The sequence below is a fragment of the Pinus tabuliformis genome, chromosome 1_2 (assembly GCF_031772625.1).
Source record: "Pinus tabuliformis cultivar Carrire ecotype Pingquan chromosome 1_2, CPIR1, whole genome shotgun sequence".
NCBI classification, from domain to species: domain Eukaryota; kingdom Viridiplantae; phylum Streptophyta; class Pinopsida; order Pinales; family Pinaceae; genus Pinus; species Pinus tabuliformis.
In genome coordinates, this window is record NC_142298.1 from 328,849,129 (window position 1) to 328,921,217 (window position 72,089).

Genomic DNA, 72,089 nt, shown 5'->3' on the forward strand with positions numbered 1-72,089 from the left:
AGGAGCAAGGCTTCCACAAAATTGCATTGGACCCAAGGTAGGCCTAAAACACTTGTTTGCCTTTGTTTATAAATTTCATATTTAGAGAAAGATAGAATTTGATTGGCTTTCTTGTCACTAGATATCATTAGATACTAGGGAGGTTGGCCTTGTCCACAAGAACGACTCATTCCATGTGACAATGGCGACCATACTAGGGACTTGATTTTTTGATTTGCTTTACTTTGACTTGAGAAACTGTGTTTTTGTTTCTGTTTTTGGCTTGTTGTGTGTGGAATTGGGTAGATTTAGTAGATCTTGGATTATTTTTTGTTTTTCATACTTTTGGGAGAGGACCACACCCTCTGCTTGTAACACAGTGTGGACCTGTCCACACTTTTGCTTTACACACAGAGCAGTACCGCACCTGTGTGGACTGCAGGCCTGCGGACCCTATCAAAATTTTGAAAAACTTAAGATTTTCTCTTTCAGTCCGCTTAGTTTTTGTTTAGTTGTTTTTTGCCCCTATCCAGACCTGCATGTGACTTGTCAGGAACTATTCTTAGGTTAATTCCATTGGTATTAGGGTTTTAGGTGAAATTCCTAGAAGTTTTGGTTGTCGGGCTTGGCTTTCATTTTGGTCTTGTAGTAGCTTAGAGCTTAGAATCCTTAGAAGCCTCAGATCACCTTGGTTTTTACTGGCCTTCTTATGAGTCTGACCATTTGCAAAATATGCCTTTGTTGAGGAATCCATATTGTGTTTTCTCTTTGCAAAACTTCGAAAAGACTTATGTTAAAAGTTTGGATTTCATTTTTAGAAAAGAAAACAAAAACTGGTTGTTTTTTGACTGATTTGTGATTCTGGACAAATTCGTCCTTAGTTTGCTTATAGCTAAGTAAAACATCCTTGAAAAGAAATCTTGTAAGCTTTTGCTTCAAATAGTTCTTAGAATTTATAGATCTCAAGATTAGATTTTTCCATAGTTTTGAGTGTTTTATAAAAAATAATAAAAAATCTCTTTTGGAAAAAATTTGTTTTTGTAGTATTTGAGTGTTTGAAAGAAAAGGGAAATTTTTGTGAGCATAACTAGTTGTCTCGTTTTTGAGTGCATTGGAAAAGACAAAAAGCTCTTCTTTTGATTTGTTTGTTAAGGAAAAGATTTGTTTTTACAAGCATTTGCATTCTCAACTCTTTCCTAGCTAGAAATTCATTGAAGGGAAAAGATTGCTTATCATCTTAAGTGCATTTTTTAGTGATTTTGAGTTGAGTCTTCACACCATAAGTTTCATCTCCGCACCTCTTGACTTAAAGAAAAACCAATAAAAATAACGCTTAAAGTAAAATCTATCTAGTAATCCTTTTATTTCTAGGGCTCTATTACACCAACATAGCTTAGGCTAGTATCTTGGAGTAGGGAGTAATTAACTCTTCAAGATAGTAAAACAAACAAGTAGTTGTATCTTGCGGTAGGAAAAAAATCCAATTGTTACATCTATGCTCTGGGAAAACTCTTGTTAAAGGAGAAGCACGAGATCATATCTGAACCATTGTGGGAATCAATCCTTCCTCATTAGGAACAATAGAAGATATTCACATATGAAAAACGGTAAACCTCGGATTAACCATTGTCGAGGAGCCTGGGGTCACTTGTTGGTAAACCTTGGATTATGTCAAGGAGCCTTCAAGGGGATTGAGCTTGTTACTCTGCCCTTGCGTGCGTATCGGATCGTAGACTGTTCCCCCAGGTATATTTGTTTCTGTTGGTAACCATAGTGACCATATTCTATAGGATTCTTTCCTAAGGTGACGATGGAGGGAAGATCCCACTGTACCTGGAGCAGACGTCGGCTAGACTCACTTGGATTTTCTGGGGGTTTCTCTTCACTCGAGACGGTTTAGTGGAGAAACTTGTGCCAGTCTATTCATTAAGCAGGTTGTCGGGGTAACTGTTCCAACCGCCATTTTTGTATTGAACTCTGCAACGTTGGATTTCATCACCAACTAGTGTTTTCAGTATGGAAAGTTATTGTTTGTGTGTGGTTTGATCTCCTAGATTCTTTAGGCGTGTGATTCAAAATTGTTTGGTTCTTTAGAGACTTTAGGTGGTTTTCATTGAGATTTTTCTTTGTTTACGTGTGAAGTAGTTAAAATATTTAATCATGGCTAAATTACCGAGGAATTCCCATAGACTTCGGGACCAACCTCTTGAGTTTTCACCGAGCCAGCCTGAAGGGTTACGAGCCCTTGTAACTCCTAGAGACAATAGATTTGGGTCACCTGAAGAAAGAGAATCTTCTTTAGTGGTACATCCTGATTATCAAGCTCTAGTAGCATATTATAATCCACAATCTGTTTCTGTTTCCGAAGTTACTGGTAGTTTTTCATTTACTAGTGATTTAGGTGAGGAACCTAATATATCTGAATCTGAAACTGAATTTTCTTCTATGCCAACATCGGGATTTGCCTCTCCAACTTCTAGTGGTCCTGGTTCACCCAGGGTAGAAAGAATAATTACCCAAAATCTTCCTTCTAGACTTATAACTATTGAAGAACTTGCTACTCCAGAAGAAGAAGGTACCCCTATCCCTGAAAATCAACCTGTTATAGAGCTTAGGGAACGTGAATCAATCTTCTACAGTCCACCTAGGAGCAACCCTTGGTATCTTTCATTGGCCATTTTTTGGAAAACCCGGGACTAAGTTTTTCACCACCTCGCATTCTTTTTCACCCAACACCTAGGGGTTATTATCCTCCGTTAAATATGTCAAGACAGTCGTCCATGTTTTCTCAATCTCCAGAAACCTTTTTATACGGTGGTCCTTCTGTTCCCTCTGGGTATTAGTCACTTACTAGTACTTTTTCGGGAGCATCTCCTCAACCTATTGAACAAGGGTTATTAACTGGAAATAATGGAACTAAGCCATTGAGTGTAGAAGATATTCTTATGATGTCAGGTACTATTCCTAATCCTCAACCTCAAGGTGGCTAGTTACCGCCAGGGGGGTAGCCTCAAAGTCCTCAATTATCGCCTGGGGAGCAACCTCAAGGTACCCAGTTTCTGCCTAGGGGGCAACCTCAAGGACAGTACATACCTACGGGACAGTACGTACCTTAAGGTCAACCCCAGTATCAATATGTACCTCAAGGTCAACCCCAGTATCAATACGTGCCTCAAGGTTATCAACCTTAAGGTCAGTACCCAACCCAAGGTTTCCAACCACCTTCCGGTCAATCATATGTCCAAGGAGCTGGAAATGTACCTTTGAATTATCAACCCTACCCTCAACCCGGTTATGGTCCTCAATATTCTCAACCTGTTATGGGTCCATACCCCAGAATGAACTTAGTGTGGGATCCATCTCAATCTCAATACATCTTGGAACTGAATGTACAGTTGTCATCTCAAACTGGACAACCCTTGGTTTTTGGTTCACCCCAGCAACATGTCCAGTCTACTATTCAAACTTCTGCACCTTCTGTAGTTTCTTAGTCTAGTCCCAGTACGCCTCGTACTCCGCCTCAAACGACTGTTGCAACTGCTGCAACATCTGTTCAATCTACCCCACCTACTTCTGGAGTATTAACAGCTCCGGTTTCTACTGTTCCTGTATCAACTCCTCAGACATCTTTACCTCAGTCTGGATCCACAATTCAGACTTCGGTTCAAATGCTTGTAAGACAACCTGGTCCAAGTACGGTTGTCACAAGTCAACCTCAATTTACTTATCAACCGTACCGGGGACAGTACCAATTCGATCTTGTTGTGCAGTAGCCAGTCTATCAGTATCAACCGTACCCTGGGTATACATATCAACAACCTCAACAACCCCAGTACGGTCTAGTTAATCCTGGTTCTCCGGGAGGATATAATATCCCAAACGCAATTCCAATTCCTAGTTATCCTGGATATCCTCCTCCTGGGGTTGGTCTCATGACCCAGGGTTTCAGGGACCCTAATCGTCAGTTACCGTTTATTGCAACTTTGGACTTGCCTGACTTGTTGCGCCTTATGAACGATCCAATTAGCTATCTTCCGTTTTGGCCGCTAATGCCAAATAAGTTGCCTAGTGATATTCCTAAGTTTGAAGGCAAATCAGGAGAGGACCTGTCGAACCATGTGATGATTTATCACCTCTGGTGTGCGTCTAATTCCATTTTAGATGATTCAATCCGTTTAAGGCTTTTCCAGTGCACTCTAATTGGTCTTGTGGCCAAGTGGTACATTGAGTTACCGCGAGCCACTTTTTATAACTTTAGTCAGTTAGCTACTTCGTTTTTAATTCATTTTTAGTTTCCAGTCAGATATGACAACGACATGGAATTATTAACTTCATTAAAGCAGTCAATGTCCACTTACATTTCAGATCACATTCATGAATGGAGACGTCGACGGCGTTTAGTGAAGGTTTTTATTCTTGATCAAATCTTAGCTGAATGGTTTGTAAAATCCTTATTACTGAAGATCACTGAGGATGTAGCTAAGGCTGGAGTCGTTACTGAAGAGAAAGTAATTGCTCAAGCTCAGTACCTTGACCTAGTTTATACGCAGTCAGGTACGTTACACGAGAAAATCTCTGATCTTCCTAAACAAAATCAAATAACTACAGCTCCTTCAGAGTCTCATGCCGCTGATGGTATGATTGGTATGGTTAATACCAAAAGTAAGAAGAAATCTTCCAAGAATTATTCTCCTATCATAACTTTACCAGATTCCCCGACAGGAGATTCTTCCGCAGAAATTTCCGCCGATATTCATGTTGTAGAGTCTTCTACAGCCAAATCAAAATCCGGCGGTAAGAAGAAAGGGAAGAAGAAAAATAAAACAGATAAAAATTCGAAAGAGAAACCAGAAAAAGTGGAATCAACTGATGAGAAATGCAAACCTCGTTATCCTTGTCTCATTTGTGACGAAGAGAATTTTACAAGAGACTGCCCTCATCGTGCAGAGGTTGCGAAAATTGTCAAAGGTTCCCAAACACCTGTTGTTTTGAAGGATCCTTTTCCTAGTCAAGACAGTAAGATGATAGGTTCTTCCTCAAATGCCTCCGAAGAACCCATAATGATGATGTCCCATGTTAGGATTGCGATTCGATCGCATGATTATGGTAGTAAAAGTCCTGTTGATGGTAATGAAGCAGAATCTTCTCATTCAAACCCATCAAATTCAACTCCCAGTTCCGATCCACTACATATCGAGAAACCTAACCCAGACTTAGTAATCAAACCGCCTACCAAGGGTATACTTCGAAAGTCAACTTTCAATCCACATGAGAGAGCGGCTCAGAACTATAACATTGTTGAAGATTTGGTTGTTTCACCTTCAGCAATGTCAGCTTTGGAAGTGCTGCAATCATGTCCAGCACATCGTAAATTACTATTGTCGACTATAGGAGCTGTTGACGTTCAGGACTCGAACCTTATAATTTTCGATCTAGAAAATAGTACACCGCGCTTACCTCATCAAATGGCTTTCCAGATCCCAGTGTTAGTCAAAAACAGACCTTGTTATAGGACTGTAATTGATGAGGGAGCCTCAACGTGTATTATGTCGATACAGTGTTGGCGATCGCTTGGCTCTCCTATGCTAAATCAATCCCCGACGCTTCTAAAAGCCTTTGATGGCCGTGGGTTTCATCCTTTTGGCATTCTACAGGATTTACCTATAGGGGTTGAAGGCAAAACTGTTAATCTAGATGTGGAGGTGGTTGATGCCCCTCTTGATTACAACCTTCTCTCACTACAACAAAACCAGCGATTAGCGTCCCTTTTTACTTCTTTTTTTGCATCTAGAGACCATTTTTGGTGCTATCTGCATCCATTTATCAAATATGGTGCAAACCTTGACACAAAATTTGCATCAAGTTTTGCACCAAATCTTACACCAAGTTTAGCACCAGGTATTGCAATAGGTTTTGCACCACGTTTTGCACCAAATTTTATGCCAAGTTTTGTGTCATCCTTTACACCAGGTTTTGTTCCAGGTTTTGCATCAAGTTTGGCACCTAATTTTGTTTGACATACTTTTGCATCCTCATTTGCATCCACTTTTTGCACCTACACTTGCATCAACTTTTGCATCCTTTTTTGCATCCTTTTTTAAATCATTTTTTGCATCCATTTTTTCATCCATTTGTGCATCCCTTTTGCGCCAAGTTTTACATCGAGTTTTGTGTCTAGTTTTGCATAAAATTTTGCATCTACTTTTGTTGCATCCACTTTTCCCTCTTGTTTGGCATCCATATTTACATCCTCTTTTGCATCTATTATTGTACCCACTATTGCATCTAATATTTTTGTGCCACAATTAGCGCCTAGTTTGGCACCTCCTTTTGCACCCACTTTTGATTATAATTTTGCATCCACGTTTGCATCCTCATTTGCGTCTAGGTTTTCATCAACTACTACATCTATTTTTGCATCCCTTTTTGTATCCAATTTTGGACCGGGATTTGCATCGGGTTTTGTGTCTCGTTTTGCATCTACTTTTGCATCGACTTCTATTGCATCCACTTTTGCACACAATTTTGCATCCACTGTTGCACCCATTTTAAATTTCACTTTTTGCATCCCTTTTTACATCTTCATTTGCATCATACTTTGATTCTTTTTTTGCATCTATCATTACATCCACTTTTGTTATGCCACAATTTGCACCATGTTTTGCACTCACTGTTGTATCCACGTTTGCTTCCAATTTTGCATCCATGTTCACATCCTCTTTTGCATCAAATATTGCATCTATTTTTGCATCCACTTTTATGTCAGGTTTATGCATTGGGTTTTGCATCTCGTTTTGTATCTACTTTTGCATCTACTTACATTATATCCATTTTTTGCATCCAATTTTGTTTTGCCTGTTGCATCAATGTTTGCTTCCACTTTTACATCCATTTTTGCATCTTATTTTGCATATTTTTTGTCTATTGTTACATCCACTTTTGTTACACCATATCTTACGCCTACCATTGCAACCACATTTGCTTCCACGTTTGCATCCACTTTTGTTTCATCCATTTTTGCATATACTTTTGTTTCCGTTGTTGCATCCACATTTGTTTCACCACAATTTGTGCCAAGTTTTACACCTACCATTGGACCCATGTTTACTTCCACTTTTGCCTTCATGGTTGCATCCAAGTTTGCATTGACAACTGCATCTACTTTTGCATCCACTTTTGTGTCAGTTTTTTCATGTTGTTGTGCATCTACTTATGTTGTATCCACTTTTAATCCAATTTTACTTCTATTATTGCCCCCATTTCTATGTTCGCTTTTGCATCCCTTTTCCAACACTCATCATATTTTCTGCATTGATGATATTCCTTATGGCATTGACAATTATGAACAATTGATGACAATGTCAATAATATTGACAATGATGAAAATGAAGATGATGGCGATGACATGAATTGTGATTATGATGATAAAGACGATAGTGGTTACAATGACAATGATGATGATGGCAATGATTATGATGATGACGATGCTAATGACGTTGGCGAATCTTCCCAATTTTAGATGTTGTCATTGTCATAATCATAAGAATTATCTTTGGTGTCATGATCATCATTTTCATCTAGGTCATCATCAAAAACAATAATGGCATGAATGATGATGATGCATGATTACAACAATGTCGATAGAAATTACATTAATGATGATGATGGGGATGATAAAAATGACAATGACGATGATAATGGTGGTGATGATGATCATCATCGATCATCTGTCAAAAATAGAGTTGTTATTTCTCTTACGTATATCAATGTGTCCTAAACAACCCTTTTCTAGCACTGATCACATTTTTTGGGTTGATGATATTTCTTACAACATCTACAATTATGAACAATTGCAAACAATGTCCATAATGATGATGATGATGGCATGAATGGTGATTATGATGATAATGTAATGATGGCAATAACAATGACAAGGATGATGGTGATGATGATGACAATGATTATGATAATGAGAATGACCTTACAATCTTATGGATTCGTGAACAATTACTAGTTTCAATACCATCTTCTGGATACGTATTACTATCATTCTTCATGCATTACATTTCCATCGACATCTCTACTCTGAGTAGTGGATGGCATGTCATCAATGTATGCTAATTTCATCAATTCCTCAAATTTTTCACGTGGTAGTGCTCTCTTCAATGCTTCTCTTCTTCTCCTAGTATGGTTTAAAGGATGAATTGGATCATCTCGTTGAATTCTTAATGGTCTAGTTGGATCTTGATCATTAATAGGTGTATCATCAACATCGTTTACCTATAATTAAATGCAACCATTATTTAATGTTAGATAGCAATTACTGTATAGAACATGGATCCATTTCAAAGATATACGCAATAAATTACTCAACAAAACAACATTATACATGTATACAATAAATTAAAAATATTATTTTTGAACACATTATTTTAAAAACAAGCCACATTAATTTCATATTCTTAGATTTTCTACCTTAGGAACATCCAAAAACAACAATTGTCTCAAATTATTCATCTATGCATGTAGTATCATCATGACCAACCTCTTGTTCATTGTGTTGATTTTCTATTTCATTTACAAACTCCATTGTCATATCCTCTTCCACCCATTTCTTTTTGCGTGATTTAATTGTACGGCGTAGGCCACGTCCATATGCAGGTATTTGTATTGGTCTATCAAAATGATTAAACTCCTCATTTGTTATGATTCCATTGCCAACCTAAAATAATTGATACATGCATTATTTTTTCCAAGGTTAGAGATTAGACTATATGATGTACTTAAATCGTCCATTAATTTATAACTGAACTTATTTATAACACCCACAAAGTATAACAATTGTATCAAAGTATTCATTCCATGTATTATCATCATGACTAACCTCTTGTTCATTCCCAACTTTGGTTGAAGATTAAGATGTCATCTAAATACACCACCACAAATGCATTGGTGAAGGGTCACAAGATGTCATCCATCAACTTCATGAAGGTTGCAGTAACATTCGTCAACTTGAAAGGCATGACCAACCATTCGAAAAGTCCCTCCTTGGATTTGAAGGCAGTCTTCCACACATCAGAATTAACCAAACTTCAAGTTAATATTGCTGGAATATTTGGCCCCCTTGAGCTGGTCCAGAAGGTCATCAATCCATGGGATTGGGTACCTATTATAGACAATGATTTTGTTTGGCACCCGATAGTCAATATAGAGTCTCCAGGTCCCATCCTTCTTATGTACCAATACAATCAGACTCCCACAGGGTGATGAGCTTTTCCTAATGTGCCCTTTCTGCAACAACTCCTGAATTTTCCTCTTGATCTCATTCTTATCCAGAACACAACGTCGATATATTGATCCATTGGGAATGCCGCGCTTGGGGTCAGATCGATGGAGTGCTTGACCTGACAATGGAGAGGTACCCCCGCAGGTGAGGTGAAAATGTCCTTGTACTCCTCCATGACCTTGTCCATCTGCTACTACTGTACGGAGGAGCCATGTTTGGAATTTGTGGCCACAATCTTCTTCTTGTCCTGAGGGTGAATCATAAGGAAAACAAATTTCCTAGTCTGTGAAATGATCTTACTACATTTCTTTGCAGAGATCAAATAGATGGTGGTAGGCGGGGCTACTCGAGCTAAAGGAGTTGGAGACTTTTGGCTAGTCTAGAGAATATCACAAAACAACTCCTAAACTTCAATGCACTCGCTTTCCAACACATACTAAGAAAGGGAAACAAGTTGGTAAACATGCTTGCCAATGAAGGACTCAACTTCACTTTAGAGGTCATGGAATCTCTATGGGAACAAATTTTTGTTGCTCAATGGAAGCATGAATGTCAGGACATTGTTGAACAAGACAAAGTTCCCTAAGGTGGGTGCACAACATTAATTTTCCTGATTGACCATGATCTGTAGTAATCATATGAGAGGGAGGCAAGATGCCCACACCCAGCGACCTGCATGGCATATCTGCCACCACCATCACAATTCTCAGTAGAGGATAATATTTATGGTATTAGAGGCATTTGTACGAAAGGAGGTGGGCTACTATCATTTCGTAGATCTCACACTCTTCGAATCGAGCACACATTCATGGTTTTGTGTAGGTGAGTACACCACTGTCATTTAAAGAAGCAAAGCATATCATGTTGGATCATTAAGAGAAAAATACAGCCAATTCTCGAAGCCTTTAAAATAGGGCATATGGTCATGGGGTCCTGCAACACTCTATCAATGAATCTAGCTTGCAAGTGCCATGTAATCCCCGACGTTTGCACTTGCAATCAACCCCTTAGGATCTCCACTTTCGGTTATCATCCATGCCTCTCCTTTACAAGGATCTCTATCAATCAAGTTTGGTCTTCTCCTTTACTCCCCTTGCAACTCACTTCAAGATTGGTTCTTTTCCACAACCTCTCTTCTTGCTCCGATTTGGAATTTCGGATCTTGTCTCTCTGTCCCCATGCTTGGCTTTATTTTTGTTGCAGGTTTCCTCACCTGAGCCTCCTCACAATTTTAACCCCCCCCCCCACTTTCAGTTAGAAAGGTTAACCTCTATCTAGTTTATTTTTACCCACCATCGACTTGTTCCTCCTTTCAATCGACTTTCTGCCGCCCCTACCTCTCACTCAGTCATGGTTCGATGTTGCACCACCATCTCCACAGAGGCAGAACATAGGGGCAGATCGAGTCAACTCCCCTCTCCTACTCCTCCCTCCCTGCATGCCTCCCATGCTCAGGATTCCACCGGAGCCATCGTGGACCATTATCAACGTCTCGTTCTTGAGGTCATGTAGTGAGCTATCGCTTACATCAAAGGGCAAGTTCGCTAGGCTAGAAGATACGTGCCAAATCATCACGTGGAGTGAGAAACACAAGATTATATTCATGATAACAGAAACTCCACCAGGGCGAGGGCCTCTACTTAAGAATATTAACCTGTAATGGCATACTGAGACACTCATGGGCCGGGTACTTACTGACAGGGTTGACACCTAACAAGAGCTCCTTATTTGATGTTAGAACTCCTGGACAGAATGAACAACATGGAGAACATGCTGAATGACATGGATGACAACCTCAACCAAATTCTATCTACTACCCAGCCTCCATCAACCACAGGAGATGACTCTCACCCTCGAGCTCATACTTAACACCCTGTAGAATGACAACTCAAGTGCAACTCTAGGAAAAATGATAACTCTCTCTATACCATCTCTATTCTTCTACTTGTTTCAGAATGTATTTTGGTCTCTTAGTTTATGTAATTTTGTCTATGTATATCCTTGTTTTTGGTTTAAATTCCCAGACTCTCAGGTCAGAAAGAATGCGAGCAATATGAAAATTTTGTTTATGTGTTATTGCTTTGACCTCCCTAACGATAGACCAAACCAATCCATCTATGTTATAATCACGTTTTTTCTCGCAGTAATATAATCTAAATCCTCTAATCTTACAAAAATATGTCATTATTAGCTCAAGGCTGAACTCTTATGGGATTAATACCCTTACTTACCGGATTTTATTTTAAAATACTCGTTTATCTAACTTACTTGCTACATTAACCCAACTACCTTGTTATTTACTGCGCTAAGCGCATGAAATAACTCCATTCTTTCAAACAATTCTATCTCTTTATTTATCCTGTAAACTATTTATAACAACATTCTTTAACCCTACCTTATACCTTTATAAAAAGATTTAATTATCATTATAAATCTCCATCAACAATTATATTTTTATAATATCTTTCCTCAATGATCTTATTACTTTGAAATAAAAATTAAAAACTATCCTAATCCCTAAATATAAATCTTTCCCTTTCCCTAGAATGGAAAATGGTCCTTCGCACTCTTATAACCCCTAAAAACATATTCTTTTAAAATATATAGCTATCTCAATTATCACTCCCTTTTAAAAAACACCCTAACATCATATTCACCACTTTTAAAGATTCTCTGCAAAGATTCACCACTTTCGAGGATTCCTTGGGATTGGACTATTCGACATACATAACAAACAACTAAAATGGTCCAATATCAATCAAAATATCCACAATATGACATATTCCATAAATAACTAACACCCCTGAAAAAAAAAAACACTTTCCTTTTAAACACACCGAGATTTGCAATGTTTAAATACATTGTAAACTAGTCTGACCCCTAACTAGAGTTTGATAAAAATCTCCTAATATTATTAAATTTATTTAAAAAAATAAAATAAAAAATATCTCTATTTTATAATAACTTAATTAACATTTGACCAACTGAAAATTTCGATCACATGATGTTCCATTCCCGAACCTCGTCCCCCCAAAAGAGGGATTTCTATCACGAGCTGTCTTATTGTCAATAACTAAGAATTTCGCAATAAAATAGATTAAACCAAAGCCCTGCATAGTACCGTGAGGCTTTAAAATCCCTTTTAACAAAGTCGTATCCACACATCTCCATTGATTCGGCCTTCAAGCTCTGGAATCTCCCCCTTCTTCTTCATCTGCCTTCAGCTTGCATTCTTTCAGTGTTACCAGCGGCAAAAATGAGTTCTGCAATGCGACGATTGGTGGGATCTGCACTGAAGAATGCATCATCTTCTTCTTTCAAAACTAATGTTATGCCGAGAAGGTTTTATTCAAGTGGTGGAAGTCCTCCACGCAAGGTTTTGTGTTGGGAGCTGCTGGGGGTATCGGGCAGCCATTGGCTCTTCTGATGAAACTCAATCCTCTGGTGTCAAAGTTGGCGCTCTATGATATCGCTGGCACTCCAGGTGTGGCTGCAGATGTCGGCCACATCAACAGCCGTGCTGAGGTGGGTTCCTCTTTTGCTACCGCGTTTTTTTCGTTCTCTTTATGCTGGATCTGTTCTCTCTGCGAACGATAGAGATGTTTTGATTTTAGTTTCAAGGGATCTCCATTGGGATCGATCGTACGACGACCCACTTGGTAGGATCTACTTTTCGTTAGTGTTTTACCTGTTATTAGTTCTTTGATTTTACGTTTCTGATATTGTCCATGGTCAGATTCTTCATCATTTTGCATAACAGAGTCATCACCTGAAAGAAAACCAACATGATAAAAAGTGAAATCGGGTGCTAGAGACAAGGATTTTGCTGGAACAAGACCTTCACCTCAAACCAAACATGGTTAATCCCACACAAATTGACCATCATTGTGTAGTGAAGAAGAGACACCCACTCCATCTGGAAATGCAAGAACAATTGTATACCCCCATTTCCCTAGTTTGTGCAAAGCAAGAGAAAAATAAACATCTCATGAAATCAATAAAATGGTAGAGGGAAGATGATTATCAAGAGAAAATGAAAACATATACACTAAAATCGATTTATATGCTGCATCTTTCCTTCCATTGGGAAGGTCAATGAGGTTGACTCCAGTCTTTTGACAGCCTTCTCTCAGTCTTGGAGGAAAATTATTAAAATCTCCATAATGCCGAGAGCATAGTGACAACACCTGTAACCATTGGATGCAACCCAAGAGCCATCTTAATATTACCTGCTACATCCTCTGGATGGACTTCCCCAGGAATAGGGCAATTTTCAATATCCCAATTTAGAAATATCCTCTGACTTTATTAACCAGTACTTATTCAGTGACCAGTAACACATGGGATAGTATTATTTGCAATTTTCTTAAGGAACTTCATCAAGCTTGAAAGACGAGCCATATCTATTTTGCAATATAACTTTTACGCATCTTGCACATTCAAAAATGCCATTGCCCGAAAGATGCATTTAAACAAGCTGACCCCAGACAATTTTGTCTCATGAACACATGCCCACTACTAGAACAATACTAATGTGGACCTATGCACTGAGAGGAAACCGAAACCATGTTGCGAAGACCTGAAACAGAAAATCCCCAAATATATCCTCAGAAGGTCAAAGTCCAGGTTTATTTGGAAATCAGGAAATTCTGTTCCTTTCAAATACGTTTATATAATCTGTTTAGAAAACGGGAAATATCATCTTTATGGGGTCACATGTCCTGTACATCCTGCATTAGTTAATAACAAGTCATGAAATAAAATTGATCAGTAATCAAACAAGTCATGTTGCTAGAATCACATCGCAAGAGACTAAAAAACAAAATCATTATGTCAGCCTTCAACTTTCTCACAATATAAAAGCTCTCATTTCATCTTATATATTTGTAATAAGAATTCCTCAATACAATATATAAATTACATCTTCCAAAATGCAAACCATAACCTCTACTCTGCATATTTATATGTCGCTATAGATAAATTACAAACCTGTAATTCTCAATATCATTTAGAGCTTTGTTCCATAACTCTAGCATTTTCTTTTTAGAAACAGCTTCAAACTCTTGAGAAGCCAAGAACTTCAAAATGCTGTTGAGAATCAAGATGTCAATTACTTGCTTAGTTAACTCTTTAAAAAATGTATTTTGACAATGCTCTAAATAGTTTGAAATCATCTATCCTGAGACATTAAGATTTGATACTTACATCTAGACAAAGAATGGTGACTGCAACATCGGTGGATTGTTAATTTTAATAAACTTTAGAACCACCGTCAGCAACAACGAATTTCCTTTTAATGTCGCGTTCCTCCATCACAATTGCAACATCTATAAATTTTTGAATTAGTGCTTCAAGTTATTAAACACCAAATACATTGTAATCAAGATCTTCGGTGTATCTTTGTTAGTCCAGTGTTGAAAAATTTGGCAGCAGAATTGCACAGGAATGGCTTACCAAAATCCCATGCAGTTCTCGTTTGAATATTTCTAGGCTTGCTTCTGCTGCATATTCATCAACATTCAAATCTCCTTGGAGGATCATCTCTCCATCCCCATCTTCGTCATCTTGTTCACTTCAACTTCCATCATCCGAACCTCCATCTCAATGTGAAGCCATTTTCACTTCTATGCCATATGCATCAAAGTCATCACATAGGTCATTACAAGCACCTAAATCTGTGAATTCTTGGACTCCTTTAAACTTTTCCCTTCTCTAACTTTCCAGTATGTTCTTTCTTCCTAAGCACATCTCTTGAATCATTGGTAGAAGAGTTCATTTTTATATTACCTTGTATGAACTTGTTTGATAACTCTCTTAAAGACACAAACTTATTGTTTCCTTTTCTTTCAATGATGTGGTGAAGACATCATGCATATTTTCTATCAAATTAACTAGATTATAAGAACCATACTCCAATAAATTGTTGGAAATAATACTGAGAGGGGGGGGGGTGAATCAGTATTATCAGATCAAAATTTTCAATTTCATACTCAGAAACATATACGCTACTTCAATTAAGTGAACCCGCATGTACACGCAACTGTGTCTAATGAAACTCGCGTATATCCAGAGATCTTATAATTCAGTTAGCTTAATCTTCAGTAAATGCATCAGATCATTATTAAGCATATTAACAGTAAACAGGTGCAGAATAACAGAACAGAACATCACACAAGAGCCACACACATGAACACAAAGATATAAGGTGGAAACCCAATGTGGGTGAAAACCACCTGCTGCAAGTCATCTCAATCTTCTTCTTAATAAGAAAATCCTTTTACAATATTTGTACTGGTGCAGTCTTATACCAGTACGGGAGCTACAACCCCCTTTGCTCTTGTACTAGCCGATCCATTTACTAGTACGCAGGCTGCTACCTGCTACAATGCTCCAAAGATCTCCTTTAGCTTTTGTACTAGCTTAGATACTAGTACGTAGGTGCTTGCCTACAATCTTCTCTCCTCCAGGTACCACGTTTCATCAATTTTCAGACTGGATACACTGAAGCACAACACATAATCTGTAAGGCCACTTTTCATCCAATTTTCATACTGGACCCTTAACTATCATTGAAGCTCAAAACGATCATCAAACTCTGAATCACTGAAACCCTGTTAACAACAGTGTCACCAGAACACAGAGCAGACACAGAACTCTGTAATAACCATCAGATCCATCTGCAACTTCAAATATCAAGCTTTACAATGTATACGCTACTTCGATGAATCAAACCCGCGTGTATATGCGCTTTTGCCAAGGACAACCCGCGTACAGATCTAAAAATAATTTCTCATAACTTGCAGCTGTACCAGACATCAATCATACTCATAATACTTATAGAACAATACATGCGTCAGTATGTAGATCTAGAATAAGCATCATAAAGATAGTTCATTTCAAACCATTTGATCCCGATCTCTCCTTAGATCTAGTTCTCCATCAACCGGTGAGATCTCTCCTTAGCTCAGATCAAGCAATGCATCATCAACCCATAACCCTGCATACTGGATCTAATGCTTCATCAGATATTCAAGACATTTCAGATACACTTGCCTAATGATTTCCTTCCCTTTATATAGCCTTAGGCCTTGTTCAATACCAAGAGCCAAAACCATAGAAATCCAATACCATCAACTTCAAAACTAGGGATCAACACGTCCGTCGAGACGCCAAGGTCCAAAACCATAGGCACAACTTCCAAGGAATAACCGCCATGGACCAAAGGTACTTTTCCACATACACGCGCTTTTGCTGAAGCCAACCTGCGTGTACACGCGACTTGGGCTTAACGAACCTGCGTGTATGAACTTTCTCTTCTTCTTATAGTCTGATCATCAATTCCTTGCTGCTGACCTTCTGTACTATGATTTGTCATCAGTGAGGTTTGCCATCAAGGACAACACTTATCTCATAATGCCAACATAAATATAGAGGTCTGCCAAAGACCTTTTGATATTCAGATGGAACATGTACAGGAAGCATACTTCCTCTATATATATTGAGAATGTGGACAAGTTGTCTTTTTAAACCTTGAATATCGCTAGGTTGCACCCAAAAATATGAAGTTTGTCCTGCATTTGTTTCATTAGAAGGCATTCCATGTTGACCAGAATCTGTGACAGATAATGTCTACATAGGTTTATCAAGTGCAGACAATATGACACTAGCTGTTTGAATCCTTTGCAATGAGGAAGATTTACCTACATGAGTGGGTAGAGTCCTTGAAATAGGAGCTGGATATTGTGTTGACCATGAATGCACTATAACATTATTATCATTTCTTATGAAAGAATTTGGGTTATATTCTCCAACCACATGAGAAGTTTTTGTCAAATCCATCGAAACATGCTTTGGATTTTTACAATAAATTTGGTTTGGAGTATTTCCAATGTTGTATCCATTCTTGAAGCTCCCTCTATAGACAATAGCTTCTTCATCATTTTGCATATCAGAGTCATCACCTGAAAGTTGGGAAGATGGTATTTTTGAATATGCAATTCACATTCCTACAACGAACTCTTAAGCGTGTCTTCATGAAAATGGCACGTAGCACGGTCAAAGAGCAGCTTTGGTCTTGGGTTGGGTTTGATTCCTAGCTTGTAAAATTTTCCAGATGTTGTAGTTCGAACTTCGAAGATGAAAGTACAAAACATTGGTAGACAAACTGCTTAAGAGTCATTAAGCATGTAAAGGGTTAACGGCTGAGTATTATATTTTGTGTGAAACAAGAAGACAGGAAATTAACCGTTTCCCTGAGAAAATGCTTCAGGGACTGCTTGCCAACCTACTTTCTCTATCCAGGACTCTGGCTTCTTTTTTGGTGACTTGTGTACAAAATGCATTTGATTGCTGCGACTGCCAACTTGACACCACGTACAGCTCTATAAGAAGATCAGTGAGAGCTTAAGAACATGTGTTTCTTCCGGTTAAAATCCAGAGTAGTGTGGATTATGTATGCTTTTGTATATTTTCAACTGTTGGTAATACTCGTCATGGTTCCTCTTTCTTCTCCTTCATACCAAGTTAATTTTGTTTGCCTGAGTTTGGTTATGGTATTGTGTTTAATGATGGTGTGATTCCTGGCTGATTTTACATGCCTGAATTCCATGTGTTAGACCTATGAACCAAAGGAATCCTACTGAAGTAGTTAAAACCTCTTTGATTTGAAAAGCAAATACCCATTAAGCTAAGTAGGTTCCCGAATCCCTTGATAGTTCCAAGAACAAAATGGAGGTGTATTCTACAACCTGAGTTGTGTCCACTGCCCCACGCCCCCTGCTCCCACCAAGCGTGTATTGAATCAAATCCATGCATTTGGTACATTTATGATTTAATATGGATACTGGACTCAGAGTGCAGCTTCAGAAATCCCAAATACATATTTCCAGTTTAGCTTCAGAAATCCCAAATGCATATTTCCAGTTTATCCAAATAACATAGTGTTTTGGCTTTTGTCAATTTTACTCGAAATCCAATGAGCTGAGCTTTACAGCCTCTAAGAAAGAGGGAAATAGTCATAGACACAATATAGCTAGAAAGGTTCAGGCTGTCTATGTAAGAGGGAAATAGACACAATACAGCTAGAACTGTAAGAGATGGCTTCTTATTTCAATGCTTTGAGTAAGCATCCCTGACTATGTACGGGAGATCGTCTTTAGACCAAGTGTTGACCCTGGCTGTCGAAAAAGAGTCTCCATCGTAGGCTTTGAAGCTCCATGGCTACTAGCTTGTGCAACATGTTATTGTTGCTACGGGGTAGTGTAAACTATGTAATGTCTTAAGAGCAGAAACGATTCATCATGCAAAATGGATTAATAAAGTTTAGTAAAGCAAGAACTTTTTTGAACTTTATGGTTTTATGCCATGGTCCTTTTATTCAAAGAGTGGTTGTCAATGATCAAGTTTGGTGTCTTGAGTCCCTTCTTTAATATTATTTTATAAAAGTTGGCCCTTTTCCTCTGCCTTCAAATTGCAGGGAAGATGGTATTTTTGAATATGCAATTCACATTCCTACAACGAACTCTTAAGCGTGTCTTCATGAAAATGGCACGTAGCACGGTCAAAGAGCAGCTTTGGTCTTGGGTTGGGTTTGATTCCTAGCTTGTAAAATTTTCCAGATGTTGTAGTTCGAACTTCGAAGATGAAAGTACAAAACATTGGTAGACAAACTGGTTAAGAGTCATTAAGCATGTAAAGGGTTAACGGCTGAGTATTACATTTTGTGTGAAACAAGAAAACAGGAAATTAACCGTCTCCCTGAGAAAATGCTTCAGGGACTGCTTGCCAACCTACTTTCTCTATCTGGGACTCTGGCTTCTTTTTTGGTGACTTGTGTACAAAATGCGGTTGATTGCTGCGACTGCCAACTTGACACCACGTACAGCTCTAGAAGAAGATCAGTGAGAACTTAAGAACATGTGTTTCTTCCTGTTAAAATCCAGAGTAGTGTGGATTATGTATGCTTTTGTATATTTTAGTAGTACAATGGCTACCTAAAGGATCCAATGGCTACTTAAAGGTAGGTCCCTTGTCGCACAAACAAAAAGATCTTATACATGAATTTGATGTCTCAGTTGGCTGTGACCTTAAAAGTTGGATTATTAATATATATCCCTAAGAGACTGGCACCCCTCTCAAAAGTTTGTAGATCTCTCAAAGGTCTGCAAGTCTGGTCATGGATGCAACTACCTTTGATACAGTTGCAGATTCTTTTATGGATCCTCTTAATGAGCCCAAAGGGGTCTAATCACTTGTCCAAATCTTGTAGTCAAGGAATGCAGACAGAAGGTGTGCCTTTCCCATCATGTTGCTTACAACTGTTGCCTGAAAATGCCAAAACACAATGCCAATGCCCTGCATGCTAGATAAAGTTAATAACAGTCTGAAGAAAGGTACAGATATAGATGACAAGACCTCCTTCTAGGGAATCAAAATGGAAAATGACGCTTAAATATCCAATCAACGAATTAGAATTTCACCACTGAAGTTCAACCCAGATTAAATTGCTTGCTAGGAAATGTTGATCTAGAAATCATCAACAAGAATTCAGATGGGAGAAGAGAACAGTTGAAATCCAAAATTGCTTTGAATGCACTCTGTCAATTGCTAAAACAAGAACAATGCTAAATCCCCCATACTTAAATGCTTTTCTTTAGATTGTGGGTTGTTCAAGAGAGGAGAACTATAATATTTATTTCTGCAGATTCGGTCCTCTTAAGGCATTTAAAACAGAAAACATTTAAAGATAGTTTTACATTTTAAGGATAAAATATCTGGAACCTTTCATCATGACACCTATAATGTCATTTAACAGGCATTGAGTTTTGCAAGTTTGATCTTCAGGTTACACCGCAGTAGAGCATAATTTCCAGGGTCATACGCTAAAATTATAAATTGGATCCTGGGGTTCTGCTGATAACTGTACAAGTATGTATATGTCATTTTCAGACAGAAATGGTTTCCCCTGTGAAATCATCTCCAAATCAGCTACAACAGCAGGGAAGGTTTACTTAACATCTCAACTGCAAGCTCTCTCCACGAGAGCAACGACTGACAAATGATGCAAGGTAAGCTTCTGAAGATGTAATCTAAGGTTAGATTTTTCGATTTTCTTTTGGATTAAATTTAATATGGTTCATTTGTTTTAAAATGGGTCCCACGATGTCACTTTGCTTAAGCACCACTTTTCTTCCCTTAAAAGCAAAGATTAGCAGGTTCATTGCTCCCTGTACACAAAGGAGCAATGCATCGCCCTTGTCCTTACTGCAAGGAGCAATGATTGCCTAATGCCCTTCAGCAGCAATGACCTGGTCAAGCTTTTAGATTTGTTCATTTTTTAGGGGATCACTTTGAAGAGGTTTGAATTTTCAATTACCTCATCTAATCGCTTGGGAAATTGTACTAAACTTTGAATTCACTAGGACAAAGGGTCTGGAATCATCCTCCTCTCCTCTCCTCACCAAGTCTATATAATGAAGTCATTCCTAAGGGACAGAAAGAAAGCTCTCTCTAAGATTTTTCAGCAGCATGTAATTATCTCTCTCTGGAGTGGCTTCATTATATAGACTTGGTGAGGAGAGGAGAGGATGAATCTAGACCCTTAGGTCTTGCCATTGCCAGCCCACAGCACTTTCCAGCCTTGTTCTTTCATCACTGCTTTTTCTCATAGTAATGATAAAATTCAACTATTTTGATTCATTGTAATGTATGGTTCAAAATGCTGGTATGAAAAATATATGACAAAATACACATAAAAATTGTTACAGATGTATAGTAAAGGACTGGAATTTCCCTTTAGATTCAATTTATTGTTTTTATTCAATAATTATTTACTAGAGAGCCGCTTATGAACCACCTGTGGACTTTAATATAGTTTCTTTCTTTCATTCTTAATATTGGGTTTCCTAAGATTGAGATTGTTCTATTTAACAGATGTTTGTGGATGAAGTGCTGGAGCTTGTAGAGCTTGATAGCTTGAGAGACACATTGGTGGGTCTTCCTGGTGTGACTGGTCTATCAACTGAGTAATGGAAGAGACTAACCATTGCTGTAGAACTTGTTGCAAATCCTTCAATCATATTCATGGATGAGCCGACATCTGGTCTGGATGCCAGAGCTGCAACTATCACGATGCATACAGTTAGGAATACAGTGGACACAGGCCGAATTGTAGTCTGTACTATCCATCAGCCAAGTATAGATATTTTTGAAGGATTTGATGAGGTAAGATACATCTCTAACTCCTTACAGGTTGTTAATATAGCCAAATCTGAAATTGTGATCAGACACCCACAAAAAAAATATGAAAGCATGCATGAGACCACATGTCATGGAAGGAAAAATATTTTTCACTAGAAATCCAAACCACTGACAATAATCATAGGGGGCCAATTGGTAGTGATGTATCTAGAGTTCGGAGAGCTATATTTAAATTTCAAATCCAAGGCCATGGAGTAAAATATTTAATATCAAAGGTCTTCAACAAAATGGCTAGTTTTGAAAAGGTTATAAGATGGATTGTAGGAAGAAGTAGATGGTTCTGTAAATTTCTAGAAAGGAAGATCTTTTAGAAGCCCACCAATATCAATATTTAAAACAATTTTCACTGCCCACTCTGAAGGGCAATGCATTTGGACTGTTACACTAAAAAATGTCACCTTGACTACTTACAGTTAGTATGGCTCAAATCAACAGTCATGCTACCCTCTTAGGCAAGTCTCATGCCTCTGTTATCCATCTCAAACTCAAAGAAGAGAGAAAGTCTTGTAAAAACTATGTTTATCTCTGGGGTCGCAGGTTCTCTCTAGCCTTACCTGCGGGGACGCTGACCATGTTCACAAAATCTGCGTCCATGGACGCTCTGTATGTCAAAGGACAGGTGCGTCCTTCTGTAAAAGGCAAAATGCGCAAGTTTCATCTTAAAAAAGTTACTTGTGGTTACTTCTAGAACATTCTAGAGGTCGGTTTGATGAAATGGATGTACCTCCAGTTGGTTCATGTATCTCTATTAAGGAGGAACTTATCCCATCAATAAGGGAGCTATCCCACCCAAAGAGGGGGATGATCCCATTGATGGTGGACCTGAATAACCTCTTTACAGCACTATAAATAAAGGCATTGAGCCAGAGGGAGGAGAGGTTGGAGCTATACATTTTCTTTGGGTAAATGCTGCAGGATTTAGGTCTTCCATTAGAGCCCTTGTGAGGAGAGATTGTCTTCACTTGATTCTACTTGGGAGAGGGTGAGCTTTGTCAAAGTAGAGGAAAACCCTTGATGGACCCTGGGAGGAACTTGCACAACACCAAGGCCAGGTTGTAAGAGTTTCTTTGTTTCGTTATTAATACAAACTGGTTTATTTTTCTCAATAGCTTGTGTTAATGAGTTATTTCATGTGTTCCTTGGTCTGCATGTTGAATATATGTTTTATTATATGAAATGCAAGTGCTTGGTAATTGTTTGATTGTTTGTGGTTGCAGGAATTGACTTGAAGGAGGAGCTCATCCGGATCGTCAAGAACGGACTTCAACAACAGCGTTTTGGAATAAGGTAAGCCTAAACACTTGTAGTTTTCATGTTGTAAAAGGTGTATTTAGAGAAAGATCACTCCATTTTGTCTTGTTTGTCATTAGAATGTCTTAGACTTCTAGGAAGGTCAGTCGTGTCCGCACCCTTGACAGATTCCGTGTGACAAATTGGCGACTCCGCTGGGGAATCCATTAATGTGAAAGTCTTTTCCTTTGTGTGAACTTTGCTCTGAGAAAATCATTTTTATTTTTTGGTTTTTGACTGTGAGAATTAGTATTTGGGTGGCTTAGCTTTAGATTTAGTTAGATTTGGTTTTTCTTAACTTTTTCAGAAGGACGCACCCTCTGAGTACTGCACAGTGCGTCGTTGGACGCGCTGTTGCCGTTTGCACAGACCGGGCCCGCGCCTGTTCTAACGGGTTGCCTGCGTCTTCCTGTAAAAATTTAGGAAAACTCCATTTTTGCTTTAATTGCTTTTAGTTTTTGGTTTTTCTTAGTGTTTTCTGCCCAGATCCTTTAGTACCCTGTCAAAAATTTTCACCTAAGCTTGTTCCTGCTCTTAGCTTTCATCAATTGGGTGTTTTGAGTCTCTTTTTTGAGAAATTCTTGATTTATTTTCCTTTGGTCATTACTTGGAGGTTTTTCTCAGTCCTTTCACAATTTTGCATCTTTTTGCTTCTGTTTTTGCAAAAAAATTTCCCCCTCATTCGCCGGGGGGGGCTAAATTGCGTATGAGTGTTAATCGCCTTCGAGTGTTTTTATATTTTGATCTTTGGAACTCTCACCCAATTTTCTCGACTTGCACTTGATTGGTTCTTAGATCACATTAGAATCATCTTATGTTTGAGAATTCTCTTGCATAGATCACATTTGCATAATTAGAATTCTCCTTTTCAGAATATGAATGAAAAATGTGCATAGATTACATTTGCATACTTTTCAAGTGAATTGTGCATAGATTACAATTGCATAGTTTACATTCTGAAAAATCGATTGTAGATTTAGATCAGTTTTCTTTGATTTGAATTTGCATAAAAATAAAAATGAAAAAATGGTTTGGAATTGATTTGCATTAGTTTTTCTTGATAAAATTAGTGCATTAGGGAATTTGTTATCTTTTCTCTTAGTGATCAATTCTTTGCATTGTTGGAAGTGAATGGAAACTCTCTCCTTACTTTAGTTAGGATTCATCGAATTGAAAAGATTACATTATCATATTCGATTGCATTCAATTGAGTCGGGTCATAACACCATTGGTTTCATATCCATTTACCCCTTTGAGTAATAACAACCTTAATAACACAGCGCTTAATTAAAATTCATCTAGTAATTTTTACATTTCTAGGGCTCTGATACACCAATATAGCTTAGGCTAGTGTCTTGGAGTAGGTGAGTACTTAACTCTCCAAGATAGTAAAACCAAACAAGTAGCTGATCTTGAGTTAGAATCAAATCCAATTGTTACATTTACACTCTGGGAAAGCTCCTCTTAAAGGAGAAGCACGAGCTCGTGTCCGAACCAGTGAGGGGATCATTCCCCCCTCGTTGGGAACGACGCCAGACAGTACGTATTACAAACGGTAAACCTCGGATTAACCGTTGTCGAGGAGCCAGGGGTCACTTATCGGTAAACCTTGGATTGTTGTCAAGGAGCCGGTAAGGGGATTGAGCTTGCTACTCTGCCCTTGCGTGCTGTCGGAGTTTAGACTGTTCCCCCAGGTGTATTTGTTACTGTTGGTGACCTTAGTGACCATAATCTTTAGGGTTCTACCGAGGTGACGGTGGAGGGAAGGTCCCACTGTACCTGGAGCAGACGTCGGCTATACTCACTTGGATTTTCTGGGGGGTTCACTTCACTCGAGACGGTTAAAGTGGAGGAACTTGGTCCAGTCTATTCATTAAGCAGGTTGCCGGGGTAACTGTTCCACCCACCACTTCTGTACTGAATTCGGCGATGTTGGGCTTCATCACCAACTAGTGTTTTCGGTCCGGAAGGCTACTGTTTGTGTATGGTTTGACTCCTAGATTTGATAGCGTGTGTTAATTTGTTTGTTTTTACTTTTAGAGACCATAGGTGTGAATTGTGAATTTTAATTGTTAGGTGTGAATTGTGAATTGTTAATTTTAGTTTTAAATTTTTAATAAAATTCACAGAAGTTGAATATAATGGCAAATGTTCCGGAATTTATCAACCTAGGAACCCCTCCTAATGAGAATCCTAGTACTTTTCCTTACTTTGGAAATGTTGGTCCTCCTTATATGGCTACTTTGTCATTACCTGGATTTACAATAGGTTTACCGATATGGTTATTTTCAACTTCGTTGGCCCAAAGTACTCCAATTGTTCCACCTCAACCAGATGCTTCACCTCAACAGAGTTCACCATCTCAACATCACCAACCTTCTGTTGACCCTTTACCTTCTTCGCCTAATTTTTCTTCCTCCATTTCTTCCTCTTCGCCTGGTAAAAGCCTTGATGCTAGTAACCAGGAGGCTAAGAAGAAGAAGAAAGGGAAGAAGAAGAAGAAGAAGAAGAAGCAAGATAAGAAAGAAGTCAACCAACCAACCATGGCTGTAAGTGTTAGTTGTGTTGAGGAAAATTCCGACATGCATCGTAAACCCAAATACCCTTGCAGGCTTTGTAAGGGTGACCACTTCCTTGTCAATTGTCTTGGTATTCCAAAGGTCTTGGAAGTATGGTCAGAAAAATCTCATCAACTTTCCATTGATCCATCAACTAGTGATAGTCAGGTTCCTGGGAAAAAGGGTAAAGTTAGGTTTCCTTGTAAGTTATGCAAAGGGAGTCATCAAACTCACATTTGCCCTCACATGGATGAAGCCTCAACATTGTTGGAAAACCTTACTGTTCCACAGCAAGAATTTCCAACTGGTTACCGTAAACTTTCTCCCAACCTACCGTCAACTGACGGAGTGATTGATCTAAATTCAAGTACAGTCGATCACACTCTCCCATTGGAGAGTGAAACTCATGTCACTCAGGTTGATGATCCATTAGTTGATCAAGTGGTCGATTCAATTTCACATTCGGTCGATCACGCTCTCCTTTTCGAGAGTAAATTTCATACCGCTGATGTTCTTCTTGTTACATCGGATTCTTCTATGCCGGGGGCATTTCACCTGTTTCTACAGAACCCCCTCCAAGTACTGAGGTCTTTTCCTTTGATTGGAATAGACTGACAGAACCTCGTCTTCCTTCCTCCATCCCTTTCCAAATCATTGTCAAGGCTGGTGGTAGGGACGTACATCGTACTCAGGTAGATGAAGGTGCTTCTGTTAGTATTTTATCCTCAGCTATTTGGAAAGCTTTGGGTTCCCCTCAGCTTGCGCCTATTACGCAGAATCTGAAAGCTTTTAACAGAACAATTAGTGAACCTTTAGGGATCCTTCCTAAGTTTTCTATTACCTTGGAAGGTAAAAATGTTTGTGTTGATCTTATGGTAGTTCGAGGTCCCTTGGATTTCAATTTACTCCTTGGGCGAGACTATGTTTATGCAATGAAAGCTGTCGTATCGACACTCTTTCGCGTGATGTCTTTCCCTCACAATGGCAGTATTGTGACTGTAGACCAGCTTTCGTTCCCTAGTCTTTTTTCAACTACCAATAATATGACACCCCTAAATGTTCCTGATTCTAAAGTGGTATCTACCCTGCCACGGGTTAATTATGTGGCAACTGATCCCATGTTTTCAGTTACCAATGTAAGTGAGCTTCTCACTGTTGATTTAGATCCGGTAATTGACATGGAAAACTCTCTGGGATTACTTGAACACGATGTTCTTATCCCTTTCGAGTCCCTTGACATGTGTTCCTTCCAAAGAACTGTTCTTCCTTCTGATGAAGATCTCTTGGAAGCCATGATCAAGGTGTGTCCATTGACATGTCTTTCTTCCAGTTAGAAGCCATGATCAGTGTTTACGAGGATAGTTTTTTCCTTTATCAACCTCGTTAAAAAATGAAATAGGCTAGCACGAGGATAGTTTGTTCCTCTCTCAACCTCGTTAAAAAATGAAATTGGATGTTTTGAGGATAGTTCCTGTTACTGAGTCAACCTCATTAAAAAATGAATCAGGTAGGATAGGTTATATAGATAGTTAGAAAGTAGGATGTGTGTGAGGAAAGTTCCTTTTACTGAGTCAACCTCGTTAAAAAATGAATTAGTGTCTGCGAGGATAGTTTTTTCCTGTCTCAACCTCGTTAAAAAATGAAACTGGATGTAATGAGGATAGTTCTTTTACTGAGTCAACCTCATTAAAAAATGAATCAGCTAGATTTTAGGATATGTAAGTAGATTGTGAGGAAAGTTCCTTTTACTGTGTCAACCTCATTAAAAAATGAATCAGTGTGTGTGAGGAAAGCTCCTTTTACTGAGTCAACCTCATTAAAAAATGAATCAGTGTGTACGAGGCAAGTTCCTGTTACTGAGTCAACCTCGTTAAAAAATGAATCAGGTATGAGGATAGTTCTTTTCTTGTGTCAACCTCTTTAAAAATGAAACAACTCCCTTTTCAAGTTAAATATTGAAAGTAAACCTTCATTTCATCCAGCCGGTTGAATGCAATGAAGTCTGGGGGGCATGTACCTCGTTTTGCATCATTATACTGGGGGCATGCGAAATTTTTGAGCATAGTTCCTTGTCTTGTGTCAAGCTCGTTAAAAAATGAAACAAGGGTAGGTTAAGTAGGTAGATTGTCGAGAGTCGTCATGAGCATAGTTCCTTGTCTTGTGTCAAGCTCATTAAAAAATGAATCAAGGATTTTAGAGCATAATTCCTTGTCTTGTGTCAAGCTCGTTAAAAAATGAATCAAGGTTTTTAGAGTAAAGTTTTTGTTAGGTAGATTGTAGAGAGTAGTTATGAGCATAGTTCCTTGTCTTGTGTCAAGCTCACTAAAAAATGAAACAACTCCCATAAGTCTTTCCAAGATCTTGAAAGTAAAGCTTCATTCCATCCACCTCATTGAATGCAATGAAGCTTGGGGGGCATATACCTTGGTTTGCATCTTTATGCTGGGGGCATGTGAACTTATAACAAGCATAGTTTTTCGTTTCAAGCTTGCATAAACATGAAACCGAATCCGAGCATAGTTTTTTTCCTGTGTCAAGCTCGTTAAAAAATGAAACAAATCCTCCTCTAATTGAGTCAAGAGATTGACTAGATCTCGTAAATGTTAAGTGTTTAGGTTAGTTATTTCAGTTTTTTGCATAATTTTCTTACAGTTTTAGGTCAAGTCTTTCAAATGATCTCGTACTTGAACCTTCATTTCATCCTAATGGTTGAATGAAATGAAGCTAGGGGGGCATGCACTCTAGCAGTTATGCTTAGGGGGCATCAAGCATAGTTTTATCTCTGTTTCAAGCTTGTGAAAAAATGAAACTACTTCGAAGCATAGTTTTTCTCTGTTTCAAGCTTTTGTAAAAATGAAACCTATCTCGAGTCAATTTCAGTTATTTTCAAGACTCGTTAAACTCATGAAAATCTCGAGATTATTTTGCTATCTTTCATTCTCGTAAAACAAATGAAAATGCCGAGTTCTTTCCGTCTTTTCCTACTCGTAAATTAAATTGAAAGTCGGCCATATGAGTACATTTTTATCCCTTTTTCGAACTCATTAAAACTTACGAAAAAGTGAAAACCATGAGTACATTTTTATCCCTCTTTCGAACTCGTTAAAACTTACGAAAAAGTGAAACCTTGGAGTTCTCTTTTAAGCCCTTTTCAGACTCCTAAAACATGAAAAGATCGCCGAGCGTTTCTTTTACACTCGTTAAAACGGAATTAAAAGACGGTCCCCTTTTAGCTCTTTTCTGACCGTAAAATCAGGAAAAGATTGCCGGGTTTTTGTCGTTTCAAACTCGATAAGGAAATAAAACGACGTGTCCTTGATCGCTTTTTACTTTTCAGGTCGACGACACTATTATGAAAGTACTCCTTGGTCGCAAGATCAAGCAGTTCCCCCAGGTATTATTTTATACTTTTTCGGGCTTGAGGGACACAAATATACGAAAAAGTTCAACGTGGAGTCTCCTTTAGTTTTTTCAGACTCTCTAAAATTGAAAAACGCCGAGTTTCTCCTATACTGGGCTCGTTAAACTTTTACAGTAGAGGACCTGTTCAATTACAAACAGGAACGAACCACTCCTTACTAGGGTTCGAATTTAAACTAGGTTGGACTCGTCCGAAGGATGAGCTTATAATCAAGCATATGTTATCCTCCTCAAGCTTGTTAAAAATAAAGAGGTACTTGCTAGAAATGGTGGGGGAAAAGAGGGAAGAATGAACCTGTTTGTCACCATTTGTCTCAGAAGAAACTTTATTACCACTCTTGAACACGACACTTTTCATTCACCTGGGTTGGGAAATGTTTTACCTCACAGTTGACCAAATCACTTTGAAAGTCTTTAACCGGGTTCCGGGGATTAACTTTGAGTTATTCGTCACCAAGCCATCTGTTGTGTCGTTATGTGTTCAAGAGGTCTGCAAGCAAAAACTTTCATCTGCAAAATACTTGTCATCCATTTGACCATCCCTGAGTCAGTCCTTACAGCAACATTTCTTCAACTTGAACAATGATTTCGTGTTGTGGGCTTGCCTGCAACGAGTCGCTTTCTATCGACATCGACACATTATCTAGAAAGATGACTTAGGAATCGACAGTACCTTGAAGTCTGCATGCATCAATGGCAGGTTTCTCGCCTTTGACGTCAGTTTACATCATTGACTTTCGATCAAAGGATTCCGTGAAGTGTTCGACATCAAAACATCTATTCACATTTCACGGGTTGTGCTTGGTACTTTGAGAACCATTGACATTACTGGTGGTTTCTCTCACGCTTGTTAACGGTTTACATCATTGACTGGTAATCAAGTGGTTTCTACCATGTTCGACATCGAATCATTTAATCACATGGCTAGAATCGTACCAATTTGGGAAGTAGAAGTGAAGACCCTGGATCTAGTTTCTACCATCCAGGCTGCGAGGAGTTTTGTATTCATTATCTATGTAGACTAATCATAAACAGATGGCTACGTCCATACTGTGTCTACAAAAGTCTATTAAAATGATGTACTGCAAGATCATTCCTATATCAGAATAGTTAGTCCATTAGTTAAAGTTTTGAATCTGAGTATGGGAATGCCTACCTCAGTGATGATATAATCTTATCCATGTATTTTGTGTTGAAAATTGCAGGTTCCAACCAGGCCATCCACAAGGCAATCCTTGAAATGATAAAGCGCTTCACCCTTCCTAGAATTACAAAACCCTATTCTATTCCAGGCTTCGCACTTTAGGGGGCAATCTGTTACACTAAAAAATGTCACCTTGACTACTTACAGTTAGTATGGCTCAAATCAACAGTCATGCTACCCTCTTAGGCAAGTCTCATGCCTCTGTTATCCATCTCAAACTCAAAGAAGAGAGAAAGTCTTGTAAAAACTATGTTTATCTCTGGGGTCGCAGGTTCTCTCTAGCCTTACCTGCGGGGACGCTGACCATGTTCACAAAATCTGCGTCCATGGACGCTCTGTATGTCAAAGGACAGGTGCGTCCTTCTGTAAAAGGCAAAATGCGCAAGTTTCATCTTAAAAAAGTTACTTGTGGTTACTTCTAGAACATTCTAGAGGTCGGTTTGATGAAATGGATGCGCCTCCAGTTGGTTCATGTATCTCTATTAAGGAGGAACTTATCCCATCAATAAGGGAGCTATCCCACCCAAAGAGGGGGATGATCCCATTGATGGTGGACCTGAATAACCTCTTTACAGCACTATAAATAAAGGCATTGAGCCAGAGGGAGGAGAGGTTGGAGCTATACATTTTCTTTGGGTAAATGCTGCAGGATTTAGGTCTTCCATTAGAGCCCTTGTGAGGAGAGATTGTCTTCACTTGATTCTACTTGGGAGAGGGTGAGCTTTGTCAAAGTAGAGGAAAACCCTTGATGGACCCTGGGAGGAACTTGCACAACACCAAGGCCAGGTTGTAAGAGTTTCTTTGTTTCGTTATTAATACAAACTGGTTTATTTTTCTCAATAGCTTGTGTTAATGAGTTATTTCATGTGTTCCTTGGTCTGCATGTTGAATATATGTTTTATTATATGAAATGCAAGTGCTTGGTAATTGTTTGATTGTTTGTGGTTGCAGGAATTGACTTGAAGGAGGAGCTCATCCGGATCGTCAAGAACGGACTTCAACAACAGCGTTTTGGAATAAGGTAAGCCTAAACACTTGTAGTTTTCATGTTGTAAAAGGTGTATTTAGAGAAAGATCACTCCATTTTGTCTTGTTTGTCATTAGAATGTCTTAGACTTCTAGGAAGGTCAGTCGTGTCCGCACCCTTGACAGATTCCGTGTGACATGGACACCTAGGTAAAACCTGATAATCATGTGTGTAAAGCAATGCTTATTGAACAAAACCTTGCAAATATTTAATGATGCTTACTTTCCCAAACAATCCCAACTACAATAGCATTCTTTCTTTTTTTGCAGCTGCTGTTGATGAAACAAGGTGGTCAAATTATATATGGCGGTCCACTAGGTTGCCATTCAATCCATGTCATAGAGTACTTCCAGGTATATGATTAATGTTTGCTAATGCAGCATATGTTATTAAGGAATCTTACAATTTATTCAAGTCTCATTGAATCTAGCAACTTGAAATGTCCTGGACAGGCTATTGAAGGTGTGGCAAATGTCTTTCTGTTAACATAGTGGGTTTTGCCCTCATTGTAGATGCTACAAACATAGAATCTCTATTCCACCAATTTCATGCAGGATTTGCACCAGATCTTGTCTGTTGAATCTCAATATGGTAGTTAACTCCGATGGTGAGATAATGCCGCAACATACTTCTAAGAGGGCACTGAAAGTGCTATGATTTAACTACTTGACTACAATCTACTTGACATTTATGGCTAGATTGAAATTTGGGCTGTGCTTATTATTATTATTAGCAGTAGTAGTATTTGCTATTGATAGGAGAAGGTTGAAATTGAGGTTGGGCTCACACTATTATTGTTTTTGTTTGGTCAAGGCCTTTTGACTGGCGTGGGTGAAACACCTTAATTGCATCTATTCATCAAAGTCACGCATGACTTGCAGATGGGCTCATCTGTGCAAACCTCAATAGCACAGGGGTCATCATTAACAACACCTCTGCATTATCATTGAACTGGTGTTTATCACGTTAACCCGACTTCATATTTTGGAATGACATGGGCAGCCGCATTATCATGGGAATATGCCTCCTGGGTTTTGAACCTGGGTCATCCTCATGACAAGCACCCTACAACTTGCCACTAAACCACAGCCCAATGGACGAGGTAGTTCATATTTTTTTGATGAAAAGTGCATCTATATTTTTAGCAGAATCCACAGCTGGATCATATGCCTCTGCTTAATAGGACTTTTTGATCTGATGGATCTAAGTCATACTTGGCCTAATGACTACTTAGAAGTTAGAATAGTCTCATTGCATTGTCAATTTGTTATTTTGTGAGGATTGAATTGATGACCCTCTGCATATTGGATTTGCCTCTATATCCAACCTTTTTGGGGTCGTTTAGATTTGCCTCTTTATCCATGAGTAGATTAAATCAAAATAGTCTTCGCAGCGTAAATTAAACTAAGGTTGAATAAACTCCCTAAAGTGGCTTGTGAGATGCTAATTATTTATTACAGCATCACTTTTATACCTGGATTGGATAAGACTATACCCTGATTGAAATGTCGTATACCTGGATTGGACAAGATTATACCCTGATTGAAATGTGCGTTGGTATAGGTCTTCAATCTCCTACGAGCATAATCATTGCTTTTGGTGCTCTATCTCCTCGGTAAAAGCCAAAAGGTGGATTTTACTATAGAATACAAATAATCCTATTCTTGTTCACTATGAGGAGGACATACCATTGCTTGGGTCATGGAACAAGGATAACAAGTTTTACTTCTTTTGGAACTTTGCGATAATAATTTCTTTTCTTATTTTTTGGTCTACATATTTATCATTTAATTTGGTACTGCCATATTGATTTTATCATGCTTGTGTCACGACCTTGTCAGTAATTCACAGCAGTGTGACCTGGGTGTAGGTTGCAGGATATATGGGAGAGGAACAACTTGGCACAGCATTGGAGAATGCAGATGTTGTGATCATTCCTGCTGGTGTGCCTCGAAAACCTGGCATGACCCGTGATGATCTCTTCAACATCAATGCAGGGATTGTTAAATCTCTTTGCTCTGCAATTGCAAAATACTGCCCAGAGGTAAGTTGTCATGATTTATGATCTTCTTTGAAGTTTTTGTTTTCATGCAATTTTCTTATTGACTATTTCATAGGAATAAGCATGAAGTTCATTGTAAGTTGCTTTGTCGAAGGCTTTGTATGTTTGAGATCTATAGAGATGGCAATATATACAAATACATATTTGCAAGAATCTTTAAGCAAGTTGTTGATCTAGATTTACATACTGTTCTTGTATATAATCAATTCTACTGGAGAGGTTAACGAAGCTTGAAGACTTCTTTGAGTCAAACGAATAGGTGATTGACTCATTATTGACTCTTTATTTAGACAAATTGCAGCTAACTTTTGCCCATAAGAAGGAAATACTAATTGAAATGAACTTAAGAGTAATTAGTTGTGTAGTCCAATGCAAGTTTGCAGCCACTGTTAAAGCCCTGTTATTCTTGTTTCTCCTCTTGTAGTTAGTAACTTAGCTTTTGGACTTTTGAGAAAATTGGCATATGAATATCAATATAAAAAATATCCTTGGTCTTCTATTTAACTATGCACAAATCCACAGATCACGAGGTATCCTCTATAACATTATATATTACATACAATCAGTATGTACTACCATTAGTGTGGCAAGTTAATAGATAAAGAAGTATGTTTCACAATTATTTGTTTTGTTCATGTACTGGTGTGTGTGTAGAGTATGTATAGTATATTGTTACATATTATATAGATAGAGATATGGAGAGGGGGGAGAGTGTACTGGATAATGTTTTCCTTCTATCAGGAATGGTATATTTGGATTCAAGAAATCATCTAGAATTGGTTTTTATGGCATTGCTGAGGACTTGATATCCATGGCAGGCAATTGTAAATATGATCAGCAATCTTGTAAATTCTACTGTACCAATAGCTGCTGAGGTTTTTAAGAAGGCAGGGACCTATAATGAAAAGAAACTCTTTGGTGTTACTACTCTTGATGTTGTCTGTGCAAAGACGTTCTATGCTTCAAAAGCAGGGGTTCCTGTTGAAGGTATTTAAAATTCTGGCTTGTTATGCTTAGCTACTCTCAAATATTTAGTATTCTGTAAAATATTTTTATTTTTTATAATTTAATCATGAAATATGCATCCTGGGCAAACATGCCAGGCACTTCTCCTCATTTCAAGGATGGTATCATAGGGCTCAAGACCATCAGAAATATAGTCAGCTCAAGATGTCACTTGAGGGAATTGAACCCGAGTGGGAAGGATAACAGTCTTTGCACACAACCATCTGGGCTAGACCCAATACATGATATGCTGCAGGATCTTACCAACATCATGCTTTTTTTAACATTAGATACAATTCTCAGTTTTATGTTTGTTGTTGATGTCATCCTATGCTGTCTGCAGAAGTTGATGTTCCTGTTGTAGGTGGACATGCGGGTGTTACAATTCTTCCACTTTTTTCACATGTATATGACTTTGTTGGATCCTCATCTTGAGTTTGTTCTTTACTCTTGGATATTAGAAGATTAATTTATCAAAGATAAAATGAGATCATAATTACCTACCCTTCAATACAGTCAAAAAGGGAACATACACTTTTTTGTTTTGATAATTTTTTTAGGCAACACCAAAGCCAAACTCTGTATTATCTGAGGAGGACATTAAAGCCTTGACAAAGCGCACATAGGATGGAGGAACTGAAGTTGTTGAAGCAAAAGTAGGGAAAGGTTCAGCCACACTGTCTATGGCGTAAGTTTATGTTTTGGTCCTCTATAGTGGCTAATATGCATTCATATCTTTTGAATGTTTTTTTATTCTTATGTGACTGTCTAGAGTGCTGAATTTTTCATCTTGATGCAGTAGTTGGAGTCAGATAATCTTATCATGGTGTGTGCTTCATGATTTCATGCTTGATAAGTACCTAATCTGAGATTCACTGTCAGTGAGAATATGGCATGAAGGAGCTTCTTTCTCTTTATCTGAATCTTGTACTTCATACATTTGCATGTCTCAAATCTTTTGCCTTAAGCTTAGGTACTTATCCTACATGAAATCATGTAGCATGCATGTCTCAAATCTTTTCCCTTAGGCTTTCTCATTTGTGTGAAACTCAGCGGGTGCTTTTAACCTGTGAGGTTTGACCGATGGATTGTTGCCTTTCATTTACCTTAGTTTGATTGAAATGTTCAGAGTTAATCTAGATTCTGCATGCAAAGATCCTTCCCTAAGAAAAGCCATGAGTCTCTTCAAGGATGTTATTCCTTCTTAAACATAAGATATGTCAAATGGATCCCGCAAAAGTTGTGTGCTTGATGATGGGTAAATCTGGGTATGAGATTTACAAATTTGCACTTACATGTATGCCTGTGGTTGCAATTCACAGATAGGTGCATAACATCCATTCATTACCTCATCTTGAGCATTTGAGCATGGTTCATGCAAAAAACATTGCTGGTCAGTTAAATCCATTAGTTGAAAACTTGGAAGTGAAGAGTAGTGTTGTAGTCTTCTCTATGTTGATGAATGCTTTTTGAGACTTCAAAATGTTTAGACATGCAATTCCTTTTTCATCTTGCTCCTGTGTTCTCAAATTTTTTTTTTCTACTGTTTTTTAAGGCCAAATATAAACCATGGGATATATATTTTTACCCTGAAGACCTCCAAATCATTTGGAAAAGGAGGTGCTGCAGCAAAAGAGATGGGTTGAATTTGTTGTTTGGATGGACTCTATGGTATGTAATCTTAGTTGGATTTCCAATATACTTTTAAACCATATTTTCATTTTATTTTTTAGTACTATTAGATATTATATCTTACCTCATTTTATGGTTAACATTGTATAACAAAAACATGCGTTGTGTTATGTAATTAATACTAACATGTAATATTGATTTTTTTTGTCAGAATGCTATAGGTAATGATTGCCAAGACGATGATCCAAATTATGTTCAACATATATCAGGAGATGATGAGGATGAGGATGAGGATGATGGTGGTGAAGGAGGAGATGATGATGATAGTTGCGGTGTTGGTGATGATGTGGATCAGAGTAATGAGGATGGTCAAGATGATCATGAGGATGATCTTGGTGGTGGTAGCTAGGCATGCACATGCATTTTTTTTTATGAAGAAATTATTGTGTAGAATGACATTGTTATGTTTAGATGGGTGTTGTGAATTTACCCTATATCAATGAGACATTTTGATTTTGTAATCATACGATGAGTTTGATTTATGTATGTTGTTAATTTATCGTAACGATATTCATGAAATATTTTGATTTGTTAATCATATTTGAATTTTAGTTGTTTTGATTAAAAATAATACTGATTTTATTAGTATTATGTTGCTATTTTATACATGTTTTGAAAATTGTTAATGGCACATTGTTATTTTTTTGGATGGATGTTGTCAATTTCTCTTAAATTTCTTTACAAATAATTTTGAATTGTGATATCTGCCTTAATGATATTTAGAAACTATCATATATTTCACTATGAATCTATAAAGGGGGTCATATATGTAAAGAAAAATATACTCTATATAAGAAGTCAAATGCGGATGTAACCATGGATGCAAAATTGAAAGTAAAATTGGATGTTAAACTAGGAATTAATACAAAATGCAAACAATTGACATACAAAGTGTTTTAAATTAGAAGTGAAAAATTGTGCAATAGTTGACACAAAGAAGGGAACAAAACATGGCATACAAAAGGATATCAAATTGGGCAAAAACAAGGACACATAAATGGGCACCAAATTAGATGCAAAAAAAGACAACTAGATGTAAAATAAGATGCAAAGTTGAGCGTTAAAAAGAAACAAAAAACGTTACAAATTAATATGCCAAATGATGATGCAAATAATGGTGTAAATTTGGGATGCAAACTTGGGTGCAAAAAAGGAAAAAAAAAAGATGTAAGAAAAGACATAAAACAAGATGCAAAATGGGGCTGAAAAAAGGTGAAACCAAGGATGCCATATTGGATGTAAAAAATGATTCCTAATCACATGCAAATTTAGGCTCGAACTCAGACACAAAATTATATGCAAATGTGGACACAAAATGAGGCAAAAAAAGATGCAAATTTGGATGGTGAAAACGATGTAAAACTAGACACCAAAAAAATGCAAAATTGGATGAAAAAGTCGGTGTAAATAATGGTGCAACATTGGACACAAGTAGACACAAAAGAATGGTGCAAAAAGGGGCATAAAATAGCTTAAAATTGGATGCAAAACTTGGTGCAAAAACAAATACAAAGGTAGACGTAAAAAATGGCTCTAAATTGAATGTACCATTAGACACAAAATAAGATGCAAAGGTGGACACAACACATGACTCAACATAAGATGCAAATATAAATGCAAATTTCGATGCTCAAAATGATGTAACATTAGATGCAAGAGATGGTGTTAAAAATGATGCAAAATTGGATGAAACAAATGACGCAAAATATGGTGCAAAATGAGATGGGAAAAATGGAGACAAATCAAACGTAAATGTGGATGTAAAAAATGGTCCAAAAAAAGATGCAAAAATGGGCACAAAAATGGATGCAAAATTTGGTGCTAAATCAAATTCAACACATGGTTCAAAGATAGGCACCAAATCTGGTGCAAAAATAGAAGCAAAAACTAGTGTAAGACTAGATACAAAACCTGGCATAAGACTAGATGCAAAAACTGACACAAAATGGATGCATAAAAAGACGTTAAATTGGATTCAAAATACAGTGTAAACTTGATGCAAATGATGGTGCAAAAATGGAAGCAAAGAATGACACAAAATAGGAAGCAAAAGAGAATGAAAAATAGATGCAAAAAATGACACAAAACTAGAAGCAAAACCTGTCATAAAATAAGATGCAAATCTTGGTTCAAAATTTGACGCAAAAAATGATGCATAGTTTGGTGTAAAAAATGATGCAAAATCTAGCGTGAAAAGGGATGCAAAATTAGGTGCAAAAAAGGACGCTTTAAAAATTGTACAATAGAGCCAGATTTAGCGCCAGGTTGCTCATCACAATTACAAAAAGAATGCACTAAAATCTGGCGCTAAATCTGGCGCAAATCGCTGGTTTTGTTGTAGTGTCTTGGGTCGTAGTTGGTCTTACGCTATGACAGCCGTAGTTTCATCAGTATTTCGACTTATAAATTTCCCTCATAATGGAAAGATTGTAACTATAGACCAGCTGACTTACTTTTCATCCGACCCAGCCTCTTCTAAAAGTATTCAACATGTTTGCAAAACAACTATCCCGTATAAGGATGTTGGAGTAGGACTAGTTAAAGATTCTGGTTTACTAGGAATTTTTCCTTTTCCTCCTATCAACACATCATCTTCTACTACAACCATTCATATGATTTCGTCAGACACTATTGTTTATGACGATCCTTGGATCGTACCTTCCGAAATTGCATATCAGGCCTTGCAGTTCTTTTCCGACCCATCTTCAACCAAAATTGACTTAATGAATGTTGTCCATGAGGAATAACTTTCAACATCAAACTCGGATTCAACAACGTTTTCCGAACTTGTTCACACTGATGAGAAAATTTGTGAAATCCTATGTATCGATGATTTACCATGGGAAGATCTTCATCATAGATCTTCGTTTTTACCTGAGATTGATCATTTTGAAAATGATTTTTCATCTATTTTTACGACTGAATATGTCAAGGAACCTCAGAATCCAATGAAAAATCCTGATTCAGAGTTAAATTTGGGAAACATTTCTCGAACTATTCCTATTGATATTTCGGTTAAGCCTGGAATTGTTGAAAACATTCATATAGGTGCCTTTTGTACGGAAGATGAAATTCAAACATATAAGGCCCTATTTCAAGAATTCCGCAATGTGTTTGCCTGGTCATATGAGGAAATGCCAGGAATTGACCCAACAATTGTTGTTCATGAAATCAAAACTTACTCGGATGCTAAACCCGTCCGACAACGTTTGCGTCAGATCCACCCGCGAAAATCTGCTGCTATTAAAGAAGAAATTGAAAAATTACTCAAAGCAGGTTTCATTTATCCGATTCCGTTAACAGATTGGGTATCAAATATTGTTCCTGTTAACAAAAAGCAAGGGACAATAAGAATATGTATCGATTATAGAGATATTAATCTAGCCTGTCCAAAAGACAATTACCCAACTCCTTATATCGATCAAATCATTGATGATTGTGTCGGCAGTGAAATATTCTCCTTCATGGATGGTTTTTCCAGATACAATCAAATCAATATTCTACCTGCTGATCAACCAAAAACAGCTTTCATTTGTCCATGGGGGACATTTTCTTATTGCAAATTACCTTTTGGGCTCAAGAACGCCGGGGCAACTTTTCAAAGAGCCATGTCTTACGCGTTTCATGACATCAAGCACATTGTGCAACCCTATCTCGATGATTTACCTGCTCATTCATTACATCGAGCTGATCATCTCATCCATTTACGAGCAATCTTTATGAGGTGTAGGCATTATCGAATTAGGTTGAATCCACACAAGTGTATTTTCTGTATAGAAACGGGTCGGTTACTGGGGTTTGTTGTTTCGAAAGCCAGCATTCGTGTCGATCCCTCGAAGGTTGAAGCTATTTTCAAATTGCCTCCTCCTTTGAGTCTTTGCCAACTCCAAAGTTTGCAAGGGAAAGCAAACTTTTTACGTCGATTCATTCCTAACTACGCCGAGATCACAAAGGGTTTTACCCGGTTGTTGAAACAGAATACTCCATTCTTTTGGGATGAGATAGCTGATAAATCTTTTGATGCACTAAAACACGCGTTGACCCATGCACCGTTATTGCATCCTCCCAACTACAACCAGGACTATTTCTTGTATCTCGCCGCCTCCCATTCCACCATTGGAATGGTGTTAGTTTAGGAAGATGAATTCGGTACTAAACATGTGATATATTACCTTAGTCGAACTTTAAATCCAACTGAGCTAAAATACTCACATGTGGAGAAATTGGCATTGGTAGCTGTTCAAGCTGTCCAACGTCTTCATCATTACATTTTACTATGCAAAACTACAGTAATTTCTGATTGCAACCCTATGATCTATATTTTGACCAAACAATTGCTAGGGGGAAAGTACTCCAAATGGATTGTCATCCTGCAGGAGTTCAACTTGGAATTTGAAAAGTCTAAGTCGAGGAAATCTTTAGTATTTGTGGAGTTAATGTGTGACTTCCCGCGTGCTGACACGGAAACTGTGGCGGAGGAGCCCATTGCGGACGAATCCTTGTTTCTAATCAACACTTTAGATCCATGGTATGGGGATATCTTAGTTTATCTCCAGACCCAATCCTTTCGGCCAAAAATTTCAAGGTCAGAACATCGAAAAATACGATTCCAGTCCCAACAATTCAAAATTATTGGAGATACTCTTTATCGCCATGGGGCGGACTCTGTTTTTCGACATTGTTTAACTCATGAGGAAGCTGAAAGGGTTCTAAATGACTGTCACTCTGGAGCGTGTGGCGGTCATATGTCTGGGTTTGACACAACCCAAAAGATATTGCGTGGCTACTTCTGGTCGTCTTTGTTTAAAGATTGTATTAACGCGGTCCGAAAATGCCACAACTGCCAAATTTTTTATCGAAAGATGCGCGCTCCACCTGCTCCTCTCCACCTTATAATTGTCGTCGGTCCTTTTGCGAAATGGGGTATCGATTTTATTACATGTAACCCTCACTCAGCCAGGGGGCATGCGTATATCATCCTTGCGGTAGATTATTTTACCAAGTGGGCCAAGGCGATGCCTATATTTGAGTCAGACGGCAAAACTGCTACGATCTTCATGTTCAATCATATAATTGCTAGGTTTGGTGTTCCACAAGTGATTATCACTGATCATGGGCGTCATTTTCGAAACATTATGATGACTGAACTTACAGGCCAACTTGGTTTGCGTCACAACAGTTCAACTCCATATTATCCACAAGCTAATGGTTTGGTTGAAGCCATCAACAAAGTTCTAGTCATCATGATCCGATGAATCATTGGGATTCATAGGTCGAATTGGCATAACATGCTATTTTCAGCGCTTTGGGCGTATCGAACCTCAGTAAAAACGTCAACCGGGTTCACTCCTTTCCAACTAGTTTATGGTCTGGAAGCTGTGTTACCCATTGAATGCGAAATCTCGTCATTGCAAATGGCCATCGAGTTACTTCCAGCCACTTCCGAAGAGGAAAAACATTTGTTATACTTGGCTCAACTAGATGAGAATCGACGAGATGCTGCATTAGCGATCGAAACTCATGCCAAATGTATTAAAGCACAGTATGATCGAAATGTTACCCCTCGAAATTTTTCGGAAGGAGACCTAGTCTTATTGTACGATCAAGCAAATGATAAATTAGGCAGTGGGAAATTCATACCCATGTGGCATGCTCCTTATGTTGTTAAGTGAAAGCTAGCAAAAGGGACCTATGAATTGGTAGACTTTGACGGGGTCTCTTTAGGTAAACCCAGAAATGGTCTTTACCTGAAGAGGTATTATGCTTAAAATCTAGGTGTGGAGATTTTTAGTTAGGTTAGTTTTCTTTCTAGCTGGTGTGTTTTAGTTTAAAAAGTGTGCTTAGCTTAGAGAGTGTTTTTCGTCATTATTCCTACTTATCTTGGTTTTACTCTTGATATTGCAAATGTCGACGCCTCTCCAAACATACATTGGTTTTGCTGATGGTGCTTGTTGTAATACACGGAACATTTCTTCCACAACTTGGGTTATCTATTCGCCCTCTGACGAGTTGATATCTATGCATAAGGTAAGCCTCAGTCAAACAACAAAAAACATTGCCGAGTATAGTGCAGTGATTGAGTTATTATCTGAATCTATTTCATTTTGGATTCGGAGTTTGATAGTGAGGTTAGATTCTGAACTCGTTGTATTACAGCTTAATAGAGTATATGCCATTAGAAATCCAGTGTTATTGAGATTATTTTTGAGAGTGCGTCTCTTGGAATGTGAATTTGATTATATTGAATATCAGCATATTCCAAGATATTTAAATACATCAGTAGATGCAATTGCTTCTCAAATGTTAAGTAGACATTTGCAATAATCATACAAGTAAATTTAAAAACATTCCATAACATGTTTTACAAGATAAGTCGGTAATCGTGATATAGTATAACATAGGAGTGTGTCAAATATACATCGTCTTTGATCATAGCTTGAAAAACACCTTATGATTGGCAAAAAATGATAGTACAAAAACAAAAAAATGTCATATATGTCTACAATAGGCGATCATCCTATCACTGGTGATGATCTCGATAAGAAACCACTGCACGAGCCACCTTACAAAGGAACCTCCTGAAGGGTCCTGGGACCCCAATCACATAGCGCTGTAGCCTAAGAGGAATGTCATCTATGCCAGTCTCCAAAATGTCTCCTGTCAAATGCTCTAGATGGTTCTCCAATTCGGCCAAGGTCTCTGCTAATTCGTCCTGTGGGGCTGGTGCCGCTGCAGCTGGTTGTTTCCTCTCATAGGGCCAGAGAGCGGCTGGTCGCCGTGGACCTACATCTGCATTTGAAACTTTTACTATCAATTTTGGGACGAGATAAAAACAAAAAAAATAAATAAATTAGGAAAATGTTGAAAATGATTTTACCTGAATCATCCCATTGCTCTCCTGGTGGAAGAGCCATGTCTGGGTCACCACGAAAATCTACCCCAGCATAAGGAAAGTCCTGAATATCAAAAACCTGGTTCTCCAACCAATGGAAATACTCAGGAGTTAATCGAACGACCTCTGTCCCCTCCTTAGGATGACGGGCCATAACTGCAACCCATCGCATCAGTTTGGGCTCTCGAGGAAGTCCAGCTCCAATAGTGAGGTGCTGTGGGACCAACATTGGAACCCTCTCTAGACCAAAGCTCATGACTAAAGCACCATATCCAAAGGTCTTCAGTTGTTCGTTCTTTTCTCTAGTCAGTTGGCCTTTTATATTAGCCAACAAAGCATCGCACTAGTTGAAGATGGTGCCTCGAAAGCAGTCTACTTCCATCCGCATCTGGGATCCAGTGGCTACATGTAGTGTTGCGCTCCCGTATAGCTTGGTAACATTAAACACAATTACCTTGAGTTCAAGAAGGGATATGGTTTTGATGTCTATCCCTTTGTCTCTAGTCTGGTTGTTGCAGAACTCTAGCCGGAGGCTATCGACAGACTGGCCACCTGGCCTAGTCCCGAATAGAGTCAAGTGTTCACCTCTCTTTGGCAAATCAGTCAAAAAGTAAATGTCTGCCGGCTCCATTTCGAGCTAGTGACCACCAATGAAGAAGCACTGGTCCTGTATGCTCCACCTGTCTACCAGCCACTGTAAAAAGTCCACCTGGGCCCTCATGCCAGGTATGGCCAAGAATTTGTATAAGTTGCATGCCTTCAATGCATCAATTGAAAGTTGATGATTTATCGCGGCGATATCTACATCCTCATGCTCCTGTTCTCACCAATCAAGCATGATGTATACTCTACATTCAACAAAAAGGCGAATTAGAATGTCTGAAAGAAAATTTTTTTGGTGAATTTTGAGAAATTTAGGTTTAAAAACCCTTGCTGCGGGGACCGCACCCTCTCTGTTAGAGACAGTGCATGGGTCTGCACCTTGCCTTCATGGCAGGTGTGGACCCCTGATTTTTTTCCCATTACGAAAAAGTCGGGGTCCGCAGGTTACATGTGCTGTGCTTGCGGGCCCCCACGCGCGGGTTTCTAGCCTAAGAATCCCTTAAAAAATGAAATTAAAGCCTATAAACAAATTTGAAACAGATGAAATTAAAGAGTAGGATGATGTAGATTACTTGGAGGAGACGGCGTTCAATTCCAACGGACAGATTTTCCTCAATCTTCACGGGAAGTTTCTGACCAAAAGCTCTTTTCTCACCCAGAACACAAACGGTAAAAATGAATTTACAAAAGCCCTTTTTATAAGTTTTTTGAATAAATGAGTTTTTAATTTGTTTATGTTTCACTTTAAAGAGGTAACTTTTGAAGCATTTTTATCCATTTTAAATAGGTATGAGTAATGTTTGAGTTTTTGTTCAGGAAAACGGATTTTTCAGGAGAAATCGGTCATTTTCGACGAAAAAACATTAGAGTCAAGCTCTTTTTTGACTCCTAAAACATGAAAAGATTGCCGAGTTTTTCTTTTTAAACTCGTTAAAATGGAACTAAAAAGACGGTCCACTTACAGCTCTTTTTCTGACCGTAAAAACATGAAAAGATTGTCGGATTTTTGTCGTTTCAAATTTGATATTGGTTATAAAACGACGTGTCACTGATCGCTTTTTTACTTTTTCGGATCAGAGGCACTAATTACGAAAAGTACTCCTTGGTTGTAATAATCAAGCGGTTCTCTCAAGTATTATTTTATACTTTTTCGGGCTTGGGAGACACAAATTTACGAAAAAGGACAACCATGGAGTTTTCTTAAGTTTTTTCAGACTCTCTAAAATTGAAAAACGTCAAGTTTCTCCTATACTGGACTCATTAAAATTTAACAGTAAAGGACCTGTTCAATTACAAACAGGAACAGATCACTCCTTCTTAGGGTTTGAATTGAAACTAAGTTGGACTCATCCGAAGGATGAGCTTATAATCAAGAAAATGTTATCCTCCTCAAGATTGTCAAAAATAAAGAGGTACTTGCCAGAAATGGTGGGGGAAAAGAGAGAAAAATGAGATTGTTTGTCATACTTTGTAACCACTCTTGAATACGACACTTTTATTCACCTGGGTTGGGAAATCCTTTGCCTAACAGTTGATCAAACCATATTGAAAGTCTTCAGCCAATTTCTGGGTATTAACTTTGGGTCAATTGTCACCAAACCATCTGCTGTGTCGTTATGTGTTCAAGAGGTCAGGGAAAATAAGCCATTCATCTGCAAAATATTTGTCATCCATTTTGACCATCCCTGAGTCAGTCCTTGAAACTAAATTTCTTCAAACTTGATCTCTGATTTCGTGTTGTGGCCTTACCTACGACGGATCGCTTTCTATCGACTTCAGCTCATTATCTAGAAAGATGATCTAGAAATCATTAGTACCTTGGGATCTGCATGCCTCAATGGCAGGTTTCTCGCCTTCGATGATAGGTTGCATCATTGACCTTCGATCAAAGGATTTCGTGACATGTTCGACATCAACACATCTATTCACATCTCAGGGATTGTACTGAGTACTTTTAGAGCCATTGACATTACTGGTGGTTTCTCTCACACTTGTTAACAGTTTACATCATCGACTGGTAATCAAGTGGTTTCTACCATGTTCGACTTCGACACATCCATTCGCATGGATAGAATCATAGTATTTTAGGAAGTAGAAATGAAGACCCTGGATCTAGTTTCCACCATCCAGGCTGCGAGGAATTTTGTATTCATTATACAGTGGACTATTCATAAACAGATGGCTGCGTCCATACTGTGTCTACATGTGTCTATACTTGTGATGTATTACAAGATCATTCCTATATCAGAACAGTAGTTAGTTTTCTAGCCAGTTTTTATCTGAGTATGGGAATGCCTACCTTAGCGATGATATGATCTCATATATATATATATTTTTCATTGAATGTTTTTACAGGTTCCAACCTGGCTCTCCACAAGATGATCCTCGAAATGATAAAGTACTTCACTCTTCCTAGATGATAAATGAAATCCTCATCTACTATAGAATTCGCACTTTAGGGGGCAATCTGTTACACAAAATATTCTCACCATGACTATTTGCAGTCAGTATGGGTCTATCATCATTCATACTATCCTCCTAAGCAAGTCTCAAACCTCAGATCTTCATGTCAAGCTTTGAAAATGAGAGAAATACCTTAAAAATCAGTAAAGCTCTGGTTCTGCACTTTCTCTCACTGTTACCTGTGGTCCCGCATCCCCTGTTCATATTACTTGCGGACCTGCCTACTCAGTCTCTAAAGGAGTGGGTGCGGACCCCTGTGAAAGTCAAAAAGGCGCAAGTTCATTCTAAAAAACTCACTTTGGGTTAATTCTAGATGATTCTAGAAGGAATCTTGATGTGGATGGTTGGCTCCTAGGTGGTTCATGCATCCCAAAAGTGAAGGAGCTAATCCCTTGATGAGAGGAGCTATCCCTTTGAAGGTGGACCTAGTAACTTCCCTCCATTGCACTATAAATTAAGGCATTGGGCTGGTTGCTAGGGAGGTTAGAAGCTGAACATTTTTTAGGGTAAATGCTGGTGGAATTGAGACTTCCTAGTTAAGCTTGAGAGGAGAGATCACATACGTTTTGGCTTCATTGGGAAGAGAGTGAAACTTGTCAAAGTAGAGGAGACTTCTTACTAGACCCTGGGAGGAGCTTGTACAGTATCAAGGCACAGGTTGTAAAGTTCTTCTTTGATTTAAATTAATACAATCGGATTCATTTTTCTCAACAAATTGTCTTATGTGATTTGTTTCATGAATTCCTTGATCATCATGATAAGTATGCTTTATTATATTGGCTTTTTAGGTGCTATTTAATTTGTGTGCTTGTTTGTGTTTGCAGATTCGCTACAAGGGAGCTCATTTGGATCAAAGGAACGAGGCTTCCACAAACTTGCATTGGACCCAAGGTAGGCCTAAAACACTTGTTTGCCTTTGTTTATAAATTTCATATTTAGAGAAAGATAGAATTTGATTGGCTTGCTTGTCACTAGATATCATTAAATACTAGGGAGGTCGGCCTTGTCCGCAAGAATGACTCATTCCGTGTGACACCAGCAGGGGATGCAAGGAACATCCAAAACTTATTACAACCCCAACCAATCCACTCACATGCCTTCTTGGGGCCCCTTGCTCATCCTTCCTGGTCCACACCTCCTCGGTCTTATCCATCTCAATACCATACTCAACCTGTTGCTCATTCATTTCACTCTCATGTCCAGCCACACCCTCAGTGGAATGCACCTCAACTGGGGTGGAGGCCCCAATACAACTCTCCTCTCGCTATTTTTCCTCCTCCTCCTACTCAACCACAACCATTACCTCATGCTCCTCTAAGACAACCCCAGATGCCTGCTCAATCCAACCCAAACCCCAACAATAGACAGGCCAAGCAGGTATACACTGGAGAGACAACATGCCCTACCTATGTTGTGGAGATTCAGGAGATCAACCTATGATCTGGAAAGGTCCTTCCAGATCGCCAGCCTCCTCCCCCAGAGGAAGAGGAAGAGAAACAGGAAAGTGAACCCAAAGCCATTCCACCCTTTCCTGAGAGACTAACAATAGCCACGCAACCAAACCTATAGGAGACTAAACTTCTGCTAGAACTTAAACAATTGTGTGTGAAAATCCCACTTCTCGAGGCCATAAAAGATGTACCAATATACAACAAATTGATCAAGGAGAAGTGTTTCAGGCACCTAGGCAGGTAGAAGAGAGATTCCCTGACTATCAATGTCATAGGACAACTGTCTAATTTGATGTTGGGACAAGTAATCTATCCAAAATATTTGGACCCTGGGAGTCTTGTAGTTGATGTCCACATCAATGGCACCATAATCCCCCACACCTTGAATTATATAGGGGCTGCCATTAATGTGATGACCAGGGACACTATGCTTAAACTTAACCTTCAGAGTTCCTTAATAAAGACCTCGACAGTACTACAGTTGGCAGACCGCTCCACCGTGACTCTCGAAGGGATTGTGGAGGATGTCCTGGTCTCTGTTGATTCTTGGGAGTACCCTGCAGACTTCTTGGTCCTTCAACCAAAGGAAAAACTCATTGGATACCCCCTCATTTTGGGAAGGCCTTGGTTAGCTACTGCGGATGCTTACATCAGTTGTCGAGCTGGAAGCATGACCATCAAGAATGGGCCTATGTCCAAACAGCTAGTCCTATACCCTCCTGCCCAACCTCTGTTAGAACATGACTTACCACTCTGGTTGGAGGAGGAAGATGAGGGTGAAGTCTACTCTGCACCATTGTGCACAGTAGAAGCCACCAGGGGAGGTCCTCTGACTGAGGATGACTTGATCGAGAATTTGATTCAAAATCCACCTCCCAGTGCACTATCATTAGAGGAGTTAGTGGAAGGTACCCAAGCCAGTGCTTTAGTGGACCTCTGTGTGGTCGATCCGACCTCACCCAGAGTTAAAAATGTGGAATTTGGCCCTGAAAGAACCTTAAAGATCAGCTCATCCCTATCTTCCTCTCAGGAGAAGGAGCTCTGTAGCTTATTGAGCCACCATTTGGATGCTTTCGCCTGGAGCTATAAGGAAATGAAAGGAGTCCATCCGCTAGTCTATACCCATCACATTTACATTAAAGAGGATTGTAAACCAGTCAGGCAGCCTCAGAGGAGAATGAATCCAGCCCTTAAGGACATCGTTAAAGAAGAATTGCAAAATTTGTTGGATGTAGGATTCATCTACCCCATCTCAGACAGCGAATGGGTTTCTCCTCTGGTGCTTGTACCCAAGAAAAATGGGAAGTGGAGAACCTATGTAGATTATCAAGAACCTAACAAAGCCCCCAAGAAGGACCATTTCCCTTTACCGTTCATAGATCAAGTGCTAGATGGGCTGGCAGGGAAGAAGTTCTTTTCTTTCCTAGATGGGTTCAGTGGGTATAATCAAATCCAAATCAGCCCGGAAGACCAAGATAAGACCACCTTCACTTGCCCTTAGGGAACCTTTGCCTACCGGGTCCTTCCCTTTGGGCTATGCAATGCTCCTGCCACTTTCCAGAGAGCAGTATTGAGCATATTTGCTGAGTTGGTTCATGATTCGGTGGAAATCTATATGGATGACTTTACTCCTTATGGGTCTAACTTCCAAGAAGCATTGTCTAACCTGGGAAAAGTTTTAACCAAGTGTATTGAGATGAACCTGTCCCTCAATCCTGAAAAATGTGAATTCCTGATGACTGAGGGGACCGTGTTAGGTCATACCATTTCTCAACAAGGATTATAGGTGGATCCTAACAAAATTTCTATCATTCAAAAGGTTCCACCTCCTCAAAAGGTGAGAGATGTTTGGAGTTTTCTAGGCTTAGTAGGATATTATAGAAGATTCATTAAAGATTTCAGTAAGCTAGCCTCGCCATTGTTTGGCCTCTTAGGGAAATATGTTGAGTTTAAATGGACTAACGATTGTCAAGGGGCTCTGGATGAGTTGAAAGATAAGCTGGTGTCCTCTCCGATCTTGAGAGGTCCAAACTGGGCCCTACCTTTCCACATCCATACCGATGCCTCGAATAGAGCCATAGGGGCAGCCTTAGGACAAGTTGAGGAGAAACTACCATATGCCATATACTTTGTTAGTAAAAACCTATCCAAGGCAGAGATGAACTATACTGTAACCGAAAAAGAGTTCCTGGCTGAAGTCCATTCCCTAAACAAGTTTAGACACTACATCACTGGTTATCAAACATTCGTACACACTGATCATGCTGCGATTAGATATTTAATGAATAAACCTGATGTAAATTCTCGTATCATTAGATGGTTACTTTTGTTGCAGTAATTTGATTTGACCATTGTGGACAAGCCAGGAAAGGAAAATGTTGTTGCTGACCTTCTGTCTAGATTGGATTTGCTTGTAGGTGAATAAGGGACAGTGGATGACCAGATTCCAGACGAACACCTATTTGCTATTTTAGTACTCTCTCCATGGTTTGCTGATATAGAAAATTACTTGGTCTCAGCAGAGCTCCCTCCACACCTATCCTCAAGAGAGAAGAGAAAAATTCTGAGGAAAAGTGCCCCATTCACTTGGATCGGGGGCAACCTGTTTAAACTTGGCCCAGATCAGATCTTGAGGCATTGTGTTAGGGAGGAGGAAGTTTTTGACATCCTCCTAACCTGTCACGAAGGGCCCTGTGGAGGTCACTTTGCAGCGAAAAGGACTGCCTTCAAAATTCTACAGGCAGGCTACTATTGGCGCACTCTTCATTAAGATGTCAAAAGATACATCAGCCAATGTGACCGATGTTAAAGGATGGGGAAAACGACTCCAAGGGATGAAATGCCCCTCCAACCTCAAGTGACCTTCGAGCCATTTGAGAAGTGGGGCATGGATTTTGTGGGTCCTATCAACCCTCCTTCAAAGCAAAGGTCTTACATCATAGTTTGCACAGACTACCTGACACAGTGGGTAGAAACCAAGGCAATCAAGGAAGCGACAGAAGGAAAAGTCGTTGAGTTCTTAAGGGAAAATATCTTCTACAAATTTGGCTACCCAAGAGAGGTGGTCACCGATCAAGGAAGTCAGTTCACCTCTAACCTGATTGAAGACCTGCTCACTCATCACAAGATCAAGCACAAAACTTCCACCCCTTATCATCCACAAGCTAATGGGCAGGTGGAAGTTACTAATAGATTGTTGGAAGAGATTTTGACTAAAGTGGTGAGCAGCAGCAAGAAGGATTGGGTAGATCACTTGGTTGAGGCCACTTGGGCCTACAACACCACTTGGAAAACTACAACAGGTTTCACACCTTATGAGCTGGTCTATGGGAAGAAGGCTCTACTGTCCATAGAATTTGAGTACAACACATTGAGGATGGCAGCTGAGTTGGACCTAGATCTCAGCCATGCATAACAGGAAATATTATTGCAACTGAATGGATTAGATGAACAGATAATGTAGGCCCTCCTCCACTCAGAAGTAGTTCAACTCCAGAGGAGGATATGGCATGATCGGCACCTTAATGAAAAGCAATTCCAGCCAGAGATTGGGCGTTGCTGTATGACTCAAGATACAAGGATTTCAAAGGGAAACTGAGGACAAGGTGGTTAGGACCATATACAATGGAGAAATGCAACGACAATGGTTCAGTCCTCATCAGGACCATTGATGAAGAAGCCATCCCCATACTTGTCAATAGGTATCGATTGAAAATCTACAGGAAACCCCTTTCAAGGCAGGAGTTCATTGAAACTTTGGACAAATCAGTGCTGGTAATGGAGCAGGGCCCTGTCTCTACCCCACCCACACCTTGAGCATCAAAAACAAAAAACAACAGAGAAATGAAATAAAAAGATCCCTGGGTGAAAACTTCTTAGAAGCACCCGGGGTAGACAGTGAGGGTGAAAACCTCATGTAGGCGCCCCAACTATCTCTCAGAGAAAAAAAAAAAAAAAAAACAGGCCTAATCTCTGTGGAATAATTGCAGGTTGCAGGGAATATATTGCAGGTTAGGAAGGTCGCGCAAAACAAGGACAGGGGTCCACACTAGGCTATAGGACACCCTCACAGACACTTCCTCCATGACCACTTGCCTCTCCTAGGATTTGATCACATTCGGGGGCAAATTTCACCTTCTACAGGATGTTCTGCCTATTCTACAGGCAGTTTATGTCTTCTATAGGAAACATCCTGTAGAACCTTCGGGCAAGCCAAAATCGATCTGGGAGGGGAATCTGAAGGTTGGAATCTGTTTGTTAGGCCTACAGACACCCCTATTTCCACCCATCACCATATGGCACCCTGTTCCATCTCTTTACACCTCCGTCACCCACCTAGTTATGTGTTCCTGCACAGTCATACAAGAAACCCTATTTTCCTCAGATTGACAGCAAGAATTTTTAGTGACAAGTCAAGTAACAAAGTCTCACTCACCCTACCTGTCCAAACTCCATCTAGATCCATAGTCTGAAATATAGCTCTACTTGTTTAGCCTGCGTTCCAGGAGGAGAAGCAGCTACAGGACATCCTACAAGAATCCTGTAGCAGTTGATCCCTCTGGAAGACATACTCTGGAGGTAGGGACAGCCGAGATCAACAAAGGGAATGTGCAAAAGGCTCCTCTTGGACATGAAAACATCCTCGGCAGCCGAAACCTAGCAGAACCTATGCATGCAGTGTTAATAACCGAAGGATCGGGTTCCAAAACCTGTGCATACAACATCAAAAAATGAAGGAATGGGTTCTAACACCCATGCACAAGGTAGCAGCAAGCCAAGCAGTGGTTCCAAGACCTGAAGTCTTCATAATGCGTCCACGGCCGCACAAGTAAGTGTCTAACCTCATTCGTCAATTGCATAAACTATATTTCAAAAACTGCATGATTGTGAAAATGGTTCGGATGGAACGGGATCGGTGGCCAGTCAAACTAGCCACCCTCAGCCAGTTGCAAAGCTTTGTGGGATCCGAAAAAGCTCAATTACATTCAAATTTGCCACCGAGATGTGTAGCCGACACGTGTGGAGTGTCTAGTCGGGGAAAATTAGTGGGACTGGTAGTGGTGGCAGTGGTTAATGGCAGAGGGGAGGTGATGGTGGTCAGAGACACGCAGAAAAATGATGGTCGTGGCATTGGATCAATGGTTCGGTCTGACCCCCTCATCCCCTCGCCATGAATTGCGCCGCAGTTAAAAGATACTCGGCTGAAGACTCTCACCACTCGCTGTTCATTTGCACTTTCAACGTCCTCGGCCGAAGTACCCGTCCTTTGCTTCTAAAATCTGTTAACCCATCATGCTCCACTGAGTTTTTCGGCATGTTCAAAAAAATCTCCCGCGTACCGAGCTCATTCAGAGGCGCAGTGACATCCTACAAAAGCCTGCAAGAGTTCTACAAGAAGCAACTCTACAGGAAGTTCGGCACAACTTTCCAGAGTAGAGAAGCCTGGACTTTTCTTCATCGAATCTGGAGTTCCGAGAGAGGTAGGCTCTAAAAACACTCTTCCATGCATGGTATGTTTTGAAAAGGTGGTGAATTGAACTATTTCAAATTGGGGAGTCCGAGAAAAATCTGCCTGTGAGTTGAAAATAACAGTTTTCCTGTGTGTTGAATGATATTCCCCAGTTTTTTTGCATCGAAAATCTTCTCCACATTTCCTGTTGCTAAAATTATCTTATAAGGAAGGCATATGCAACTGCGAGAGCCAGCCTGTTGATGAAAATTTTAAAATTTGCATATCTGAATGTGCCCTGAGAAGAAAACTTGGTCTCTGTCCTCTGTCTATAGAAGAAAAACTCTTCCTTTCATAACCAGATAGTTGAGAGCTGAGTCACAGCAGTCTTGAAACTAGGGAATTGTTGCTCATTGATATTAAACAACCGAGGAAGTCTTCCTTGAGTCTAGGGAGAAATCCATAGATAGAATTTCCTTTTTTGACCAAAGCATAAAAAGGGGAGCACTCTCACCATGCCAAGAGGGTTTATCAGGAAAGAACCTTCAGATCCCAGCAAGATGTGTGAGCATCCAGAGGTGGTAGACCTCTTCACCCGTGCCAATTGGATGACCTTTTGTGACAAAATTTAGGGTCATGACATGAAATAACAGAGGAATTCTTAATGTCCCTAAAACTTGAATCAAAGACACAAGCCACAGTGAATTTTAGGGTTTTGACCTAGAAGTTACCCCTGAGCTCATCAGTCGTGTTACTGGTCTCCCATTAGGGTTCCCTTGGAGCAAAGAAGAAAGGTCATTGGGCCAGGCAACCAAGAAAGCATTCTTTCTGCCTGAAGAACATCCTGTAGAAGACAAAAACGGGGTCCAGAGAACCAACTTACCTCCTCTTTGGAGCGAAGTTAGCTTCCAAATCATGAAATACATTACCTGTGAAGGGAGGTTTAGCATTGTCTATGGCTATCATTTTAGGTTGTTGAATGAACTAAGACATGGAATGGATTTACCCCTGGAAGAGAAGTTGAGCATCCCCTATTTTCTTCTGCTGTCATTAAGTGAATGTGGCACAAAATTGAAAGAAGGGACACCGGATCAGTTAGCCCATCATGGTCTCATCAAAATTTTAGTGGAAGATGCCCTCCACACCTACACTATTCCCCTCTCTTGGGAAATTTTCCGAAACATGACCAAAGATGACAATATTAGAATTCTAGCCGAGGAGCTCACCTCATCCAGCAGTGAAGAAGGGGAACACACTCAAGGATAATTTTAGGGGCGAATGTTCGCCCTTTGGCGAAATTAAGGGGTTTTAAATTTTTAGTGGGCGAATATTTTGTATCATAGTACATTTTTACAAATCACCTCAAATAGCCCACCTTATTTTAAGGGAGAGGGTAAAAAAGGTAAATTTAGCCCTTGAAATTAGGACTTACAACCTTCCATTCGCCCATTTTCAAGAATAGGTTTTATTTAAGTGAATCCTATGGGCCAAATACCATATTTATAAAAGAGGTATGGTAAATTAATAAAAATATAAATAAATGAGAGGTATGGTAAATAAATAAATAAAAATTTATATTTACTCCATAAGTCACCTTATATACATGTAAGGGTGTAAACAAATAAAAATATAAGTAAAGTGGAGGTATAGTAAATAAATAAAACGTCTTTTTATACTTACTCAAAAGGTATGGTAAATAAATAAAAATATAAATAAACTAGACGTATCGTAAATAAATAAAACCTCTTTTTATATTTAGTCCATAACCCTCGTTCTATTTATGAAGGCTCAAGAAAGAGGTTTTATTTAAGTGAATCCTATGGGCCAAATACCATATTTGTAAAAGAGGTATGGTAAATTAATAAAAATATAAATAACCCTCGTTCTATTTATGAAGGCTCAAGAAAGAGGTTTTATTTAAATGAATCCTATGGGCCAAATACCATATTTGTAAAAGAGGTATGGTAAATTAATAAAAATATAAATAAACGAGAGGTATGGTAAACAAATAAAACATTTTTTTATATTTACTCCATAAGTCACCTTATATTTACGAACACTCAAAAAATGGGTTATATTTAGGTGAAACCTATGGCCAAAATACTATGGGACAAATACCATGGACTAGATTGTTATTAATACCATGGACTAGATTGTTATTAATACCATGCAAAAAACCACTATTAACCCTAATAGAATTAATAAAAATAAAAATGGCACATGGTATTGACCCATGGTATTCACCAAAATGGAACATGGTATTGACCCATGGTATTCACCTGGAATGTAGCTTATTTAAATGGGGGAATTAAACCAACATGTAGCCTATGCTAAGATTCACTAGGACTTTACAAAGTTTTATTATTTAGTGAAAGACTCGCCAAGATCTTACAAGATTTTATAATTGAGTAAAATATTCGCCATGCCTGGTGAGAGATTCGCCAAAAAATTATATATACATATTATATTATTGATAAAATCGCCTTCCATTTTTCCTATATACCATGGAGATTCGCCCATTTATTATATTTATAAATTTAGGGGGGGTTCTTAAAATTTTCCCTGAACACACTGAAGTAGGAAAGAAAACCAGTGGTAAAGAAACACAGGATAAACAAGCACAAGCAAGACAAAAAGAGAAAGAGGGGGAGGGCCAAATTGCTGAGCCTGAAATAGAGGAAGGAACAGCAACACAAACACCAAGGGAAAAGAGATTGCAGAGGAGAGAAGAGAAGGAAAAAACATCCCAAGTAAAGGCTGGCACAACCACAGCAGTCACACCAAAACAAAAGGCAAAGATAGATCCTAAAGTGACCTCAATACAGGAAGAAATAGTTGACACAGAGGCTTCTACAGGAAGCATGGAAACATAATAGCCAAGAGGGAAATCACCGGAAATATTGGAAAGAGAGGCAGTAGCTGTGCTGGCCACCTTAAAAACACCTCCAAAACAAAAAGAGAAGTGAAAAAGGCAAACCTCCATGTACTTCCACCTGAAGAGAAAGACTAGAGACAATGGACACAAAGACAGTTCTACAAGAAGCTGAGAAAGCTCTACAAGAAACTCGGGCTAAGCTAAAAGAGACCAAGAAGTTGGAGGAAAAGGTGGCCAAAAAACCGCAGGAAGTAGAAAGGACAGAGGAAATATTGGAACCATGTCCTTAGCCCAGTTTGGGCACATACTATAACTTGTTAGAAGCTGGGAAAATAATTCCCCAGAAATTTGCAATGCCACTATTTTTTGCACTGGAGGAAGAAAGGATTAGGAATCATACTTGGATAAGGATCGCCAAGTCCAAGGGTGTGGCAGACATAGGCCCCCTAGAAGAACAACTCAGAGAGTCAAGGAAAGAATTGGCCATGGTAAAGCATGTGGAAAGCATTCAGAGGGCCAGACTACAGGAAGAGAACAAGCTACTAAAATAGCAGCTACAACTACAGGGAATCCATAAGGAAGATAGGTCCTCCATTCTAGGAGAATAATAGCAGGGGGAAAATCCTCCAACAGACAAAGAAACCTTGGATGAACAACAAAGAAAGGATGGGCTGCAGGTTCGAGACTCGAAAAGGAGTTGCAAGCAGAAGATACAGTCTCTAAGGCAACAGGTACATGAGGAAGCCCAACTGGCCTGCAGGCAGCAGAAGAGATACAGTCTCTAAGGCAACAGGTACATGAGAAGGAAGCCCAACTGGCCTGCATGGCTAGCTGGGCAATAGCGGCCATACAGTGTAGGCATCCTGCCAAGCCATATGCTTTGTACCTTAAAGATCAATGGTTACAGTTCTAGATTAACACCTTGGCCCAAAGGGGAACTACTCCATTTCAAAACTATCATCAATTTATGGCTTTATGTGATAGTAGCTCATCAGAGGACAAGGCTAAATTATCAGAGTTTTATTTGCACAAATTGGCCCTTCCAAATATGAATTCATGGGGCCCCAACACTGTGGTAGGAGATGTACAACTTATGGCGATGGCCTCTTGGCTGAATCATGAGGAAAAAAGGGCAGCAGAGGTCCGAGATATTATGAACAGGGAACTCAATGAACCACTAATTATCAGAGCAGAGCCGGAGGATCCCTTAGCATTGATAAGCGCCCGCCAGCACTTGGCCAACAACCCTTAGGAGTTACCAGATTACATTGAGTGACAAGCTCAAGCTATTGCCCGCTTTTAGGACATGGAGAGACTGTTGGGAGATAACTGCCTTCATGCTTGCATAAGGAGGTGGAACACACTGCCCCACAGTTTGAAGATAAGAGAATACCACTCTCCAACCAGGATGAGGGAGGCCTTGGCAAGGGTACCCCTCTATAAAGAGTCAATGCAAAATTTGTAGGCCAATTGGATTGGCCTAAAGTTCAGTCCTCCCTTGCTTTTGGGATTGCTGGAAGGAGTTAAGGAAGAAGAGGAAAACAGGCAGTGGGAGGAAGTGGAAAGAAAAGCAGGATTTCATGACCAGGAATAAGACATCACCTCGGAGGCTTGGGACGTGAGAGAGGCAGTCAAAGCTATCAAGGATGATGAGCTAGATTAGTTGCTCAGAGGATGAGCAACCCATTTAGCAGGGGGGTGATGATGAGCCCCAAAAATGGGTAACTTATTGGGCTCATTTTGCCTATTGTTCTTCATCAATCCACCATTTTTCATAGTTTATGCATGTTTTTTGAGTATATTTATGTTAGTTGAATGAATGAGAATAGTCACTTGACCAAGAGGGCTAACACGTGGTTATTGCAGATTTTTGGACAAATTTTGGACCAAGGCCAAGCATTTATGAGCCAGATGATAGCCAAGCATGAAGGAACAAGGGTGAGGATTCATAGGAAGGGTTTCTCCTACACTAAATGGCCCCTTCCACGAATTCTCCACCCTCAGCTCGGAGTTCAGCAGGCCACCGAAAAGGATTCCTAAGGGCAGTCGAGCAGTTTTGTGTGAAATGACTGATCACTGGCAGTTCAAGCAGCCGAGCCCCTCGAGTTAAGGAGGGCTATTGGAGACCCTCGTAGTGTATAAATAGGAAGGCTTCTAGCCTTCATAGGTTACTTTTTGAACAATTGTATTCTGCACTATAGTGCTGCTAGTTTCTCAGCTCATTTTGTAGCTTCTGCTGTACAACTTTCTTTATGACATGGTTATTTTTGAATAATGGAAAGCAGTTTCATTTGGCATTAGTTCTGAGCTTTTTCTTAGGAGCCTGTAGCTCTTGGGGTTGGGCCCAACCCAAGTTCCGAGGCCTCCTTCTTGTACTGTTATATGTTTTTAATGTTTTTACAAAATAATTTCTGTTAAGTAGATTACAGTCTTGCTTGGTTACCTAGATCATTTTTGATGATTAGAAAGGCTTTTCATGTTCAGATTTATTTTATAGTTTAATAACAGGGAAGATCTTTAGAAAAAGGCTATCAAGCACCCCTGATCTCACTTCTCCCTCTGTGGAACCATGAGTTGAGACCAAGGTGTCCTTGCTGCCCCCAAAAACACTGTCTTTGCTTCATCATGCAATTGTTAGTGTTAAATTCTCATTTGCAGAAGTTGATACCAGTTGTGGTTACATGTTCAAGTTCATGATTGCTTAGTTTTCATAGCTATTTCAGATGATTTGGTTGCAATAAACTTCTGTTTATTTTCTTTGCTGATGTTTAGGTGAGATTAGGTTAAACTAGCTAGGTCTTTGGTTCTTCTAAGTCTTTGTTTGAATAGTTTGGAAAATAACTTATAGAGCACCTGTAATACCTCTTTGCCTACCCCTACTCCCTCAATACTACCTGCTAAATCATCCAACTTTGATTCTTGCCTCGCATTTGCCACGTTCCCTCACTTTGACCTAATTTCCATATTTTTGTGCAACATTGCTCTAACCCTCCTTGAACAAATCTAGCCATCCTTATCACTCACCCGCTTCGTCCACCAAGTCCTAGACCTCATCACACCCTCCTCTCACCCCCATACCCACTTCTTCACCTTTTTTCCACCATCATCTCTTCAAAATTCCCTTTCGGAACATCCTATAGAAGCCACAGAACATCCTGTAGAACCCCTGCAGACTTCCTGTAGAAGCTCACGAAAGCGTTTTCTTGATATCTGAGCACTGTGAAACTCTTTGGAAGGGTGATAGGGACCCCTTAGGCCCTATTCTAACCTTCCCAACCTCCTGCAAGTGCCTACTCCATTTCCTTTCGCCAATCAACCTCTGCACAGTAAAAAACAGTTAAAGCACATGCAAAATAATTCTGACAAATTACTCAAAAATGCAAAAAGATGTTTTCTTCAGATTTCTCTTCAGAAGTAGCTTAGTCACATGCATTTTACCTTTTTAGAAGTCAATGGCATCCATTTCTGTAGCTTTCATCCTTTCACTTGCACCAGTAGGGTTAGTCGGTACAACTAGGGTTTGCTAGGGTTTGCGTTCCTTTCTAGCTCTCAACTTCTTTCTGCAAGTAGAATAGCCTCTGGTTGAGTTAGTTTTCATCCATCACAGTTAAAAGCTTCTTCTAAGAGCTCATAGAAGTTGGCTTAAGCTCCTAGTGGACTTGTGCCAGCTGATCAAGTGACAGCCTGCGGCAAGAGCTAGTACTTGTGCATATAGCACCGTCGCTTCCAAGTTTGTTACGAACTACCGGGTTGATAAAAGTAAAGAAGGGAGTCCTAGGAGTTGCAGCATTATTGCTACAATACTGGAGCCCACCACATATTTTAGATTCCCTTTAATAATACTTTTATCTTTTGACCTTAATTGACTGGATTGCTTGAAGTCAACCATGATGCCATAATCAAATGATTGTATCTTTACATATACACATTCTACACAATAATGTCAACCATATGTCCACATTGTTAGATATTTCCTTTCCTATGAAAGACCTTTTATTTCGGTTAAAACAAATATAATGATGAATATTAAAATAATTAATAGTGTCAAAACTGTAAGGAAACAACATTCTGTAGAATTCCAACTGTACCTTTCTTTCACTTCCTCTAGACATGTTGATTTCATCTTCTATTATGTTTGAATCTATACTTTCATATTTTATTTGATTTTGAATTTGTTCAGTAACCCATTCTAATGTGAAATCTTTGCCCCATTCCCCTTACAAATCAATAGGAAATGGGGTATTACTTGGGCTTGATATCTTAAATTGTCTCCTTGCTTCCAACAATTCTCCTATCTTTTTATCATACAAATAAATCCATTTGTTCATAAATTCCATGTGGTATAGAATGAAATTTCGCAGTATAGCACTTTTGTCTACACCTATTACATGTCAACATGTTTATTTCAAACTCCAAAGGCCATGTTGTTATTTTGACAAATAAATTACATAGTAAATTAATGATTGCAATCAAAACAACCATCGTGATCATGATTTTCATTCTAATTTCTAGTTGAACACCATTAGATTGTGGTTTTTATCCATGAATAATATCTGATGTTCATTCTTCATCCCATAAGTGTGGCCCGTCTTCGAAATCCTTACCAAGAAATTCACATTGGAAAAAAAATGCTTCATTAAATACATACACTTCAAATAATAGAGGACCCACCAACAATTTACACTTGGACTTGACACTTTATTTTTTATAATTTTATGATGATATTTCATTTGAGAAGATGAAATAAAAACATGACTTTCAAACCTTAGTTAGCAAACTAACTTCCACTATTCCTTCTAACATGAATTTAAACGGTAAAAAGACAAATTTTCCAGAATTACACTTAGTGACCTAGTGGTGACCTAATGATGACTTATTTGGTGGATTATGAACAAAAATGATAATGGGACTCTACTAATGATGATATGTCTTGACCAAAATAGGTATGAGCATAGGTATACATACCTTCTCTTATCAAATTCGTTGCTAAAACTCGTACCTACATGCTTCAACACCATCATCTATCCTAAATACACTTACCCACACACCTTCCATCAAACCCACTCCCAAAATTCATCATTTCTACCCAAACCCTAGACAAACTGCACTCTTTTTCACCATAGGACCGTGTTTTCTTGCTTTGGAAGGCTTCCACTCACCCAAATTCAATAATTCTAGTTTCCCTAGCTTCCTAAACTCCCCCACTACTTCCCCAAAGTTTCTCAGAATTTTCTCACATCACTATCCCCCTAATTTTCCCCAAACTACCTCACATCTCTTAAAAATCCCTTGTTTTCACACAGTCAAAACCCTAATTTTCTATCCTAAGAGCTAAGTGGTAAGATGGAGTATGAAACCTCAAAGTAGAAGAAGCATAGAGGAGGACATGTCATTAGACATGAGCCTACATTAACCCATGCATTCTTGTCTTATCCCTTTGTTGTGAAATCTTTTGAAGATGTTGGCTACCTCAAATTTTGTCAGAAGGTTGAAGAATTTAAATATCATGACCAATTGACTAGTGCTTTTGCCACTAAGCTTAAAAGAGACAAAGTGACCATAGTAGGGTTCCAAATCACTATTTCAAGTCAACTTATTTCTGTAGCTACAAGGATTCCAGACACTGGAGAGAGCTGGTTCAAATGAGAAGACCTTGACCTTCAAAATTACAAAATGTACCTAAAAACATAGTACTAGGTAGCTCCAACTTATATTTTTCCATTCAGACATTTGTTGGATAAGTACACCCTTCTCATGAAAATGATCATGAGGTATTTCACATGTGAAGGAAAGTTTTGAAGGATTTATAAGTACCACATGAAACTTCTAATGCACTTCATATGTATACAGCAAATCAACTTGTCCTATTTCTTGTACAAAAGCTTGGTCAAAATGGAAGAGAAGGTACAAAAGCAATGGAAGAATCGCTACACTATTTTGTCTCATCATGGCCTAGTGAAAGTGCTTGTTTTTCATCAACTAGCGCAAGCAAATATGTCTTGGGGCCATTTTGCTAGTTCAACATTTCTTCCATATTCTTCAACTAGATCTAATGATAAAACAATACCTACAGGCTCACCCATGCAACAAGAGATTTCTTCTTTAAGTAGATCAACTAAGAGGAAAGACGGTGCAGAAGGGTCTCAAACCTATTCTAGATGTGATAGGCTCGTGTTTTCTCAAGAGATGGTTGAAGGGGCCAATCCTACAATAGGTAAAGAGACAATTTCCTCATAGTTTCAAGAGTCCTCTCATCCGGATACACATTTTTCATCTAAGGAGAAAGAACAAGAGGGAAAAATTAAATATTAGATCATCAGGGTTAAAGAGGTTCAAATCAAGAAGTTGGAAGGCAAATTGATAGAGGCAAATGCTCTAATAGCATGCCTGCAACAAGAGAATATGAAAGTGAAGGTGAACCAGATGATTCAAAACAAACAAGTAGAAAATTCAAGGAAAAAGGATACAAACGGAAAACTAGTTGTTGAAATGGAAGCTTCCAAGGGTAAAGCAAAGCAAATTGCTTTAGGGAGACCAAGGACTAGAGTAGCTAAAAGAGCCCTTGAGCTACAAAGAGAGGGTTCTCCACCAAAAGAGAAGATTATGGTAGATGACCTAATCACTAGAAACATCAATGACCTGGAGCAGCTCCTCAAGAAGGCAAACAGGAACAACAACTTGTAGAGGCATATGGCTATGCATTACTATACCAGAAACAAAGTATCTCAAGTCAAGATCAAGCAGTTCAAGAGAAAACTCCAGGAAAACCTAATTGGTCAAAAAGGAAAGGATAGGCTTGATTTACTTGCTGAGACCTCACTCATGCCATAACATATCCTCTTCTACCATCACTCATCAATTTTTAGGAAATTTGGAGAAAAATTTGTCATTTTCAAAATTTTGGGTCATTTTTTACTGTTTTAAAAACATAGAAAATTCTATAAGCACAGTTCCTTCATGCTAATCTTTCATCTCAGAGCTCCAAATAATGAAAACTTTATATTCCTAGATAGATTTTTCCCTAAGGATCCCATAAATCCACTTTTCAAAGAAGGTCAGCAAACTCATGAAGAGGAAAAGTCAAAAAAGGGGTGAAAAACACACACACTTTCTGCCACCATTCTAGAACATGCACTATGCTTATAAAGTAACCAGGGGAGAATGGATGTTTGAAGGTCTTCCCTTGCTGAATTTCTAAAAATTCGAGCTGATCTAGAAACTAGACACAAAATGCCAGTTGACCATTTTCTTACTTTTCAGGTTTGACCTCCAAAAGACCTCCAAAAATGGCCTACAAGTTGGCATTATGCTTATAGCAGAACTAAACCACATTTTTTCCTGTAGCTGATGTTTTCACTGCAAATTTCACCAGCTTTTGTTTTAATGATGTAATTTGGATATTTTAATGACTTGATGATGTAATTATGGAGTTAATATATATGATAGGTTGTTTTAGTTCTAAATTAAAGCTTCAAAAAGGTATAAAAAGTCAATTTGAAGTCTAAAAGAGGAGTTTGTGTTTGACCTTCTTACTTCCTCTGGTTTGTTGAGATATTCTTGCTAACTATTCCAACACCTAAGGATTTGACCCCTGAAGGTGGGGAAATGGTTGATTTGAGTCTATATGTATGTTTTCTCATTCAGTGAGAAGGATTGGATTTTTGTGGTGAGGCTTGGTACCTTATGTTTTCTTACAGCTAATAAAGGAGCAGTTGCAGCGATATTTCCGGAATACTTGTTCACTGAGTCTATGGTGCTAGTTTCCTTTCTGATTATATTCTAATTGATGAAATCATCTCTCTTTTCATTCTTTATCTTCTTCCTATGGTTTTCCTTGTAGTTATATAAACATAATTCTTAGATTTAAGCTATGTTTATGTGGAAATCATGCTTGTTTATTTTCTTCTAAGACTAATGAATTTATGCTTTTACATGCTCACTATGTTCTTTTAAACTCTCATACTTATAATACATTGACAACACTTTAAGTTCACCATAACACACTGATATCTAGCTCCTCTTTATACTTGTCACTGCATGCTTGAGGCCTTGACCTAATTACCTACTCTAATCCCTAGTCCAGCACGCTAAAAACCCTAAATTCTCAAACACTCCAACAAAACTTGTATATCTAGCCTAAAACTTATTTCTTTTCAGATATTCATTGAAAAATCCTTAGAGAGATCCCTCTCTGGTTCAGTAGGGCTAGTTACTGAACCGAAAGTGGTTCGAGGTTACCTTTTTCGATTCCCTCCTCAGCCTAAGAAATTGTAGGGGATAACATTTTTGGTGCCATTGCCGTGGAAACGACTAATAAATCATTCCTGGGATTTATTCTATTAGAGCTTTCAAGAAAACTAGTTTTATAGATGACAACTTCTAGTATCTAAAGATAGGTTGATTTTACAAATTTCATCAAGTTTAAGGTGAGAAGTTATGGCTCCTAAAAGACATACTAGGTCAAATCCTTACCCAAATCCACCTTTTATTGTTGATTGCCCAGAAAAACTACTTAGAAAACTCAAGATGCCTATCTCTGAAAGTACAGTTCGAAAAATAAAAGGGAAAACTTCTTTGCCTAAAAAATAATTTATTTTTGAGCACCTACCTTTTGATATTCAGTTAGAATTGTCTCTTTCAAGGTCAAAATCTGAGTCTTGTATCTATGAAGTGATATCTGAACCTTTTCAATTTGAATCTCATTTCCATTCTTCTGAATCCCTATTTTCTAAAGCTGATCATGAGTTGTGGTTGAATTTTGACAAACTTCAAAGTCTTGCTGACTAGCTCCAAATCACTACTGAAAAAGCCTACATCCAATATCAGCTTGAATACTTAATTGTTGTTTCATCCTCTACTACACCTCCAAATACATCTACTACACCTCCAAGTACATCAACCACCTCATCTCTTCTTCCACCACCTCCATTAGTGTCATCATATTTACCTACACAACCCATTTTAGTACCTCCACCACCTCCAGCAGTCATGGCATGATTCACACCTCTTATGTTGCCTTCTCAACTTGCTGCTCTACCTCAGAACTATTGCCAAAGACTCTCGCTATTTGATGGAAGCTCAGAAATCACAGCGCAACATCATGTTGATAAATTGGTATATTTTATCGATCTAAAATAAATTGATGAAGATGATGTTAAGATGAGAATTGTAGCTCAGAGTTTCTCTGGAGATGTGAAGAAATGGTTTCGAAGCTTGGCTTCTAATTCTATCAATAGCTCACGGTGGTTGATAGAGTTGTTCCTAGCACGATGGCAAGAAAAGAAACATCCACTTCAGATTTTGGCTGAGTACAACTCAATGAAAGGAAATCCAAATGAGATATTCCAAGAGTTCACGGCAAGGTTCAATACAGTATATAATTCTATTTCTAAAGATATGAAGTCTCCACCTGGTCTAACACTTCTCCACTACCCTGATGCCTTTGAACCAGACATGGAATATCAGCTTAGGGAGAGAGAGCTTGCAACTCTTGAATAATTGTAGCAAAATGCAGTAAGTGTTGAAGCAAATCTGCTCATCAAGAAATATAAATCAAAGCCTGAGAGGTCTGAGAAGAAAGTTGTTTTTAAAGAAGAGCCCTCATCATCTTCAGATGTAAAGCTTGACACTCTAATCAAAACCATGGAAAGAATGACGTACGGGATATCTATAATAGATCAACAAGTAGAGCCCTCAGTAAGGAATCTGAATTTTTGAGGCCAACAACAACTATAGTTCATAAATAGACAAAAAGAGCAGCGAAATCAAGATCCTCAAGGACAAGTAAGAGCTCCATTTCAGCAGAATTACAGCGAAGGGCAAGAATAAGATGAAGAGGAAATTGTAGAAGAAAATCATTTATTTGATGAAGACGAGCTGCCTACCTTTCTGATGGAGGAAGATCAGTTTTCTGAAGAATATTTTGTACCAAGTGATCAACAAGTTTTACTTGCAAGTGATGATCTATGGGCTGGGCAAACTGAAGAATACCAAAGAGGATATTAGTATGCTCTTAGTAATTTGGAGAAACAATACAACTTATGGAACATAAATGTACCTATTACATTAAACCAGAAGAGGAAAAATGCACAAAATGATACACAAGGCAAAGAAGTAGTTCCTGCAAATCAAAATAAAGAAAAGGAGATCATCATACTAAACCGAGATAAAACCAATGAAGCCTCTACCGGTAATGTGAGAAAAGATAAAGAGGTTCAAAGTGAAAGTCATAAGAAGGAGTCTGAAGCCAAAGGACAGACAGAAAAGAAGGACATTGCTACAAAAGAGGTAGAAAAGCAATCTAATCTATTTAGTTTATAGAATGAAATTTCTAAGTTGAAAGTTTCAATTCCTCTAACTGAATTAGTGAAGAATGAAAAGTATAAGTTTTAGATTGCTAAAATGTTGAAGGTAGACCAGATGTCAGACACAGTAAATGTTGTCGATGATGAGCCTGCAATTCTATTTGGTCCAGCCTTAGAGGGAAGTCCTGAAGATAGTGAAATCCCACCTTTTTATCTTAGTCTCAAACTTCATGACTTCATCCTCCATAATGCCATGCTAGACTCCAATGCCTCACATAATCTCATGCCAAAAGTCATCATGGACAAACTAGGACTGAGTATCACCTGACCTTATCATGACCTCTACTCATTTGATTCAGGAAGAGTGAAATGTCTTGGCCTTATCAAAGATTTAGTAATGTCCTTGGACCAAATTCTGACCAAGAATGTTCTGATGGATGTAGTGGTCACTGATATCCCTCCTTGGTTTGGTATGTTGCTTTCACATTCTTGGGGTGAAAAGTTGAAAGGTACTTTACGACTTGAATTTTCATATGCTACTATTCTAGTATTTGGGCAACTTAGAAAAATTTATCGGGAAAAGAAGATGAAATTCATGATTAGTAGCAAGGAAAATCCAATCAATCATCCCATACATGTTCTGCACACTGATCTAGATTCTTTCATTTTATATAGCAATATGATATCAGTAGATGATGATAGTCATCTTGTAGAAATATTAGAAGTTTTAGATGTTATCAGTAGTGTGCAAAAAGTTGTGATTGTTGAAGGAAAAGAAAATAATGAAGAATGTTTGCAGCCTGTAAATTCTCTTGAAAGGATTGTTGAGTTACTGTAGAAAACAGAGTGTGTTGAGACAATGATTCATCCTCCAAATGATCAAATAGTACAACCTTTAGAAGTTCATTTTCCGGATGAAGAAAATGGTCTTTGGACCATGGAGTTTGATGGTGCATTGGGAAAAGAAGGTGCTGGGATTGGTGTCTGGATTCATGGTCCCTTGCATAATTCATCCAAAATTCCACACAATGTAAGAATGATTTCTTATAAGTTATGTTTTAATTGCTCAAACAACGAGGTAGAATATCAAGCACTCATTGTTGGCCTCAAAATTCTGAAAAAGTTGGGAGCAAATAATTTTTTTTTATGGCGACTCCGAGTTGGTAATCAAACAAGTGAAAGGGGAATACTAGGCCAAGCATCCAAGAATGAGAGATTATCACAATGTTGTCCTTGACATCCTCAAAACTTTTTCAGAATATACTTTGTCTCTTATTCCTAGAACTCAGAATGTTATAGCTGATTCTCTTGCTACTGCAGCTAGTATGGTGAAGATTCCCATTCACTCCAATCAAAAGTATTCTATTCATGTTAAACACTGCCCAGTTGTTCATGATAATATGAGATTTTGGCAAGTGTTTTGGGATGACAAACAAATCAATAATTTTCTACAAATGGAAGGTGAATTCCAGAATTCCCGCATTGATGATGCATCTAATATGAATGATCCATATTTTGAAGCAACTGAGATTGAAATACTACAGCTGAAGGACAATAACATTCCAAGAGGTCTTGTACCTTTGGAAGAGTTGTTTGATTGAGACGATGTTTCCAAAAATCCCACCATGGTCCCCATAGAGAAAGGTGTTGAAGATGTGAACATTGGTGCAACCGACAAGCCTAAGATGGTCAAATTATCTCCTGAGATGAAAAGTGAATACATAGCTTTAATGACAAAATTTTCTGATGTATTTTCTTGGGATTATTTAGATTTGAAGGTCTATGACAAGAATATCATTCAGCACACTATTCTTGTCAAGCCTGATCAAAAGCCATTTTGCCAGAAACTAAGGAGGATCAATCCTAAGTTGTTGCCATCAACTTAGAAAGAGGTCAATAGGCTTTATAAGTCTGGTATCATAGTTCCTATTTGATTTTTTGAATGGATGTCAAATCTAGTGCAAGTAAGAAAGAAGAATGGGGAGATTTGTCTTTGCATTGATTTTAGAAATTTAAATAAAGTGTCCTTGAAGGACAATTATCCCCTGCCAAATATGGATCATATACTTCAAAGGGTAGTTGGGTATTCTAGGATGTCATTGCTTGATGGATATTCCAAGTACAATAAGATTTTAGTGCATTAAGATGATCAGCTAAAAACAACCTTCAAAACACCATGGGATACATTCATGTATGCCAAGATGCCATTTAGATTAAAGAATGTAGTAGCAACTTTTCAACGGGCTATAGACATAGCTTTCGCTAATGAGAAGGATGTATTTTTGGTTATATATTTAGATGATCTCATAGTTTTTCCCAAATTTGATGAAGATCATTTACATCATTTGAGAATTGTTTTTTAGAAATGCAGAAAAATTGGTATTCACTTAATCCAAAGAAGAGATTATTCACCATGGAAGAAGGTAAGCTACTAGGACACATTATCTCCAAGGATGGCATTCTCATTGATCATGCAAGAGTTCAAGCCATTCAAAAATTAGATTTCCCAATGAACAAGAAAGAAATTCAGTCTTTTAATGGGAAAATAATTTTTTTGAGAAGATTCATCCCCAACCTCACTGAACATTTGAAAGAGATGACGGACATGCTGAAAAAGGATAGCAAGGTAAAATGGTATTTAGATGCAAAGAAATCTTTCCATGCAGTCAAATTTGCATTATCTACTACTCCTAGTCTGATTAGTCCAAATTATACTTCAAATTTCGTCATTTTTTCATTTTCCTCTAACCGTACATTACCAACAGTCCTAATGCAAAAGAAAGATCAGAAAAATGAGAATCCTATAGCATTCTTCACTCGAACAATAAAATATGCACCACTAAAATACAACATAATTGAGAAGTAGGCTTTGGCATTAGTGAAAGCTCTCAAAGATTTTTGAGTTTATATTCTGCATTCTCACACCATTATTTCTGTTCCCACAGCAGCTGTGAAAGAAATTCTTGTGTAGACAGATCTTGAAGGCAGGCAAGGAAAATGGATCGCAGCTATGCTAGAGTATGATTTGGAAATAAAGCCCACAAAGGTCATCAAGGGACAAGGTTTGGCTAAGCTCATGGCTGAATCTAATTTGCATGCACTGGATATCAATTTGATTGCTGCACTTTCTGAAGACGAAGAAGAAGACTCATACTTACAAGTGTCTGATATGTTCATTTCATCTCCATGGTATTTTGACATTATTTATGTGTTGCAGAATTTAAATCCTCCACCGAAAGTACCCAAAGATAAGACTAGATCTTTAAGTTGAAGGCTTCAAAATATTGTATTCTTAATGGTGCTTTATTTTGGAAAGACCTTGGTGGTGTGTTGCTAAAATGTTTGGTAGAAAATGAAGCAAAAGATGTAATGAGAGATTTTCATAAGGGAGACTGTGGAGGTCATCACTTTTGGAAGACTACAGAAAACAAGATTTTGAGAGCTGGTTTCTATTGGCCCACTCTTTTTTATGATGTGTATAAAACAGTGATGAGTTGTCATGAATGTCAGATTTCCAAGGAGAAAGAAAACTTTTTCCATTTCCATGAAAGCCCATTTCTATCACAGCTACTTTCTAGAAATGGGGTCTTGACTTCATTGGCAAGATCCATCCTTCATCATCAACACAACACAAATGGATCTTGACAGCCACATACTATTTTACAATATGGATTGAAGCAATCCCAACTAGGCAAGCTACTGATTATGTTATCATTCAGTTTATTGAATATAATATCTTGTCTAGATTTGGCTGTCCACAAAAGATAATCACTGATAATGCTATTACTTTCAAGTCAAAGAGAATGGTAGAGTTTTGCACAAAGTATCATATTGTATTGGGACATTCTACTACTTATCATCCACAAGGGAATGATCTGGCCGAATCATCCAACAAATCCTTGATCAACATCATCAAGAAAGTTTTAGAAGCCAATAAGAAGAACTAGAACAAGAATCTCATTAATGCTTTATGGGCGGATAGAGTCAGTACTAAGAAATCAATAGGCACGTCTCCTTTCCAGTTGGTGTACGGTGATGATACAATTTTTCCTTCATCTCTTGTTGTTCCGGTCATGAAAATTCTGCAGGAAGTGGACAGCAAAACAAACGAAATGCAGCGAAGAATAAACCAGGTGATCCATTTATAGAAAACAAGGGAGGAAGTTCTTCAAAACACTTCTAAAATTTAGGAAAGAATAAAGAAGATCTATGACCGCAAGACAAAAGAAGACAATTTCAATTTGGGAGATGTAGTTCTTCGGTGGGATCCTAGGAATGAAGAAAAAGAAAAACAAGGCAAGTTTGAAAACTTATGGAAAGGACCACACTGAATCTCAGCTTTCATAGGAAAGAATGCTTTTCTATTGGAGGAGATGAATGGAGAAAATTATTTAGGAGGAGCGATAAATGGTAGGCTTCTCAAGCACTACCATACTTGAAGCAAGTATGCAAATTCTCACCATCATTGTATATATCAGTTTACTTCTTATGTTCAAGTTTCAAGTAGCTATCATAGGAGTTTGAAGCACGAGGAGAAGGCCATAAGCCTTCTTTGATTAGTTACTGATTTCATTTTTCTTTTAGAGTCAAGTCAGTGCAGTTTGTCCAAGTCGGTAAGTAAGTTAATTTTCAGTATGAGTCAAGTGCATAGCATTTTGACTTCATTGTCCAATGGATAAGGCTTCCTGGTCTACGGTTTTCTTGAAACCTCCAAGGAGTTGTCATCCCCATCTAGAGCCAATTTTAGTGTCAGTCTTTGCATCATGTCACCAGCGATCAAATGTGCTTTTACATAGCTATTTTTAGTGTTTCTGGTCAAATTTTTAATTTCAAAAAGTTTTTCAATAAAATTTTGATCACCAGTTATGAAGGTCAGTCTCCATTATTCCTTTCAGTCTCATGGTCAAAGACACTATCTTGGTCAAGACATATCATCATTAGTAGAGTCCCATTCTCATTTTTGTTCATAATCCACCAAATAAGTCATCAATAAGTCATCATTAGGTCACCACTAGGTCACTAGGTGTAATTCTGGAAAATTGGTCTTTTTACCATTTAAATTCATGTTAGAAGGAATAGTGGAAGTTAGTTTGATAACTAAGGTTTGAAATTTATGTTTTTATTTCATTTTCTCAAATGAAATATCATCATAAAATTATAAAAAATAAAGCGTCAAGTCCAAGTGTAAATTTTTGGTGGGTCCACTATTATTATGCAAAGGTAAAATCGATTTTTCCATCTATAAAAGCTCACCACTCACTCTCTTTCATTCCTCACTTGCCCATTGTTGCATCCAACACTCCATTTCATTCCATTAAGGTGATTGTGCCATGCCAAGAAGGGTTACTTGCATCCAAAACTGATTTCTGGAAACTGTGCTACACAAATGACCCTACCTTTGTTACACATTACCAATTTGTAGCTCCATCATTTCTCCAAAAGAGTGGGCCCTCTGCAGCTGCTTGCTCCATCACAGTGACATTATTATACAGTTGAAATAGGTTGGCTTTTATATCCTAGGGTTCAAACTCTTTTTATTTCCATTATCTATGCTCATTTATCTCATGTCTACTTCATAGGGTTTTGAAAGCAGTTAGCAAGGTTTTCACCTTCTCTTGTCAAATTTGCTATTAAAACTCATACCTACATGCTTCCACACCATCAAATGTCCTAAATACACTTACCCACACACCTCCCATCAAACCCACTCCCAAAATTCATCATTTGTACCCAAACCCTAGACAAACTACACTATTTTTCACCATAGGACTGTGTTTTCTTGTTTTGGAAGTGTTCCACTCATCCAAATTCAGTAATTCTAGTTTCCCTAGCTTCCTAAACTCCCCCACTACTTCCCCAAATTTTCTCAGAACTTTTTCACATCCCTATCCCCCTGATTTTCCCCAAACTCCCTCACAACTCTTAAAAATCCCTTATTTTCACACAGTCAAAACCCTAATTTGTTACCCTAAGAGTTAAGTGCTAAGATGGAGTCTAAAACCTCAGAGTAGAAGAAGCATAGAGGAGGACATGTCATTAGACATGAGCCTATATCAAACCATGAGGTATTGTCTTCTCCCTTTGTCATGAAATATTTTGAAGATACTGGCTGCCTTAAATTTTGTCAGAAGGTTGAAGAATTTAAATATCTTGAGCAATTGACTAGTGCTTTTGCCACTAAGCTTAAAAGAGACAAAGTGATCATAGTAGGGTTCCAAATTACTATTTTAATTCAACTTATTTCCGCATCTACGGGTATTTCAGACACTGG

The 72,089-nt window shown here is 38.5% G+C and overlaps 1 protein-coding gene across 1 annotated transcript; it reads left to right on the forward strand.

Moving 5' to 3' along the window:
- Positions 1-12,455: 12,455 nt before the first annotated feature.
- On the forward strand, positions 12,456-36,245 carry LOC149205704 (malate dehydrogenase, mitochondrial-like). Its single transcript, XM_089393531.1, has 3 exons — positions 12,456-12,790; positions 32,893-33,066; positions 35,933-36,245. The coding sequence occupies exons 1-3, from the start codon at positions 12,692-12,694 to the stop codon at positions 36,128-36,130; spliced, it is 471 nt and encodes a 156-aa protein (XP_089249657.1). The 5' UTR covers positions 12,456-12,691; the 3' UTR covers positions 36,131-36,245.
- The last annotated feature ends 35,844 nt before the right edge of the window (positions 36,246-72,089 follow it).

Bases quoted from the DNA above. Each gene is read 5' to 3' on its own strand.
- LOC149205704 (XM_089393531.1), top strand. From the start codon at position 12,692: ATGAAACTCAATCCTCTGGTGTCAAAGTTGGCGCTCTATGATATCGCT. The intron at 12,791-32,892 runs GTGGGTTCCTCT...ACCTGGGTGTAG, and splicing joins ACATCAACAGCCGTGCTGAG to GTTGCAGGATATATGGGAGA. The intron at 33,067-35,932 runs GTAAGTTGTCAT...TTTTTTTGTCAG, and splicing joins TTGCAAAATACTGCCCAGAG to AATGCTATAGGTAATGATTG.